The 72,089-nt window shown below is 44.3% G+C and overlaps 1 pseudogene; it reads right to left on the reverse strand.

Annotated features, from left to right (window-relative positions):
- Positions 1 to 18,451: 18,451 nt before the first annotated feature.
- LOC147974968 (uncharacterized) lies at positions 18,452 to 19,546 on the reverse strand (annotated as a pseudogene).
- Between the last annotated feature and the right edge of the window lie 52,543 nt (positions 19,547 to 72,089).

Genomic DNA, 72,089 nt, shown 5'->3' on the forward strand with positions numbered 1-72,089 from the left:
GAGAAGGTTGAGGTGGGGTGTGAGGACTTGGGCGCTGGAGCTCGAGTGCGCGGAAATGGATAGGCAAAGGAGGAAGAAGGCGTGGATGAAAAGGTGGATCCTTGTCCCCTTATATGGGCGGACGCAACTATGCGTCGCCACCAGCCTGGTAAAACTCGCTTATCTCCCAAGCACCATAATCAATGGCGCGGTTGGGTTACCCACGCCCGTATTGATGAGAATCCCGGAATAAGGGGACACGATCTCTGCTTTGACAAGACGTGCCAAGGAAACCGCCTCGCTAAACGCGCTGAGGTGGGACAGTAAAATGATTCGAATAAAGACTTGGCCGTGGTGTGATGTCACGCTATGGAATACGTCAGTAGATTAGATTTGTGTAAATATTATTCTCTCTATGGCAATATGTGGAAACTTATTTTGCAGAGCCGGACACTACCTTTGTGTTCAAAATCTTCTATGAAGTACTTGGAGGAGGAACCCGCCTTGCAATGCCGAAGACAATCTGCGCGCCAGACTCGTCGTCATTGAAGCCTGGTTCAGGGGCTACTGAGGGAGTCCTGGATTAGGGGGTGTCCGGATAGCCGGACTATACCTTCGGCCGGACTCCTGGACTGTGAAGATACAAGATTGAAGACTTCGTCCCGTGTCCGGAAGGGACTTTCCTTGGCATGGAAGGCAAGCTTGGCGGTACAGATATGTAGATCTCCTACCATTGTAACCGACTCTGTGTAACCCTAGCCCTCTCCGGTGTCTATATAAACCAGAGGGTTTTAGTCCGTAGGACAAACAACAATCATACCATAGGCTAGCTTCTAGGGTTTAGCCTCCTTGATCTCGTGGTAGATCTACTCTTGTACTACCCATATCATCAATGTTAATCAAGCAGGAGTAGGGTTTTACCTCCATCGAGAGGGCCCGAACCTGGGTAAAAACATCGTGTCCCTTGTCTCCTGTTACCATCCTTCTAGACGCACAGTTCGGGACCCCCTACCCGAGATCCGCCAGTTTTGACACCGACACCACCATATACCTTCCTCAAAACAGCCACAATACCTACCTATTATGGCATTTCCATAGCCATTCCGAGATATATTGCTATGCAACTTTCCACTTATTATGACACGCTCCATCATTGTCATACTGCTTTGCATGATCATGTAGTTGACATCGTATTTGTGGCAAAGCCACCATTCATAATTCTTTCATACATGTCACTCATGAGTCATTGCACATCCCGGTACACCGCCGGAGGCATTCATATAGAGTCATATTTTGTTCTAAGAATCGAGTTGTAATTCTTGAGTTGTAAGTAAATAAAAGTGTGATGATCATCATTATTAGAGCATTGTCCCAGTGAGGAAAGGATGATGGAGACTATGATTCCCCCACAAGTTGGGATGAGACTCCGGACGAAAATAAATAAATAAAAGAGGCCAAAGAAGCCTAAATAAAAAAAAGAGAAAAGAGGCCATAAAAAAAGAGAAGGCCCAAATAATAAAAAATAAAAAAATGAGAGAAAAAGAGAGAAGGGGTAATGCTACTATCCTTTTACCACACTTGTGCTTCAAAGTAGCACCATGATCTTCATGATAGAGAGTCTCCTATGTTGTCACTTTCATATACTAGTGGGAATCTTTCATCATAGAACTTGGCTTGTATATTCCAATGATGGGCTTCCTCAAAATGCCCTAGGTCTTCGTGAGCAAGCGAGTTGGATGCACACCCACTAGTTTCTTTTGTTGAGCTTTCATACATTTATAGCTCTAGAGCATCCGTTGCATGGAAATCCCTACTCACTCACATTGATATCTATTGATGGGCATCTCCATAGCCCGTTAATACGCCTAGTTGATGTGAGACTATCTTCTCCTTTTTTTCTTCTCCACAACCACCATTCTATTCCACCTATAGTGCTATATCCATGGCTCACACTCATATATTGCGTGAAGATTGAAAAAGTTTGAGAACATCAAAAGTATGAAACAATTGCTTGGCTTGTCATCGGGGTTGTGCATGATTTAAATATTTTGTGTGGTGAAGATGGAGCATAGCCAGACTATATGATTTTGTAGGGATAGCTTTCTTTGTCCATGTTATTTTGAGAAGACATGATTGCTTAGTTAGTATGCTTGAAGTATTATTATTTATATGTCAATATTAAACTTTTGTCTTGAATCTTATGGATCTGAATATTCTTGCCACAATAAAGAAGAATTACTTAGATAAATATGTTAGGTAGCATTCCACATCAAAAATTCTGTTTATATCATTTACCTACTCGAGGACGAGCAGGAATTAAGCTTGGGGATGCTGATACGTCTACAACGTATCTATATTTTTTTGATTGTTCCATGCTATTATATTATCAACTTTGGATGTTTATGGGCTTTATTATACACTTTTATATTATTTTTGGGACTAACCTATTAACCTAGAGCCCAGTGCCAGTTTCTATTTTTTCCTTGTTTTAGAGTATCGTAGAAAAGGAAAATCAAACGGAGTCCAATTGACTTGAAACTTCACGGAACTTATTTTTGGAAGGAAAGCAACCGAGAGACTTGGAGTCCGTGTAAGGGAAGCAACAAGGAGGCAACGAGGCAGGGGGGCGCGCCCTCCACCCTCGTTGCCCCCTCGTGGCTCCCCTGACGTACTTCTTCTGCCTATATATCTCCATATACCCTAAAAACATCTGGGAGCACAGTAGATCGGGAGTTCCGCCGCCAGAAGCCTCCGGAGCCACCGAAAGCCAATCTAGACATGTTCCGGCACCCTGCCGGGGGGGGGGAATCCCTCTCCGATGGCTATCTTCATCATCCCGGTGCTCTCCATGACGAGGAGGGAGTAGTTCTCCCTCGGGGCTGAGGGTATGTACCAGTAGCTATGTGTTTGATCTCTCTCTCTCTCTCTCTCTCTCGTGTTCTTGATTTGGCACAATCTCGATGTATCGCGAGCTTTGCTATTATAGTTGGATCTTATGTTTCTCCTCCCCCCTACTCTCTTGTAATGGATTGAGTTTCCCCTTTGAAGTTATCTTATCAGATTGAGTCTTCAAAGATTTGAGAACACTTGATGTATGTCTTGTCGTGCGTATCTGTAGTGACAATGGGATATCACGTGATTCACTTGATGTATGTTTTGGTGATCAACTTGCAGGTTCCGCCCGTGAACCTATGCATAGGGGTTGGCATACATTTTCGTCGTGATTCTCCGGTAGAAACTTTGGGGCACTCTTTGATGTTCTATGAGTTGGTTGAATAGATGAATCTGAGATTGTGTGACGCATATCATATAATCATGCCCACGGATACTTGAGGTGACATTGGAGTATCTAGGTGACATTAGGGTTTTGGTTGATTTGCGTCTCAAGGTGTTATTCTAGTACGAACTCTAGGGCTGTTTGTGACACTTATAGGAATAGCCCAACATATTGATTGGAAAGAATAACTTTGAGGTGGTTTCGTACCCTACCATAATATCTTCGTTTGTTCTCACCATTAGTGACTTTGGAGTGACTCTTTGTTGCATGTTGAGGGATAGTTATGTGATCCAATTATGTTATTATTGTTGAGAGGACTTGCACTAGTGAAAGTATGAACCCTAGGCCTTGTTTCCTATCATTGCAATACCGTTTACGCTCACTTTTATCATTCGTTACCTTGCTGTTTTTATATTTTCAGATCACAAAAACTATTATCTACCATCCATATACCACTTGTATCACCATCTCTTCGCCAAACTAGTGCACCTATACAATTTACCATTGTATTGGGTGTGTTGGGGACACAAGAGACTCTTTGTTATTTGGTTGCAGGTTTGCTTGAGAGAGACCATCTTCATCCTATGCCTCCTACGGATTGATAAACCCTAGGTCATCCACTTGAGGGAAATTTGCTACTGTCCTACAAACCTCTGCACTTGGAGGCCCAACAATGTCTCCAAGAAGAAGATTGTGTAGTAGACATCACCGCCCGCATGTATGTACATGGCCGTATTTACTTTCTTGCACCCTCGCCACTGTACGTACATGTACATGCTACGTGCACGCCTCTACTACGACACGTGCGCTGATACGTCTCCAACGTATCTATAATTTTTTATTGTTCCATGCTCTTATGTTATCTATTTTGGATGTTTATGGGCTTTATTATACACTTTTATATTATTTTTGGGACTAACCTATTAACCGAAAGCCCAGTGCAAATTGCTGTTTTTTTGCCTATTTCAGTGTTTCGCAGAAATGGAATATCAAACGGAATGAAAGCTTTGCGAGGATCTTTTTTTGAACAAATGCAATCCAAGAGACTTGGAGTGGACGTCAAGGAAGCAGCGAGGCGGCCACGAGGTAGGGCGGCGCGCCCAGGGGGCCAGGCACGCCCCCACCCTCTTGGGCCCCTCGCAGCTCCAGCGACCTACTTCTTTCGCCTATATATATACTCTTATACCTTGAAAACATCCAAGGGAGCCACGAAACCACTTTTCCATCCGCCGCAACCTTCTATACCCGTGAGATCCCATCTGGGGACCTTTTTCAATGATCTGCCGAAGGGGGATTTGATCAAGGAGGGCTTCTACATCAACACCATAGTCTCTCCGATGATGTGTGAGTAGTTTACCACAGACCTTCGGGTCCATAGTTATTAGCTAGAAGGCTTCTTCTCTCTCTTTGGATCTTAATACAAAGTTCTCCTCGATGTTCTTGGAGATCTATTCAATATAATTCTTTTTGCGGTGTGTTTGCCGAGATCCGATGAATTGCGGGTTTATGATTAAGATTATCTATGAACAATATTTGATTCTTCTCTGAATTCTTATATGCATGATTTGATATCTTTGCAAGTCTCTTCGAATTATCAGTTTGGTTTGGCATACTAGATTGATCTTTCTTGCAATGGGAGAAGTGCTTAGCTTTGGGTTCAATCTTGAGGTGCTCGATCCCAGTGACAGAAAGGGAACCGACACGTATTGTATTGTTGACATCGAGGATAAAAAGATGGGGTTTATATCATATTGCTTGAGTTTATCCCTCTACATCATGTCATCTTGCCTAATGCATTACTCTGTTCTTTTGAACTTAATACTCTAGATGCATGCTGGATAGCGGTCGATGTGTGGAGTAATAGTAGTAGATGCAGAATCATTTCGGTCTACTTGACACGGACGTGATGCCTATGTTCATGTTCATGCCTAGATATCATCATAACTATGCGCATTTCTATCAATTTCTCGGCAGTAATTTGTTCACCCATCGTAATATATGGTATCTTGAGAGAAGCCACTAGTGAAACCTATGGCCCCGGGGTCTACTTTACATCATATTATTTTCCCGTCAACTAGCTATTTCTGTCGCTGTTTATTTTGCAATCTTTACTTTTCAATCTATACAACAAAAATACCAAAAATATTTATCTTATTATCTCTATCAGATCTCACTTTCATAAGTGACCGTGAAGGGATTGACAACCCCTTTATCGCGTTGGTTGCGAGGTTCTTGTTTGTTTGTGCAAGTACTAGGTGACTTGCGTGTAGTCTCCTACTGGATTGATACCTTGGTTTTCAAAAACTGAGGGAAATACTTACACTACTTTGCTGCATCACCCTTTCCTCTTCAAGGGAAAACCAATGCATGCTCAAGAGGTAGCAAGAAGGATTTCTGGCGCCGTTGCCGGGGAGATCTACACTCAAGTCAATACATACCAAGTACCCATCACAAAGTCTTCTCCCTCGCATTACATTATTTGCCATTTGCCTCTCGTTTTCCTCTCCCCCACTTCACCTTTGCCTTTTCTTTCGCCCTTCTTCTGTTCGATCTTGTGTTACCAGGTACCTTCTTTTTGCTTGCATCTTCGCTTGCTAAAAGTTTATGGATCCTCATCCACTTACTAATCTCTTTAAGAGATCCAATTATGATGAACCTATTGGTAGTGAGTTGAGTGCACTAGATTATCTTTATGAGGTTTTGCTTGAAATTCATGAATATGAAAAGTGTGATGAATTACTTTATCAAGCGATTCACAATACACTTTGAATAAAAAGCATGATTGCAATGATTTTATTATAAATTCTATTGATGTAAATTGTGCTAATAATATGCAAACCCCTAAGCTTGGGGATGCTAGTTTTGCTATGTCCTCCACTTGTTGCAATGATCATGATTGGGGTGATTCTTCTTATGATCTTGAAAATTTATTTAAGCCCCATGATGAATATGAGATTGATAATAATGTTTGCAATAATATTGAAATTGGTTTGGAAGAGTGTCAACTTTAGATCCCACATATTTGGCTAATGTTCAATCTTATGAAGTTTTCGACAAAAGTGGGTTCGGAGAGGCCATGACTTTATTTTATAATAATCCCACTATTTTGGAAGAGTGCCAACTTTGCATGCATGTGGTTCATAAAGAGAATATTTTATGTGATAGCTATATTGTTGAATTTGATTATTATCCTACATGTAATTATTATGAGAAAGGAAAATATGGTTGTAGAAATTTTCATGTTACTAAATTACCTCTCGTCATGTTGAGATTGCTATTGTTTCGTTTTTCTTCCATGCATATGCTAGTTTTTGCTTGTCTTGATAATTTGTTTGCTTATAAAATGCCTATGCATAGGAAGTATGTTAGACTTAGATGTGTTTGTCATGTGTTTTGTGATGCTCTCTTTGTGCTTCAATTCTTGTCTTTCATGTGAGCATCATTGAAATCGCAATGCCTAGCTAGGGGCGTCAAACGATAGCACTTGTTGGGAGGCAATCCAGTTTTATTTTTGTTCTTTACTTTTTGTTCCTGTTTAGTAATAAATAAATAATCTATCCTATTTTATGATTGCGTTTTTTATGTTTTAATTAGTGTTTGTGCCAAGTAAAGTCTTTAGGATCTTCTTGGATGATTGTTATTTGATCTTGCTGAAAAAACAGAAAGTATGCGCTCACGAGAATAATTTTAATTTTTAACCAAAGAGTGATAAAATACTGATTCCAACTGAAGTGGATCAATATAAAAATTATTTAGGATGTCCTAATTTCGCAGGATTTTTGGAGTTGCGGAAGTATTCGAAACCTACAGATTACTACAGACTGTTCTGTTTTTGATAGATTCTGTTTTTCGTGTGTAGTTTGCTTAGTTTGATGAATCTATGGCTAGTATTGGGGGGTATGAACCATACAGAAGTTGGAATACAGTAGGTTTAACACAAATATAAATAAATAATGAGTTTATTACAGTACCTTAAAGTGGTGGTTTGTTTCCTTATACTAACGGAACTCATGAGATTTTTTGTTGAGTTTTGTGTTGTGAAGTTTTCAAGTTTTTGTGTAAAGATTTGATGGATTTCGGCACAAGGAGTGGCAAGAGCCTAAGCTTGGGGATGCCCAAGGCACCCCAAGGTAAAATTCAAGGACAACCAAAAGCCTAATCTTGGGGATGCCCCGAAAGGCATCCCCTCTTTCGTCTTCATCTACCGGTAACTTTACTTGAGGCTATATTTTTATTCACCACATGATATGTGTTTTGCTTGGAGCGTCTTGTATGATTTGAGTATTTGCTTTTTAGTTTACCACAATCATCCTTGCTGTACACACCTTTTGGGAGAGACACACATGAATCGGAATTTATTAGAATACTCTATGTGCTTCACTTATATCTTTTGAGCTAGATAATTTTGCTCTAGTGCTTCACTTATATCTTTTTAGAGCACGGTGGTGGTTTTATAGAAGTTATTGATCTCTCATGCTTCACTTATATTATTTTGAGAGTCTTTTAGAACAGCATGGCAATTTTCTTTGGTTATGAAATTAGTCCTAATATGATAGGCATCCAAGATGGGTATAATAAAAACTTTCATATAGAGTGCATTAAATGTTATGCGAAGTTTGATTCTTGATAGTTGTTTTGAGATATAAAGGTGGTAATATTGGAGTTGTGCTAGTTGAGTAATTATGGAATTGAGAAATACTTGTGTTGAAGTTGGCAAGTCCCGTAACATGCACGTATGGTAAACGTTGTGTGACAAATTTGAAGCATGAGGTGTTCTTTGATTGCTTTCCTTATGAGTGGCGGTCGGGGACGAGCGATGGTCTTTTCCTACCAATCTACCCCCCCTAGGAGCATGCGCGTAGTTCTTGGTTTTGATGACTTGTAGATTTTTTCAATAAGTATATGAGTTCTTCATGACTAATGTTGAGTCCATGGATTATACGCACTCTCACCCTTCCATCATTGCTAGCCTCTTCGGTAGCGTGCATTGCCCTTTCTCACCTCGAGAGTTGGTGCAAACTTCGCCGGTACATCCAAACCCCGTGATATGATACACTCTATCAGACATAAACCTCCTTATATCTTCCTCAAAACAGCCACCATACCTACCTATTATGGCATTTCCATAGCCATTCCGAGATATATTGCCATGCAACTTTCCACCGTTCCATTTACTATGACATGCTCCATCATTGTCATATTGCCTTGCATGATCATGTAGTTGACATCGTATTTGTGGCAAAGCCACCTTCATAATTCTTTCATACATGTCGCTCTTGATTCATTGCATATTCCGGTACACCGCCGGAGGCATTCACATAGAGTCATATTTTGTTCTAAGTATCGAGTTGTAAAGTAAATATAAGTGTGGTGATTTTCATTATTAGAGCATTGTCCCATGTGAGGAAAGTTCTTCTAGAAAAAAAGAGAAAGGCCATAAAAAAGAGAGTCCCAAAAAAATGAGAGAAAAAGAGAGAAGGGGCAATGTTACTATCCTTTTTCCACACATGTGCTTCAAAGTAGCACCATGATCTTCATGATAGAGAGTCTCTTATGTTGTCACTTTCATATACTAGTGGGAATATTTCATTATAGAACTTGGCTTGTATATTCCAACAATGGGCTTCCTCAAAATGCTCTAGGTGTTTGTGAGCAAGCAAGTTGGATGCACACCCACTTAGTTACTTTTGTTGAGCTTTCATATATTTATAGCTCTAGTGCATCCGTTGCATGGCAATCGCTACTCCTTGCATTGACATCAATTGATGGGCATCTCCATAGCGTTGATTAGCCGCATCAATGTGAGACTTTCTCCCTTTTTGTATTCTCACACAACCTCCATCATCATATTCTATTCCACCCATAGTGCTATATCCATGGCTCACGCTCATATATTGCGTGAAAGTTGAAAGAGTTTGAAAAGACTAAAGTATGAAACAATTGCTTGGCTTGTCATCAGGATTGTGCATGATGGGAGCATTTTGTGTGACAAAAATGAAGCATGGCCAAACTATATGATTTTGCAGGGATAAACTTTCTCTGGCTATGTTATTTTGATAAGACATGATTGCTTGGTTAGCATTGATTGAAGTATTATTATTTTTATGTCAATATTAAACTTCTGTCTAGAATCTTTCGGATCTAAACATTCATGCCGCAATAAAAAGAATACATTGAAAATTATGTTAGGTAGCATTCCACATCAAAATTTTTGTTTTTACCATTTACCTACTCGAGGACGAGGAGGAATTAAGCTTGGGGATGCTTGATACGTCTCCAATGTATCTATAATTTTTGATTGTTCCATGCTATTATATTATCTGTTTTGTATGTTTATGGGCTTTATTATACACTTTTATATTATTTTTGGGACTAACCTATTAACCGAAAGCCCAGTGCAAATTGCTGTTTTTTTTGCCTATTTCAGTGTTTCGCAGAAAAGGATTATATCAAACGGAATCCAAACGGAATGAAACCTTCGCGAGGATCTTTTTTGGAACAAACGCAATCCAGGAGACTTGGAGTGGACGTCAAGGAAGCATCGAGGTGGCCATGAGGTAGGGCGGCGCGCCCCCACCCTCGTGGGCCCCTCGCAGCTCCACCGACCTACTTCTTTCGCCTACATATACTATTATACCCTGAAAACATCCAGGGGATCCACGAAACCACTTTTCCATCGATGCAACCTTCTGTACCCGTGATATCCCATCTGGGGACCTTTTCCGGTGATCTGCCGGAGGGGGATTCAGTAACGGAGGGCTTCTACACCAACATTATAGCCTCTCTGATGATGTGTGAGTAGTTTACCATAGACCTTCGGGGTCCATAGTTATTAGCTAGATGGATTCTTCTCTCTCTTTGGATCTCAATACAAAGTTCTCCTCGATGTTCTTGGAGATCTATTCGATGTAATTCTTTTTGCGGTGTGTTTGCCGAGATCCAATGAATTGTGTGTTTATGATTAAGATTATCTATGAACAATATTTGATTCTTCTCTGAATTCTTATATGCATGATTTGATATCTTTGCAAGTCTCTTCGAATTATCAGTTTGGTTTGGCATACTATATTTATCTTTCTTGCAATGGGAGAAGTGCTTAGCTTTAGGTTGAATCTTGCGGTGCTCGATCCCAGTGACAGAAAGGGATCCGACACGTATTGTATTGTTGGCATCAAGAATAAAAAGATGGGGTTATCATATTGCCTGAGTTTATCCCTCTACATCATGTCATCTTGCCTAATGCATTACTCTGTTCTTTTGAACTTAATACTCTAGATGCATCCTGGATAGCGGTCGATGTGTGGAGTAATAGTAGTAGATGCATAATCGTTTTGGTCTACTTGACACAGACGTGATGCCTATGTTCATGATCATGCCTAGACATCATCATAACTATGCGCATTTCTATCAATTTCTCGGTAGTAATTTGTTCACCCACCGTAATATATGCTGTCTTGAGAGAAGCCACTAGTGAAACCTATGGCCCCCGGGTCTACTTTACATCATATTATTTTCCCGTCAACTAGCTATTTCCGTCGCCGTTTATTTTGCAATATTTACTTTTCAATCTATACAAAAAAATACCAAAAGTATTTATCTTATTATCTCTATCAGATCTCACTTTCGTAAGTGACTGTGAAGGGATTGACAACCCCTTTATCGCGTTGGTTGTGAGGTTCTTGTTTGTTTGTGCAGGTACTAGGTGACTTGCGTGTAGTCTCCTACTGGATTGATACCTTGCTTCTCAAAAACTGAGGGCTATACTTACGCTACTTTGCTGCATCACCCTTTCCTCTTCAAGGGAAAACCAACGCATGCTCAAGAGGTAGCATGCGCGCACGTGCGTGCCCCTACATTGACCAGTATGTACGTACACGTTCGCGACCAGAATGACAACGCTACTTATTCTTCGACCAGGTGGGTCCCGACTGTCAGGAACTTCCTTGTGTGCAAAGATGTAGCTGGTGGGTCCCAGCAGTCATGGGGTGAATCATTTTTTTGCCCGTAATATGGACGCACTTCCTTGCGTGTGAAGATGTAGCTGGTGCGTCCCAGCAGTCAGTGGGAAATGTTTTTTTGCGAAATACGGTTGTCCATCCGGTGGGTCCCAGCTGTCAGGTGGAGGAATCATTATTTTCCGCGTAATAAGGAGGCACTTCCTTGTTGCGGCCGTGGACCCAACTGTCAACCTCTACACGTATAGTACTCTTCCGATGGAAGTCGGTCATTGACCACATTGACCACACCGTACAAGAGCACCAAGGTGTTTGACGAAAGCGAGGCCTAGGAAGGGGATGATGCGGAGCCGGGGAAGATGCGGCAGAGCATGCCCACGCGGAGATGAGTATGAGGGTTCACTGGTTCAGCTGCCATGTGAGGCTGCCGTCGCCGCAGGGCCTGGCCAACGGTGGGAGTAGTAGGGGGTGGTGAGGCCTCCGCGGTAGCACAGCCGGCCACGGGAGGCAGGAGCAGGCGCACGACCAGCGCTGCTTTGGGCGGCTGGAGCAAGAAGACCAGAGGTTGAAGAAGCACTGCGGCCGTTGGATGGACAACGTACGGTCACTGGAGCTAGAATCGTTCATATTGACTAAGTCGACAAAGCCCTCCGTCCCCATCAACTTAGTAGGCCCACATGTCAGCCTCCCAGTATGCAGGGTCCCAGCTAGCAGGGGGAGTATTCATTTTTTGTGTGTAATAAGGAGGCACTTCCTTGCGTGCGAAGATATAGCTGGTGGGTCTGACCTGTCAGCGGGGGGAACGTTTTTTTTCATGAAATACAGAGGCCCTTCCAGTGGGTCCCAGATGTTAGGTAGAGGAATCATTATTTTGTGCGTAATAAGGAAGCATTTCCTTGTGTGCGGCCGTGGACCCAGCTGTCAGCCTCTCCACGTACAGTCCATGTCCGATGGATGTCATTCGTTGACCACGCCGTGCCAAGAGCACCAGGGCGGTGGACGACGGCAATGCCTAGGAAGGGGACGATGCGGAGCCGGGGAAGACGCGGCAGTGGATGCCCACATGGAGAGGAGTACGAGGGTTCACTGGTTCGGCTGCGGTGTGAGGCTGCCGTTGCCGCAGAATGACATGGGGTGTGGGTGAGTAGAGGGATGGCCTGGCCAGCGGTGGGAGTAGTAGGGGGTGGTGAGGCCTCTATGGCAGCACAACTGGCCATGGGAGGCAGGAGCATGCGACACGACCAGTGCTGCTTTGGGCGGCTGGAGCAAGAAGACCAGAGGTTGAAGAAGCACGACGGCTGTTGGATGGACATCATACGGTCACTGCAGCTAGAATCGTTTATAATGACTAAGTTGAAAAAGCCCTTGGTACGCGTCAACTTAGTAGGCCCACAGGTCAGCCTCCGAGGGGGGGGGGGAATCGTTTTTTGGGCGGCTGAAGCTAGAATATCCGAGATTGAAGAAGAAGCACGACATCCGCTGGATGGACATCCAACGACCACTGCTGCTAGAACCGTGTGTTGACTATAAGTTGACAAAACCTTGCATACGCGTCAACTTACTTTTTAGGGGACGTGTCAACTTCGTACTTAGGCTCACAAGTGTGTGGCAGAGAACTTATAGCCCATTTGCGATTTGTAAGAATGCACAACCCATTTTTGAATTCTAATGGAATTTACTACAACCCATTTACAGTTTGTTAAAAGTACATCCCTTTTTCTAGCAAGGACAATGATTACTAATTTGAACTAACCGTTCAAAACAGAATTCAAAAAAATTTCCCACATTTTGATTGGATCCAAAATATTTTTATCCCGAAATTTCTAGTCAGATTAAATACAATTTTAATATAAGTTTGTATTACGTAAAAATCCAATGAAACATTACACGCGCAACAATTAATGAAATTAAAACTATCAAAATCCAAAAATATTATTTTATAAACTAATTACGTGTTTGGTGCATTTTTTATAGTTACTGCCTAGTTTTTATAATTACATCCCATTTAATATTTATTAAAGCCCATTTTCCTGTTAAGCCTAATGCATCCCTCCTAGGAATTGTAGCCCAGCGGGGCGGAGAATAACAAGTTGACCTTGCCTGGGTATTCCTCAAAAAAAGTATAGCTGGGCTAGCCATTTTCAGCTTGGAAAAAAGTAATATCTGGGCTAGATGGGCCACAACCCGCCCAGTTAATACCCTGCTCTCCTCTGAACAACAATGAAAACATCGCTCAAGAAAAACTCTGCAGTACTCCCACCTCAAAAACACAAATACTGCTCGAGCTGCTTGGTCACAGCTGTCGGCCACTCCTTGTGCAATTCTCTCGTTTATTGACTACATAGGTTGACAATGGTGTGGGACCGTGATGTCAGGAAACCAAGAGGAAGCAAAAAAAATATAGTTGTACATAATAAGGAGGCACTTACATACGTACGGCTATGGCCCTAGTGGGTCCCTACTATCATCCAGTCAAAATAAAGTCATCTCCTGAATCCTCATGTTTGTTGACGATGTTGACAATTCTCGATGCCACATCGAGCACAACAACTCGAAGGATTACGGAGAGGGCCTCATGGGCCCTACGGATGGTCTGATACAGCGTCCGCTGCTCATTCAGGAAGCCAGGATCATCGGACACCTATGAGAACCTTCGAGAGACTGAGACGACATGAAACAGTAAGGCTGTGCCTTGGAGCTCTAGTTTATTTCACACCTGTATTAAGATACAAGTGTAATTTACTCGTCATCAGAAACAACGCGTAAAATACAGGCGTAATGAAACCGAGGGCCCGAGGTCTGTAAGTAAAACCGGTGGGTTATGCGTGTAATTTGAGAGACCAGTGTGTATTTTACTAGTCAAAATCGATCAACCAAGCGCTTCGCCCGAGACCATCTGCTTTTATTTACAAGCGCCAGTTTTACAAGCGGTTTTGGTCAAAAAATGACGATCCAATCACGGCCTAAGATGATGAGTTGGTCGGAAGATCATATGGTTTCACCTCTAACCTACCCGAGTTGTCGTATAGGCTATGAATGAAACATAAGACAATGAACTTCTTAAGCACATAAACAACAGAAGAGGATGATCTTCTTAACATGCAAATCACGGGCATTAGATCAATACGCAAAACAATATGAAGCATTATTCTCAGGAGGCACGGTGAACAGCTCACGATGCCTCATGCCACAACATTCCAAGCTCAACTTTGCAATCAAACTCACAAGGCATGATATTACATACAAAACATTCATAACAAACTCTTAAAATAACTTACATAAGTCAACATTCATGTGACTATGCATCTCAGCAGAGTAAATATTTACTTCTGAACTAAAGACAGGAATAGGAAAAAAGATCGGCGTTGCTCACAGCAAAGGGCGTCCCACTCAAAAATATCAAATGCATGTCTTCTGGCTAACATCAATGAGCACAAATTGACAAGGTTTTCCAATTCCTATATATTAAACTAATGTCTTCTTGCTAACATCAATGATTAAACTTTGACAAGCTTTTCCCATTCAAAATATGTAATGCCTATGATTGTGGAACGGGCAGGGTTTGTCATCTGATAGTCCGGTGGCTCAAGGTGACGACGAATGATTAGAGAACCATTCGATGTATTGTGCATGATGAAGTATTATGGAGGACACGAACCATCTGAACATTTTGTGCAGTTCCACTAAAATCAAGCTGAGCATCCCTGTGGGTTTCGTATTTATATGCTGCTAGAAAACAAAGACACATCAACACACACATGAATATTGGCCCCAGTGTCAACCCACCAATTGGTGGACTAACAAACTGAAAGTACGGTAAACAGATTACCATACCCAGATGCCCCATCATTGTTGCTTAGAATGACATTGACAGATTTGGAGTCCTGTCCTGGCTTCTTTTACTTGTTTGGGCACTTTTTCCCCAATGCACTTCATGTGTTGTAGAGTTTCCTATGCTATCTGCAGACTAGTCATGAAACCAGCATCTACTAATACTCTGTAAAGCTTCTCGATCATTCCTTGTGTAATGTAGCGCAAACAGTGACTACTTCTTTTTGCAAAGTGGTAAGACCAACTGGACCCACTAATGCATCGGTTTGCCTTAGACACATTGGCTCCTTTTGTGCAGTTCAACTAAAATCAAAGTCGGAATAAAACCGAGCTTTAATTTTGATATCCCCGTAAGAAACAATAGGTATAAGGGAAACAATTATTGAGAAATAACGGTTGATGACTTGTACTCCCAGAAGAAAAACATCTACTGATCTACCTTATCTTAATGGGAAACAAAGCAGGAGAGTAGCAATTCTCAATCAGTGTGATTCATTCATATTAACTGAGACATTATCTTAACAATGCCTTGTTTCAACATGTATAAAGAACGACAAACCAGAAAAGTACCATTCCTAAAACAATGCGACTGATTCATTTTAACAGAGACATTATCTTAACAATACCTTGGTCAAACATGTATAAAGAACTACAAAGCAGGATAGTACCATTTGTAAAACACTGTAACTGATATATAATAACAGAGACATTATCTAAACAATAAATTTCTTAAACATGTACTCCGGCCAATCCCTAATAGAAATGGTACTCCTGCCGATCCCTAACAAGTGTTGCAGTTTTGAACTAAGATTCAGTAGTCAATTCTGAGGAAAGTCGGTACTAACCTTTCAAGACCAAAATTTGAAACAACTTGTGAGGAAGACCTAAAAGAGATCTCAACACATATATGGAAATTCAGTCTCCTTTTGTGCAGTTCCACCAAAATTAAGCGAACCAAAATGTCGCAATAGCAACAAGTTGAATAGATATCCCTGTTTTAACAGAGTCAAAAAAAGGAAGCAATTACTAGCCAATAAAGGAGGATGAAACATGCGGCCACAAAAATGGTAATCTCGCCAATCCCTAACAAGTGTTGCAGTTTTGAACTAAGATTCAGTAGTTAATTCTGAGAGTGTCATTGCTTAATTTTACCAAGGGCATTAGATTAACAAAAAAGCATAAACAGTTCCAGGGGAGAGTGGGCGCAACAACAACATGTGCTTCCATCTACTTATAAAGGGGGTTATGCAGAGTTTGTTGTAACAAAGCAACAAGCATCATGTATGGGTTGGTCCCATTTTTGTTCACTACTTAATGGGAAAAGACAGCAATACAATAGCTTCAATTCATCATTTATTTAAAATAGTACCAATACAAGTAGCACAACATCTCAAAGCACACTTCACAATCATGTGGATGAAGGCCTGTACTGACCTTCATGAGATGACGAACATAAAATACGAATCTACCAACACGAATAGGAAATCCAATCTTGTTTTGTGTAGTTGCACTGAAATCAAGAAAAGTTGCCGGTGTGACATTTAAGTTTGCTATAGCAACAAGTTGAAAAGATATCCCTGTTTTAAGAGGCAAAAAAGGAAACAATTACTAGCCAATAAAGGAGGATGAAACATGCGGCCACAAAAAGAAGCATCTACCTTATCTTGATGGAAAACAAGGTATAGGACAGTAGCATTTCTAAAACGGTTGCATTGATTCATATTAACAGAGAAATTCTCTTAAAATAGTTTAGTAGTTAATTCTGAGAGTGGCATTGCTTAATTTTACCAGCGGCATTAGATTAAGAAAAAGCATAAATAGTTCCAGGGAGAGTGGGCGCAACAACACCATGTGCTTCCATCTACTTTTAAAGGGGGTGTTGCAGAGTTTGTTTTAACAAAGAAAGAAGCATCATGTCTGGGTTGGAACAATTTTTGCCCACTTAATGGTAAAATACACAACATCTCAAAGCACAGTGCAACATCTGTGGATGAAAGTCGGTACCAACCTTTCTTGACCAAGATTTGAATCAACTCGCGAGGTGGACTTGAAAGAAATCCCACCACATATATGAAAATCCATTATCTCCTTTCGTGTAGTTCCACCAAAATTAAGCAAAGTCGCCAGTGTGACATTCAAGTTGAACTGCACAAAACACTCTTAAAACAAAAGTGTTTCGCGTAGCGAAGCAAAATGTCGCAATAGCAACAAGTTGAATAGATATCCCTGTTTTAACAGAGGCAAAAAAGGAATCAATTATTGGCCAATAAAGGAGGATGAAACATGCGGCCACAAAAATGGTAATCCCGCCAATCCCTAACAAGTGTTGCAGTTTTGAACTAAGATTCAATAGTTAATTCTTAGAGTGGCATTGCTTAATTTTACTAGCGGCATTAGATTAACAAAAAGCATAAACAGTTCCAAGGGAGAGTGGGCACAACAACAACATGTGCTTCCATCTACTTATAAAGGGGGTAATACAGAGTTTGTTGTAACAAAGCAACAAGCATCATGTCTGGGTTGGTCCCATTTTTGTTCACTACTTAATGGGAAAAGACGGTAATACAATAGCTTCAGTTCAACATTTATTTAAAACAGTACCAATACAAGTAGCATAACATCTCAAAGCACACTGCACAATCATGTGGATGAAGGCCTGTACTGACCTTTCATGAGACGACAAAGATAAAATACGAATTTGCCAACACTAATAGGAAATCCAATCTCATTTTGTGCGGTTGCACTGAAATCAAGCAAAGTCGCCGGTGTGACATTTATGTTTGCTATAGCAACAAGTTGAATAGATATCTTTGTTTTAAGAGAGGCAAAAAAGGAAACAATTACTGGCCAATAAGAGCATCTCCAGCCGTTGCCCCCCTAGGAGGCATAAAAATCGCCCCCTGGGGGTGAGCCGGCGATACAATCGGCGCTGGGGGCGGTTGGGCATCCAGTCGTCGCCCCCAGGCATCGAGGTCAGCCCAGTTTTCGGCCCGCTTTCGGCGAATAAAGGCCCCATATGGGCGAGAGTAGGCCCATATTTGGCATGGTTCATCGTGGCTCGGCGTTCAATTATGAACATAAATATTTTTTATCACATAGTTCATCATAGAAAATCAAATAGTTCAACAAAATAGTGCAACAACAAATAGTTCAATACCAATTATATAGTTCAACAAATAAAAACTCATATTTCATCACACGTCGAGCACGGAGTCGCCCTTGAGCCTCCATAGGTGCTCCAGCAGATCCTGCTATAGTTGATGATGCACCTGTGGGTCTCGGATCTCCTGACACATACTGAGGTAGGCAGTCCAGGTTGCCGGTAGCTGGTGATCAACTTCGGCTAGAGGACCCTGCTTGTAGTATGGTTCAGTGTCAAACACTGGCTCTTCCTGCTCGCTCTCGATGATCATGTTGTGAAGATGACACAACAAGTCATGATCTCCCACATTTGATCTTTCGACCAGGTCTGAGCAGGGTAGCGAACAACAGCAAATCGAGATTGGAGCACACCAAAAGCCTGCTCGACATCCTTCCTGCAAGCCTCCTGAAACTTGGCAAAGTAGGACTTCTTGCCTCGTGGCACAATGTTTGAGATAGTCTTCACAAATGTAGACCATCTCGGATAGATGCCATCAGCTAGGTAGTACCCCTTGTTGTAGTGTCGCCCATTGACCTCGAAGTTCACCGGAGGAGAATGACCTTCAACAAGCTTGGCAAAGGTAGGGGAGCACTGCAGCATGTTGATGTCATTGTGAGTTCCTGGCATACCAAAGAAGGAGTGCCAAATCCAGAGGTCCTGTGTGGCCACCGCCTCAAGTACCACACTGCAACCGCCTTTGGTGCCTTTGTACATCCCCTGCCAAGCAAATGGGCAGTTCTTCCCTTTCCAATGCATACAGTTGATGCTTCCAAGCATCCCAGGAAATCCTCTTGCTGCATTCTGTGCTAGGATCCGAGCAGTGTCTTCCGCATTGGGTGTTTGCAAGTATTGCAGTCCAAACACTGCCATGACTGCCCGACAGAACTTGTAGAAACACTCAATGATGGTGGACTCGGCCATGCGCCCATAGTCGTCGAGCGAATCACCGGGAGCTCCGTATGCAAGCATCCTCATCGCTGTCGTGCACTTCTGGATCGAGGTGAATCCAAGTTTGCCGGTGCAATCCTTCTTGCACTTGAAGTAGCTGTCGAACTCCCGGATGGAATTCACAATCATGAGGAAAAGCTTTCGGCTCATTCGATAACGGCACCGAAATGTTTTATCACCGTGTAGTGGTGCGTCGGCGAAGTAGTCGGAGTAGAGCATGCAGTAGCCTTCGAGACGATGCCTGTTCTTTGCTTTCACCCGACCCGGCGCCGAGCCACCTCATCGTGGATTTTCATAGCTCGCCAGCAGGGCGGCGAGGGCGGCGAGGACGATGAGGTGTTCCTCTTCCTGGACGTCGGCCTCGGCTTCCTCCTCTAGCAGTGCGGCGATTGCTTCCTCATCATCAGAGTCCATCGCGGAGGCAGGCAAATCACCGAACACCTTGCGCCCGGTGGGCGCGTACCCATCGCTAAACTGCCCCTTCGTGGCCGGAAACAACATGAAAAACGCCTAGCTGCTGGTGGAGGGGCTACCTCGGTGAACCTTGATACGTCTCCAACGTATCTATAATTTTTGATTGTTCCATTGTATTATATTATATGTTTTGGATGTTTATGGGCTTTATTATACACTTTTATATCATTTTTTGGGACTAACATATTAACCCAGAGCCCAGTGCCAGTTTATGTTTTTACCTTGTTTTAGGGTTTCAAAGAAAAGGAAAATCAAACGGAGTCCAATTGACCTAAAACTTCACGGAACTCATTTTTGGAAGGAAAGAAGCCCAGAAGACTTGAAGTACACGTAAGGGAAGCTTCGAGGAGGCCACGAGGTAGGGGACGCGCCCACCCCCCTGGGCGCGCCCTCCACCCTCGTGGCTCCCCTGATGTACTTCTTCCTCCTATATATCTCCATATACCCTAAAAACATCCGGGAGCACAATAGATTGGGAGTTCTGCTGCCAGAAGCCTCAGTAGCCACCGAAAGCCAATCTAGACCCGTTCCGGCACCCTGCCGGAGGGGGAATCCCTCTCCGGTGGCCATCTTCATCATCCCGGTGCTCTCCATGACAAGGAGGGAGTAGTTCTCCCTCGGGGCTGAGGGTATGTACCAGTAGCTATGTGTTTGATCTCTCTCTCTCTCTCGTGTTCTTGAGGTGATACGATCTTGATGTATCACGAGCTTTGCTATTATAGTTGGATCTTATGATGTTTTGTCCCCCCTCTACTCTCTTGTAATGGATTGAGTTTCCCCTTTGAAGTTATCTTATCGGATTGAGTCTTTAAAGATTTGAGAACACTTGATGTATGTCTTGCCGTGCGTATCTGTGGTGACAATGGGATACCACGTGATTCACTTGATGTATGTTTTGGTGATCAACTTGCGGGTTCCGCCCATGAACCTATGCGTAGGGGTTGGCACATGTTTTCGTCGTGATTCTGTGGTAGAAACTTTGGGGCACTCTTTGAGGTTCTATGTGTTGGTTGAAAAGATGAATCTGAGATTGTGTGATGCATATCGTATAATCATGCCCACAGATACTTGAGGCGACATTGGAGTATCTAGGTAACATTAGGGTTTTGATTGATTTGTGTCTTAAGGTGTTATTCTAGTACGGACTCTAGGGCTGTTTGTGACACTTATAGGAATAGCCCAACGGATTGATTGGAAAGAATAACTTTGAGGTGGTTTCGTACCCTACCATAATCTCTTCGTTTGTTCTCCTCTATTAGTGACTTTGGAGTGACTCTTTGTTGCATGTTGAGGGATAGTTATGTGATCCAATTATGTTATTATTGTTGAGGGAACTTGCACCAGCGAAAGTATGAACCCTAGGCCTTGTTTCAACACATTGTAATACCGTTTACACTCACTTTTATCAATAGTTACCTTGCTGTTTTTATAATTTCAGATTACAAAAACCTTTATCTACTATCCATATACCACTTGTATCACCATCTCTCCGCCGAACTAGTGCACCTATACAATTTACCATTGTATTGGGTGTGTTGGGGACACAAGAGACTCTTTGTTATTTGGTTGCAAGGTTGCTTGGGAGAGACCACCTTCATCCTATGCCTCCTACGGATTGATAAACCTTATGTCATCCACTTGAGGGGAATTTGCTACTGTCCTACAAACCTCAGCACTTGGAGGCCCAACAACGTCTACAAGAAGAAGGTTGTGTAGTAGACATCAAGCTCTTTTATCGCGTCGTTGCCGGGGAGGTGAGTGCTTGAAGGTATATCTTTAGATCTTGCAATCGAGTCTTTTAGTTTCTTGTTTTATCCCTAGTTTAGTTTATAAAAGAAAACTATATAAAAAATGGAATTGAGTTTGTCTCATATGCTTCACCTTTTTAATATCTTTCATGAGTATGATGGAAAGGATAATTGTGCTCAAGTGCTAGAAGAAGAAATCTATAAAATGTTTTGCACTAAATATTTGAATGATGAGCATGATTGCAATGTTGTTAGTACGAATTCTTTGAATATCCATTATACTAATGATGATTGCACTAGTTATGATGAAAATGTCTCCTATAAACATGTCAATTTTTGTGGAGTGCATTGGGTTTGTAAGTACACACCAAATAGGGAAGATAGATATTGCAAGAGGCATAAGTACTTAGAAACTAAATTGTTGCAAGAAAGGCTAGATGATTGTGCTAAAAATTTAAATTTTCTTGGCCATACTTGTGAGCTTTGTAATGAACGCGGTCATTTAACTATCCGATGCAAATTGTTTCATGATCTAATCGTGTCCAAAAATTGTGATGACTTGATTTCCCTTGCATATTATAATGAACTTAGTTTGCTTATGGGCTACGAAGAAATGGAACGTATAACTAACTATCTTCCAAAATTTACCCGTTATAAACTTCTTGGATTTGATCTAGAGGAAAGTTATATGTATTGTGCGGTGAATTGTATTGAAAATCCTTATATTGCCAACTACATGAAGAAAAGAAAACAAATAGAAGATGAAGAGAATACTAATGAAAGGGAAGAGACTTCCCAATACCCTCCTATTATTTCTTATGATGAATCAGGTAACGAGGAGGAGCCTCCTATACAACCAATCTCATTAATAAGGAGCTCCAAAAAGAAGATTGAACCCACACATGATGTGGTGAAGAAGAAGAAAAGAAAAAGGAAGAGAGGTAAAAAGATATCTCTCCCAAATAATGCTGCTCCTATTACTATTATGCCTCATGAAAATATAATTGTAGAAGATAATGATACTTCTTATGATCTGAAATTCTTTTTGGCACTTGCTTGGAAGAATATGATAATTGCTATACTATTGGTGCTATCCATACTATTAATTATGAGAGTGATTATGCTTATGATATGAAAAGGCCCAAGCTCGGGGATGATATGTTTGATGAAGATGATGTTTTTGAGAATATATTTGCTGCAATTAATGTTTGTAGCAAGCTTGGGGATGCTATGTTTAATGAAGATGATATTTTTAGTCTCACTAGTTTTGATATGGAAATTTATAATGATGATAGCATGCCTCCTACCTATGATGATTATTGTGATGATACTTATGCTATAAAAAGTAGTGATTATATTTATAAAAGTTGTCATGATTATTATTACCCTTTTTCTGAACATTACTCTTTTAATGTGGAAACAATTTATAGTATTCGAGTTTCCTATGATACTCCCACTATTCCGAATGAGAAGAATTTTGCTTATGTGGAGAGTAATAAAATTTCTATGCTCGTAGACCATGAAAAGAATGCTTTAGGTTCTGGTTATATTGTTGAATTCATTCATGATGCTACTGAAAATTATTATGAGGGAGGAACATATGCTTGTAGAACTTGCAATAATATCAAGTTTCCTCTCTATGTGCTTAAAGTTTTGAAGTTATGCTTGTTTTGCCTCCCTATGCTAGTTGATTATTGTTCCCATAAGTTTTTTGCTCACAAAATCCCTATGCATAGGAAGTGGGTTAGACTTAAATGTGCTAGTAATATTCTTCATGATGCTCTCTTTATGTTACAATTCTTATCTCTTATGTGAGCATCATTGAAATCATCATGCCAACTAGGGGCGTTAAACGATAGCGCTTGTTGGGAGGCAACCCAACTTTGTTTTTGTTCCTTACTTTTTGTTCCTGTTTAGTAATAAATAATTCATCTAGACTCTGTTTATATGTGGTTTTATGCTTTTAATTAGTGTTTGTGCCAAGTAGAACCTTTGGGAAGACTTGGGGAAAGTCTTGTTGATCATGCTGTAAGAAAACAGAAACTTTAGCGCTCATGAGAATTGCTGCCATTTGTATTTGGAAAGTGATATTTAGTTAATTATTTTTGAAGATTATTAACAGATAAATCCCTCAGGTCCAGCAATTTATTTGAGAATTTTATGAGTTCCAGAAGTATACGTTTGATCCAGATTACTACAGACTGTTCTGTTTTTGACAGATTCTGTTTTTCATGTGTTGTTTACTTATTTTGATGAATCTATGGCTAGTAAAGAGTTTATAAACCATAGAGAAGTTTGAATACAGTAGGTTTAACACCAATATAAATAAAGAATGAGTTCATTACAGTACCTTGAAGTGGTGTTTTCTTTTCTTTCGCTAACGGAGCTTACGAGTTTTCTGTTAAGTTTTGTGTTGTGAAGTTTTCAAGTTTTGGGTAAAGATTCGATGGACTATGGAATAAGGAGTGGCAAGAGCCTAAGCTTGGGGATGCCCAAGGCACCCCAAGGTAATATCCAAGGACACCAAAAAGCCTAAGCTTGGGGATGCCCCAGAAGGCATTCCCTCTTTCGTCTTCGTTCATCGGTAACTTTACTTGGAGCTATATTTTTATTCGCCACATGATATGTGTTTTGCTTGGAGCGTCATTTCATTTTATTTTGTTTCGATTTCTGTTTAAATAAAATACCAAGATCTGAAATTATTAAATGTTAGAGAGTCTTCACATAGTTGCATAATTATTCGACTACTCATTGATCTTCACTTATATCTTCCGGAGTAGTTTGTTGTTGCTCTAGTGCTTCGCTTATATCTTTTTAGAGCACGGTGGTGGTATTATAGAAATAGATGAACTCTCATGCTTCACTTATATCATTTTGAGAGTTTTTAAATAGCATGGTAATTTGCTTAAATAATCCTAATATGCTAGGCATCCAAGAATAGTAAAAACTTTCATATAGAGTATTGAATACTAAGAGAAGTTTGATACTTGATGATTATTTTGAGATATGGAGGTAATAATATCAAAGTCGTGCTAGTTGAGTAGTTGTGAAATTGAGAAATGCTTGTGTTGAAGTTTGCAAGTCCCGTAGCATGCACGTATGGTAAACGTTATGTAACAAATTTGAAACATGAGGTGTTATTTGATTGTCTACCTTATGAGTGGCGGTCGGGGACGAGCGATGGTCTTTTCCTACCAATCTATCCCCCTAGGAGCATGCGCGTAGTACCGAGGTTTTTGATGACTTGTAGATTTTTGCAATAAGTATGTGAGTTCTTTATGACTAATGTTGAGTCCACGGATTATACGCACTCTCACCCTTCCATCCTTGCTAGCCTCTTTGGTACCGTGCATTGCCCTTTCTCACATTGAGAGTTGGCGCAAACTTCGCCGGTGCATCCAAACCCCGTGATATGATACACTCTTTCACACATAAACCTCCTTATATCTTCCTCAAAACAGCCACCATACCTACCTATTATGGCATTTCCATAGCCATTCTGAGATATATTGTCATGCAACTTTCCACCGTTCTGTTTATTATGACACACTTCATCATTGTCATATTGCTTAGCATGATCATGTAGTTGACATAGTATTTGTGGCAAAGCCACCGTTCATAATTCTTTCATACATGTCACACTTGATTCATCGCAATCTCGGTACACCACCGGAGACATTCATATAGAGTCATACTTTGTTCTAGTATCGAGTTGTAATCATTGAGTTGTAAATAAATAGAAGTGTGATGATCATCATTTTCTAGAGCATTGTCCCAAGTCAGGAATAAAAAAAAGAGAAAGGCCATAAAAAAGAGAAGGCCCAAAAAGATGAAAAAAATGAAAATGAGAGAAAAAGAGAGAAGGGACAATGCTACTATCCTTTTCCACACTTGTGCTTCAAAGTAGCACCATAATCTTCATGATAGAGAGTCTCTTGTTTTGTCACTTTCATATACTAGTGGGAATTTTTCATTATAGAACTTGGCTTGTATATTCCAACAATGGGCCTCCTCAAGTGCCCTAGGTCTTCGTGAGCAAGCAAGTTGGATGCACACCCACTTAGTTTCTTTTGTTAAGCTTTCATACATTTATAGCTCTAGTGCATCCGCTGCATGGCAATCCCTAATCCTTGCATTAACATCAATCAATGGGCATCTCCATAGCCCATTGATTAGCCTCGTTGATGTGAGACTTTCTCCTTTTTGTCTTCTCCACATAACCCCCTCATTATATTCTATTCCACCCATAGTGCTATGTCCATGGCTCGTGCTCATATATTGCGTGAAAGTTTATAGGTTTGAGATTACTAAAGTATGAAACAATTGCTTGGATTGTCATCGGGGTTGTGCATGATGAGATCATTCTTGTGTGATGAAAATGAAACATGACTAAACCATATGATTTTGTAGGGATGAACTTTCTTTGGCCATGTTATTTTGAGAAGACATAATTGCTTAGTTAGTATGCTTGAAGTATTATCATTTTTATGTCAATATGAACTTTTGTCTTGAATCTTTTGGATCTGAATATTCATGCCACAATTAAGAATAATTACATTGAAATTATGCCAAGTAGCATTCCACATCAAAAATTCTGTTTTTATCATTTACCTACTCGAGGACAAGCAGGAATTAAGCTTGGGGATGCTGATACGTCTCCAACATATCTATAATTTTTGATTGTTCCATGCTATTATATTATCTGTTTTGGATGTTTATGGGCTTTATTATACACTTTTATATCATTTTTTGGGACTGACCTATTAACCCAGAGCCCAGTGCCAGTTTCTGTTTTTACCTTGTTTTAGGGTTTTGAAGAAAAGGAAAATCAAACGGAGTCCAATTGACCTGAAACTTCACGGAACTCTTTTTTGGAAGGAAAGAAGCCCAGAAGACTTGAAGTGCACATAAGGGAAGCTTCGAGGAGGCCACGAGGTAGGGGGCGTGCCCACCCCCCTGGGCATGCCCTCCACCCTTGTGGGCCCCTCATGCCTCCCCTGACGTACTTCTTTCACCTATATATCTCCATATACCCTAAAAACATCCGGGAGCACAATAGATCGGGAGTTCCGCCGCCAGAAGCCTCCGTAGCCACCGAAAGCCAATCTAGACCCGTTCCGGCACCCTGCCGGAGGGGGAATCCCTCTCCGATGGCCATCTTCATCATCCCGGTGCTCTCCATGACGAGGAGGGAGTAGTTCTCCCTCGGGGCTGAGGGTATGTACCAGTAGATATGTGTTTGATCTCTCTCTCTCTCTCTCGTGTTCTTGAGGTGATACGATCTTGATGTATCGCGAGCTTTGCTATTATAGTTGGATCTTATGATGTTTTGTCCCCCCTCTACTCTCTTGTAATGGATTGAGTTTCCCCTTTGAAGTTATCTTATCGGATTGAGTCTTAGATTTGGGAACACTTGATGTATGTCTTGCCGTGCGTATCTGTGGTGACAATGGGATACCACGTGATTCACTTGATGTATGTTTTGGTGATCAACTTGCGGGTTCCGCCCATGAACCTATGCATAGGGGTTGGCACATGTTTTCGTCGTGATTCTCCGATAGAAACTTTGGGCCGCTCTTTGAGGATCTATGTGTTGGTTTCAGGGTCGGAGCCAGGATTTGACGATAGGGGGGGGGGCGAAGTATTCAATGAACATATAGAAGTTTTTGCCTAACAGTAACCATTCCACGGGACTTCTTATGCCTAAAACTAATGAGGAATACAAGATAATATGGATTTTGCAATTAGAAAATGGTAGATTTTCATTAGTCTGAATGTGGTTCTTATGCCTAAAACTCACGGGACAAAATGTATATTCTTATATGGTGCGTTTCCAATTCTAGCTTGTTGTGTAAATTTTACTCATGCTGGAATATTTGATCGGTAGTTCCTGTGTAAGCTAATTTCATATTTAAGTTATCATGTATACAAACTGGTATGTAATTTTCTAACCGGACTGAAAAATAGAAACTAGAATCTATCAGTTTGTGGAATTCTAACAATAATAATAACTTGTGATGATGTAGACATGAGCCGATGATATACCTTAGATCTGAGGTGAGTCCTGTTGAGTTGTCCTAAGGGCAAATTCTGAAATTAAGATGATAGAATCAGTGCATACCTATTTTTTAGAATAAACAAAAAATTGCCAGCCCTAATTAATCCCATCAAAGGCAAAAACTTTCTAGTCTTTGTGGAGAAAGATGTGGATCAGTTCATCAGTATTCCATGGTACATATATATATCAATGAAGCAACTTAGAAGACTCACCGTAAGATTATTCCGCCATCAGCGACGGTGGCGGCGCTAATCTGTTGTACAGATGCCCTCGTCTACTTCCGTAGATGGCTACGCGCAGCGAGCTCTTGTGCGTTTTTTTGGGAAAGCGAGCTTGTGTACGTCGTGCATCGGGGCCGAAACGATCGAAGCCATAGAGGATGCTCTCGATCGTGGGCCTGGTCAGCTTCCACAACTACCAGCATGGCCACATGGGGTATTTTAATACATGGGCTTCAACTTGCAAACTTTCTGGGCTTCAAGCCTTCTTGACCGCACTGTTAGGGGGGGCCAATTAGTCCTAAATCTAATTGACCTTGCCTAATCTCCTGGGACCTACGCTATGGTACTTCAGTATGAGGCAGCCATTGGGGGGGGGCCTGGCCCCCGCTCGTCCCCCCTTAGCTCCCGCCTTGGTTGGTTGAATAGATGAATTTGAGATTGTGTGATGCATATCGTATAATCATGCCCACAGATACTTGAGGTGACATTGGAGTATTTAGGTGACATTAGGGTTTTGATTGATTTGTGTCTTAAGGTGTTATTCTAGTACAGACTCTAGGGCTGTTTGTGACACTTATAGGAATAGCCCAACGAATTGATTGGGAAGAATAACTTTGAGGTGGTTTCGTACCCTACCATAATCTCTTCGTTTGTTCTCCGCTATTAGTGACTTTGGAGTGACTCTTTGTTGCATGTTGATGGATACTTATGTGATCCAATTATGTTATTATTGTTGAGGGAACTTGCACTAGCGAAAGTATGAACCCTAGGCCTTGTTTCAACACATTGCAATACCGTTTACGCTCACTTTTATCAATAGTTACCTTGTTGTTTCTATAATTTCAGATTACAAAAACCTTTATCTACTATCGATATACCACTTGTATCACCATCTCTTGGCCGAACTAGTGCACCTATATAATTTACCATTGTATTGGATGTGTTGGGGACACAAGAGACTCTTTGTTATTTGGTTGCAGGGTTGCTTGAGAGAGACCATCTTCATCCTACGCCTCCTACGGATTGATAAACCTTAGGTCATCCACTTGAGGGAAATTTGCTACTGTCCTACAAACCTCTGCACTTGGAGGCCCAACAACGTCTACAAGAATAAGGTTGTGTAGTAGACATCAAACCTATGCTCTTTACCCGACGGGGATTGGCTATCTAGCGGTGAAGAGCGGTGGGCGGTGGCAGGATACAACTGTTGGCGGCCGAGCACGCGGGGGGTGGGAGGTGAGTCGGGGAAGAAAAACTTGACTTTTTGCCTGACGGTGTGGGCCAGCCATGCTTTTCCCTTGCTCCAGAGCCCCCGAGCGCCCCCTAGTGCACCGGGTTCGGCCTGCGACGGCCGGGCCCAAAAAGGGCCGAACCAGCGGATTTCGGCGTCCTAGGGGCGCGACTGGGGCATTTTTCCGGCGCCAGCGCCGAAAAAGTGGCCGGGGGGGGGGGGGGCTGTTGGGGGCACGGCTGGAGATGCTCTAAAGGAGGATGAAACATGTGGCCACAAAAAAAGCATCTACGTTATCTTGATGGAAAACAAAGTATAGGACAGTAGCATTTCTAAAACGGTTGCATTGATTCATATTAATAGAGAAATTCTCTTAAAACAGCTCAGTAGTTAATTCTGAGAGTGGCATTGCTTAATTTTACCAGTGGCATTAGATTAAGAAAAGGCATAAACAGTTCTAGGAGAGAGTGGGTGCAACAACACCATGTGCTTCCATCTACTTATAAAGGGGGTGATGCAGAGTTTGTTGTAACAAAGCAACAAACATCATGTCTGGGTTGGTACCATTTTTGTTCACTACTTAATGGGAAAAGAGAGCAATACAATAGCTTCAATTCAACATTTATTTAAAACGGTACCAATACAAGTAGCACAACATCTCAAAACACACTACACGATCATGTGGATGAAGGCAAGTACCAACCTGTCATGACGCACACAAGATCACCTACGAATCTGCCAACACAAATAGGAAATCCAATCTCGTTTTGTGCAATTGCACTGAAATCAAGCAAAGTCCCCGTTGTGACGTTTAAGTTTGCTATAGCAACAAGTTGAATAGATATCCCTGTTTTAATAGAGGCAAAAAAGGAAAAAATTACTGGCCAATAAAGGAGGATGAAACAAACGGCGACAAAAAGAAGCATCTAACTTATCTTGATGGAAACAAAGTAGGACAGTAGCATTTCTAGAACAGTTGCATTGGTTCATATTAACAGAGACATTCTCTTAAAACAACATTCATTAAGAATGTAATTTACTTTTAACAGTGGCATTGCTTCAATTTTCCAGCAGCATTCTTAGATTAACAATAGCAAAATAGTTGTATGGGACATGGGACATGGGACATGCCAGCACCATGTGCGTCCACACATATAAATGGGTGATGCAGAGTATGTAGCCAAGTAGCATATATGCATTGGTCCCATATTTGTTCTCTTTGAACCTTTTTCCTATGTGAGGGCAACAAATCTAGTCCTGCACAAACTACCCGACCCCCCAGTTTATTTCCCTTTTCAACAAAGATATCAATTCCTTATAGATGCGTGTACTGGGTTACCCCCCTTTTCCCTTTTCGACCAACAAAGCGGCTGGATAGCCAGTTTATACTACTTTCCCTCCCTCCTTTCCTCATTGAACCATGTCCTAGATTCATGCTCCACCCACCGCACCCTTCTTTCCTCTTTGAACCAAGACCTAGATTCGACTACAGAATCGAAAAAGATCCGCATGCAGCTAGAGCAATGACGGTTTCAAAGAAACTTATACCTTAGGGTCGTAGGGATGTGGCAAGGCATGCGGCGGGAGGTTGGATATGCCCACACTACGTACGAAAGCGAGGAAGAAGGGGTCGGTGGCCCTCCCGCACAGGTGCTGGGTGAAAGAGAACAACGTCGCCGGCAGTGTATTGCCTCCCTCGTCGAAGGCGATAGATTGAACGCTGCACCTCCTCCCCTTCCCGGTGCGACGTGATCCGGAAACCTCCTTCACCAGCTGTGAGGGGGGAGAGAGAAACAGAGGCCAACCCAGTCTTGTTTAGATCTGGTGAAGAGGGTGAGGGATTGTGAATATAGCAAACCCTAGCAAAGGAACACTGAGCCTCCAGCGTGTATATATATGTAGTGCGGCGAGAGTGTGGAGAGTGCAAACCCTAGTGAACAAGCGCTAAGGCTCCAACTTATATAGTGTACTACATATATAATGTATTACGGACTGAGCTCCGATGCCTTAACTGCACCTGCCTTTGGTTGTATGACAGGTGGGACAACCACATTTTGGGCCCACCTGTCATAAACCCAAAGGCAGGTGCACTAAGTCAATGAAGCTGTGTCCATATAGTACTTGTGTATTCTACTAATATATAGTGGAGTGGTTTTCTTATTCTCTCCATAACAATCATTTTAAATTGTGTAAGTACGAAACGAAACTCTTTATTTAATGTACCAGTGAAGAAAACTACTACTTCTGATGAACTAACGATCCACGCGTCTTGGTTGCACTTCCTGTCCTTCACGTGCGGTACACTACCCTCCCTTAAGTGAACAACCACACATGCGCCAAATTATCGGAAATGTGTGAGAGTGTGTACAAATAAAGAATTTTAATTTCAATTATCGGAAAGGTTTGAGAGTATGTACAGTTTGCCCTCTCTCAATAATTATGGTTTGTTGTGTTTGGCCTAAACTTGGTAAAACTTTACAAAGTTTGACTTTAGTATCTAATATGCGGAGTAAATAAAAATGGAGGGCTACTACGTCCATCCAGGTTTTTAGTCCACACCATTTTTAATCAAAGTTAATAGCTGGACAAATAAAATTACAGGGGATCTGAAGAAAAAGTTGCGAGAAGGCTTAGAAATCAATACAAAACTTTTGCTCTTAGTACCAACGTCGATCCTTCTTCGAGGAAACATTTGGTTCATAGCCAATTGTGTGATAAAATTGCACCAACGTGAAAGACGACTGCGTCTCCAATGCAACTAAGCAAAGAGCACTGCTGGAACACAACTTGTTTTTTGTCGAAAATCGATCAGCTTCATCAGCCGACGCAACCATGAGGCGCAACCATGAGCATCGATAGGTCATCGTGGTGATGCATCATCCATTTGGCATCAAGTTTGGGTGAGGCACCTATGAAGTTCGACAAATCCTCACCGTGGTCTGTTTATTCTCATTAATCAAGCTCGAGGAAGGAAGAACCACGCGGCAGAGGACAGTGAGGCGGAACAACAATGGCCATCCAATTTTGTGTAGTTCCACTAAAATTGAGGAAGACATGCTCGGGTATGGAGATACGCATCGCTGTCTGCAAAAATATAAAAAAGGGATATAGTGTTGTTACTTTGTTTTGGCAGTGGTACAAGATTAACAATGACATCTGAATTGTTAATAAGAATTAATGAAAAGTACACCAACAAAAAGAAGCATCATGATTATCTTGATGGGAACTAAACCAGGATAGCCGAGAAAAAAAGCATTTCTTCATTTAACCAATGATAGTATTAGATTAGCAGCAGCAATAGGAGCATATGGACAATGACCACACAACCACCATGTACTTTTTGTCGAAACAACATGTATACCTCCACTGAGGCATAAATCAGGACAACTTTTTGAGTGGCATTTCCCCTATAATAGTAGGTGATGTTGGACCAGCCGACGAACCCTAGCTACAATACATGGGGAGCTGGGGAGTAGTCGCATAGAAGAAAACCCGCATGCAGCGACCTGGGGAGTTGGACCAGTACAAGAAGTTATACCTCAGGTGGGCGAGATGTCGCTTAGGCGGGCGGACGGGATCTGCCCACACGACGACAGCGAACAAGGGCGCGGTGGACCTTCGTCCGCGCCAGTGCCGGCTCTGAGAGGGCGATGCGCATCGGCTCCCTCCATCGCCGACAGCGACAACGTCAACGCTACACCTCCTCACCTCCCGTAGTGGACGGAATTCAGCCGGATTTGTGACCACCGGTGAGGAGAGAGATAGAGTGGACACTGTCTTCCTGTTTTGATATGGAGAGGGTGAGAGAGCGAGACGCGATAAACCCAATCAAACAAGAGGCTATATACACAATGGAGTTAAAAAATCTCTCCATGGAAGTGGTTTTAAATACTCCCTCCATTCCCTTATACAAGGCCACTATGAAAAATACATTTTGCATCTGTACAAGCCCACTAACAATAATTGAAAACTGACCAAGAAAGAAAACTCGATCAAAAACACGCCCCCGCGTCCAGGTCGTGAGAGTCATCGCGCACACACACATAGACATAGACATGCATATCCGTGTTTACGTAAAATTCCATCTCCATCTCCATCTCCATTCATATTTGTCCAACTGGCACATTATTTACGTTGTTAATTATATACGCAGCAATATTAACATACAACATCTCTTGTTTGCGGGCGTCCGGACCGCTGCCACGCCCGCTCCTGACCAACCCGAACCCTCTTCATCACCCGCGCGTGCTTCCCACCCAAAACGGTCAGTGCCGCATTCATGCTTGGCTAGAGCGGACACGACCTCTCACTGGCCCCGGCATTGAAGCGGCACGCCGGTCGAGAGAGTGTCGCCTGCGCCGCTTCCCGGTGCACGCGACTGCTTCGTGTTCAAAGGTCGCAATAGCCGACCACAACATGCATGTAAAAAGTTCTTGGGAGTCCGTGCTACACCTAGCTGTCTTCCCCCAACTCGTCAATCTCTTCCAGTAGTGCTAGTACTCCATGGCGCGATCCATCAACAAGCAGGCGGGAAATTCATCATATACTCGGTTTGCGGTGAGCGGCATGCCGAGCGACCATGTGGGGTGGAGCCGTGGAGGAGGGTGAGACACGAATGCGACATGCATGATTTAAACGTTGGTTTTGCTCGATGGCGCGATCCAACGAAACGAAACATTGGTTTCTCTCCGTTTCCATTTTTTCTCCGGAAAAGCGGAAACTTTCCACTCCATTTTCATTCCTACTCCAAGGTTGCCCCGTTACAACATTCCATCAAATACAGAGGAAAACTAACACGCATGCTGATGCTTCTTAATGATTCACAAATCATAACCAATTTTTACTTCACAACTAAAGACAAAAGTTGTGAGAGCGTGTACAAAAGAAAAACTACTGATGGGGTCACTACGACTTAAACCCTAAACCCTAAACAGGATTTAATTTCCTGGCTAGGTAGAACCTATTGAAGGAAAGACGGCTGGCACCCTCGGATCATATGATGCTTTTGTGCAGTTCCACTAAAATCGAGCTGAGCATCCCTGATGGCAAATATATTGAAGAAGTGTGATTAGAATAATAGTACTGGCACTAGTTCATGAGACATAAACTCATCACAAATAGAAGCCGGTAGAAGTAGAGATAGATCGACATGGAGATGGAGCTACATGGGGAGCTGCGGCAGTGGAGCAAGCCGGCTCCAAAAGAAAGATGTACTACTACCTGGGACATCGGGCTGTAGTTAGAAGGGTGGTTGGGACGCGGCATCATCCCATACCACGGGGACCGCCGATTGGGACGCCCCTACTGTGGGTTTTCTCCCTCGCCGATGTCGACCGCGTCTACGCGGAACATTGTTCCCTTCCCCCAGCGGCGGGATCAGGCCGGATATGTGACCAGGGATGTGGCCACCATCGTTTTATGCTTGTGAAGAGAGCAACCCAAGCAAGCAGGCTTGTAGCTTAGGCTCTTGCTAGTGTATATATAGTGGTTTTCTTTTTCTCTCCATATCAACCACTTTATATTGCGTACGTGTCATTGAAGAGTGAAATGATGGTTGCTTCTTCCGACTAACTTACTGTGTGATTTGACTGCTCCTTAGTGCCCCCCTACACGTACTCCCCCTACGTGTATGACCGTTCCTGAGTCTTACTTGTACTTATCTCTATTTTCTTGCATGACACGTAGACAGGATGCGCATAGAGGAATTTTGTTACTACACGTTGTTACGTAGTACTATACTACTAGTACCTACTCCCTCCTTCCGGTTCACTATTGGTACTCCCTCCGTCTTGGCTTATTGGTCCCCTTTGTACTCAATTCATGGGCTCGTTTTCCTCAAGAAATTGTCTTTACCAACGTATTAATATCAGGAATGCATGCATGAACAACGAATGATTAAACCTTGCATGCAACGTTTTGACAAAGCATTGACTTATGAACATGTGAATGTGAGGGACTACAACCTCGTGCATGCATGCAACAGTCACACATACAGATGGACGCAAAAACGCGTGCGACGCCCTAGTGCATGCATGTCTGAGCACACGACGGAACACACACGGTCGCGCTCAAGTGCTCAACCTACACGTGCATGCACACACATACTCAGCCAGGGTGAGCTAGTGACCATATAAACACCGGAAAATGTATATATTGAGCGCAATGACAGTATAATGAAGTCCACTAACCGTATTTTTACAAATATATAGTGACAGACAATGTATTTATCTCGTTTGAAATTAAGCCATATTAACCGGAAAGGAGGCAGTATGGACTAGCATTACTTTGATGTGTCACGTCAACTTGCCGAACGAGGAGAAGCTTACAGGATGGGAGAAGCTTGCGCGTGATGGCTCGCATGACAAGGAGAAACTTTTGCCTAATGCAAGCTCTCCCTCGCTCAGGCGGTGGACGTGCAACAGTTAATTTGGTGTCAGATTGCTAGAAGCATACACTATACTAGTACTATTATTGTTCGACATCCCGAAGAGGCGAACAGCCTAGCGCAAAGTTTACTAGTACTAGTACTACTACTATAGAGGTATGTACTATACTACTAGGAACCGGATGGAGGAGCGTCTGCACTCTTATTATATTTTAAAAATGTGATAAAGCAATCTTCAACACATTTGGTTCTCTTCTAGGGCTCTTGCATGTGATAATGGAAGTTGATTGCATGGAACACTCGCCACAATTCTCGCTTAATTCGGGCTCATATCCTGTTACAAATAGGAGCGCTCAATAATATTTCCTCTTTTTTGTTATTCAGCATGTAAACGGGTCAACAAACCTTGCGACACATCTTTGTGTGAACCGTGCTTGCTGCACTTTGAATGTGGCCGAGAGCTCGCTTGATGAAACACCTCGCTTCCTTCTTATTTTTTTGTAGGGTACCTTGCTTCCTAGTGACTAGTCTCTTGGCTGATCATCCTAAGAATGCTTATATATGAATAAAGCTCTCTCATTTACCCGCAAAATAGATTAAGCCATATTAACCGGAAAGGAGGGAGTATGGACTAGCACTACTTTTTGGTGTGTCCCGTCAACTCGCAGAACGAGGAGAAGCTTGCAGGACAAGGTGAAGCTTGCATACGCCTTTTGACTAATGCAACCTACCCTCACCCAGGCGGTGGGCATGCATCAGTTCATTCGGTGTCAGATTGCCAAAGGCATACACTATAGTACCCAACATGCGGAGTACCATCATTGTTCGACTTCACGAAGAGGCGAAGAGCCAAGTGCAAGGTTTAGTAGTACGAGTAGTACTACTACTAGAACCGCATGCACGAGCGTCTGTACTTTTATTTTATTTTAATTTCTGATAAAGTACACATTTATTCAGGAGAATGGCGGAAAACAGCAGTATTAAAAAACATCGAACATGTAGTGATGATATCGATCAACCATGCTCGAATATATCTTCGCCTCCATGCGAGCTTTTTTGTGTGTTCTCACTCCTCCTCTCTCTCAAGGAACAGCGGGTTGGCCATTTTGCCGTCAATTGAGATCGGTTTTCTCACACTCCGGCCCCACATGTCAGTGATATGCCAAGAGGAGGTGCGTTGACTGACTGGCCATACACGTATTTGGTCTTGCACCTTCGTACTACTCCTCCCTCCGTCACAGTTTACATGGCGCGCTTCATTCTGATGCATTTCTCTCAATGCATTGCCACCACCAGAGAGACTTTAGATGTGTTTAGTTTAATTCTCAATTAATTAGGGCGTGGTAACCACAATCAAGTCCACAATTTTCTCTCAATGTACTACGGAGTGGAGTAAGTGCATGCATGTGAGTACCTGGGGTGGAAGCACTGCATGCATGTGTGTACGCATTATTTCCTCTAGTAATAGACGCCGTGCTATAACTACCAATGCTATTTTTCAGGCCGACCGCTAGTTGCCTTGGTCCCAGAGATTTTTTTGAAGCGCGCTCTATAAACAGTGACGGATGGAGTAGTATGAGCAGATTCAAAGAAGAGCGTATTGATGGTTGCTTCTTCTGAGAAACTTACAGTGGGAAATGAGGGGCTTATGATTTGACTGCTCATTACTCACTATTAATGCGGCGCAACGACCGGGATGAGTCTCCCATGCGGTTGTGCACTACTCCCTCGGTTCTTAAAATGTGGTATTTGTCTTTCTAGAGATTTCAACGAGTGACTACATACGAAGCAAAATGAGTGAATCTACACTCTAAAATATGCCCATTTGAAATTTTTTAAAAGACAAATATTTAGGAATGGAGGAGTATAATTGTGTGCATGACACATGGACCCGGATGCTGAAGAGGCTTCTGGCAATGCTATCAAGCTTCCATCATTTTGTTTACATAATTGACGTACTATACAAATAATTTTCCAGCGACATGAAATTGTACAATGCTCTGAGCTTTCAGCTTTTGTTTCGTGTGTCTTGCCATCGATGCTCTTTCGGAGACAATAAAAAACTAACTTCCTTGCTAACGCATCTCAATGATTAGCAGATCAGAGCTAATATTTACATCACAACTAAAGACAAAGTTGTGAGAAGGTGTTTGAGGGAGTCCTGGATTAGGGGGTGTTCGGATAGCCGGACTATACCTTCGGTCGGACTCCTGGACTATGAAGATACAAGATTGAAGACTCCTCCCCGTGTCCGGAAGGGACTTTCCTTGGCATGGAAGGCTAGCTTCGCGATACGGATATTCAGATCTCCTACCATTGTAACCGACTTTGTGTAACCCTAACCCTCTCCGGTGTCTATATAAACCGGAGGGTTTTAATCCCTAGGACAACATACACAACAACAATCATACCATAGGCTAGCTTCTAGGGTTTAGCCTCTCTGATCTCGTGGTAGATCTACTCTTGTACTACCCATATCATCAATATTAATCAAGCAGGATGTAGGGTTTTACCTCCATCGAGAGGGCCCGAACCTGGGTAAAACTTCGTGTCCCTTGCCTCCTGTTACCATCCGGCCTAAACGCACAGTTCGGGACCCCCTACCCGAGATCCGCCGGTTTTGACACCGACATTGGTGCTTTCATTGAGAGTTCCTCTGTGTCGTCGCCATCAGGAAGGATGCCTCGCCCCGTCTTTAAAGACGACACGGTTGCTAAGGGAGCTTTGGCTGTTGGCCAAACCCTCCAGCTAGGTGGTTTTCTTATGACCGCCCGTTCGGCTTCTGCACCGACGATGACCTCTCGGGCCATCGAAAACAATCTTCATGTCAGCTCGGAACTCACCGAGCAGTTAGATCCAATGGAGCTCTCTTCCATAAACGAGCTCTTGGATCGCTTCGCTGCCCTGGGAGTCACTACGGATTACGACCAGATTGGGCTAAACCCGATCTGAGAGAGATTAACTCTCCCCAAGTCACCCATCACGTTGCCGTGGTAGAGGGACAGTGCAGCGACCCTTCATCTATCTTGAGGACTCGTTACGTCCGGATTCCCGATCCCTCCAAGCCGGATACCCGCGGAGGGGAGGATATCACTCAATACCTGAACTTAGAGTCAGGCAACGGACTGGATTCATTGGACAACGTCCAGGAACCCAAATTTTCGAGTTCGGAAATTCCTCGGCCTCTGAGCCTCAGATGGGGTGAGGCTTCGGATTTAATTCCACCCACCCACCCGAACATTAGCGATCTATCCCAAATTAGGCAAGAGCCCAAAGAAACAGTACATCATTACTGGGCCAGATTCCTCCTGGTTATGAACGGGATAAAGGACTGCTGCGAGGAAGACGTGATTTCATTCTTCTGCAATAATTGCACGGACAAGGGAATCGTCAACGCCATAAGTCCCCGTGATATCACACGCTTCGCTGACTTGGCATCCATAGTACGAAAGTACTGTGCGATGGAAAGCGCCCGGAAAACCAAAATAAAATTTTGGGACAATCCGGCCCTGACTGCAAACCTAGTGCGAAATAAACGGGTGCATCATTGCCAGACACCCGGGTCAAGTACCAAAAAGCAAAAAACCTCTACAGGGCATGGAACCGTATTGGAAGGATGGCTTAATGGACCCTGTAAGATTCACAGTACAGAGGACGCCACACCAACTCACAACCTTAGAGCATGTTGGATACCCCGACAGGTGGCAAAAATCGGCGAAAATCTCCTAATTCCGGAGACCACAGAAAGCCACCCCAGAGACTCCAATACGGTATTAACAGTCTTCGAGACTTTCACATCAAATAGTATGCAAAAAAGGACACTCCGCAGCCTTGCCGAAGTCTACCAAGTAGCAACAATAAACCCATGGAGTGACATGGCTATTACCTTTAACGCCAGTGATGAACCTAAATTCCGAACAGCCCGAGCACCAACCGCATTGGTCCTCAGTCCAATAGTGGACGGCTTTCGTCTTACCAAGGTACTCATGGACGGCGGCAGCGGATTAAACCTCATTTATGAGGAAACTCTTCAAAAAATGGAAATAGACTAGAATCGCATCGAGCGAAGCAGCACAACCTTTAGAGGAATAATCCCCAGTCGAGAAGCGCGCTGTACAGGAAAAGTCACACTAGATGTGGTGTTCGGCACGCCGGATAATTACAGGTCCGAAGAGGTCACGTTCCATGTGGCCCCGTTCAGCAGCGGTTATCACGCTCTACTAGGGCGGGAAGCGTTTACCTTCCAAGCAATACCCCATTACGGGTACATGAAGCTCAAGATGCCCGGGCCCCACGGGACCATCACTCTCGCTAGTGATCCGGACATAGCACTCCGTGCCGAAAACAAGACAGCCGCACTGGCCCTCGAGCACTATCCGAAGCCCTAGCAGCTGAGGAACTGACGCGCTGCGCTCTATGGTGAATAGGGACGATGTGGTACTCGACAAAAGATCCAAGTCCACCTCCTTTAAACCAGCGGACGAAATAGTCAAATTCCAAGTCCATCCAATGGACCCCAATAAACAGCTTCCATCGGGGCACAGTTAAACCCCGACGTAGACGCCGCACTGCGAGAGTTCCTACGAGAGAACTGGGACATTTTCGCCTGGCACCCTTCAGACATGCCAGGAATCCCACGTAGGCTGGCCGAGCACAGCTTAAACATCCAAACAGGATTCAAACCTGTCAAACAAGCTCTTCGGCGTTTTTCCGAACCTAAGAGACAGGCCATGGGAGAGGAGCTAGAAAAACTATTGGAGGCCGGATTCATCAGAGATATAAAACATCCGGACTGGCTAGCAAACCTGGTGATGGTACCAAAGAAGGACAAATCCTGGCGCCTGTGCGTTGATTTTAAAGACCTTAACAAGGCTTGCCCAAAGGATCCCTTCCCCCTCCCCCGCATCGATCAAATTATCGACGCTACCGCAGGACACGATTCGTTGTGTTTCCTGGACGCATATTCCGGCTACCATCAAATCAAGATGGCAGAATCAGACCAAGCCGCAACGGCATTCATCACACCATACGGCCCATTCCGCTTCAACACAATGCCCTTCAGGCTCAAAAACGCCGGCGCAACATATCAGCGCATGATTCAGACATGTCTGGCAAACCAGATCGGCAAAACAGTGGAGGCATATGTAGATGATGTGGTCGTCAAAACAAGACATGTCGAATCTCTAGTAGACGACTTGAGGCTCACATTCGATAACCTCCAAACATACGACATCAAGCTCAACCCGGAAAAATGCGTTTTCGGTGTTCCAGCCGGAAAGCTCTTGGGCTTCATTGTATCCGGTAGAGGAATTGAAGCAAATCCAGCCAAGATCCGAGCTCTGTTGCAACTGGATATCCCAAAGGACCTCAAACAAATACAAAAGTTAACCGGATGCGTGGCGGCTCTAAGCCGCTTTATCTCCCGCTTGGGAGAAAAGGCCCTACCCCTTTATCGCCTCCTTCGGCGCATCGAACACTTCTAATGGAAGGATGCAGGCATGGCCGGACTCGCCGAAATAAAAGCCATATTGGCAACAAACCCAGTCCTGGCCGCGCCAAACACTGGCGAACCAATGCTATTGTACATCGCAGCAACACATCAGGTTGTAAGCGCAGTGCTCGTCGTCGAACGAGAAATGGACGGACACAAATTCCCCCTTCAAAAGCCGGTCTATTATGTGTCCACCGTCGTCACTCCCTGCAAAGCACAGTACCTGCATTATCAAAAGATTGCGTACGCGGTATTCATGGCATCCCGGAAGCTACGACACTACTTTCAAGAGTGTTCAATCACAGTAGCCTCGGAAGTACCACTTAACGATATTATAAATAATCGTGACGCAATGGGCCGGATTGCAAAATGGTCCATTGAGCTCCTCCCGTTCGACATAACTTATAAGCCACGGCGAGCCATCAAGTCACAAGTCTTGGCCGACTTCGTCGCAGAATGGACGGAGGCCGAACTCCCTAAAGAGTACGGCACATATTCAAATTGGATCATGCATTTCGATGGCTCCAAAATGTCGGCTGGACTGGGGGCTGGCGTCATTTTGACGTCCCCCATAGGAGACACGGTTCAATACGTACTCCAGATTATGTACACAGACTCCAACAATGCAGCCGAATATGAGGCCCTTTTACATGGTCTCCGGATGGCAGTATCCATGGGCATTCAATGCCTAGAGGTGCGCGGGGACTCGAACCTCGCAATATCCCAAATAAATGGAGACTTCGACGCCAAGGATCCAAAGATGGCGGCTTACCGCAACATCGTACTAAAAATGTCAGCTCGATTCGAAGGGCTTGAATTTCACCACATAGCCCGGGAAAATAATCAGGCGGCAGATGTCCTGGCACGCATCGGCGCAAAACATGATGTAGTACCCCCCAACATCTTCTTGGAAAGGCTATTCAAGCCATCCGTAGTATGGGAAGGGGAGCCGCACAACAACAGTCCGGACCCAATCGCACTGCCCGACACCGAACATTCTGACACAATCGGCGGCTCTACCAATGAAATAACACCTTCAGCCCACGCAATAATGGCCGTCATCGCCCATGGACAGAACCATTCCTCGCCTACCTTATTAGGCAGGAACTCCCCGAGGACCGAAACAAGGCACGCTGCATAGTGCGGCGATCCAAAGCCTACAAAGTCCACGAGGGAGAGCTTTATAAGAAAAGCACTACCGGAGTCCTTCAAAGGTGCATCTCCGAAGAGGAAGGGCGGAACCTCCTGGCGGAAATTCATGCCAGACTTGGCGGTCATCACGCTGCAGCTCGGTCCCTTGTGAGCAAGGCTTTCTGCTCAGGCTTTTACTGGCCGACGGCCCGCGCAGACGCCCAGGACTTAGTCCAACGATGCACCGGTTGCCAGCTCTTTGCAAACGAAAGCCATATGCCACCCACCGCCCTCCAAACTATCCCCATCACTTGGCCCTTTGTGGTCTGGGGGCTTGATATGGTTGGACCCCTTAAAGGTGGAACCCACAAGCACAAATACTTACTGGTCATGGTGGATAAGTTCACCAAACGGATAGAAGCCAAGCCCGTCAAGACGACCGAATCCGAACCTATGATAGACTTTATATCCGGGGTTGTACACCGTTACGGCGTCCCCCACAGCATCATCACTAACAATGGCACGAACTTTACAGCCGACGAGGTAAAACTCTGGTGCAAAAACATGGGCATCAAGCTCGATTATGCTTTCGTCTATCACCCACAAACTAACGGCCAGGTCGAATGTGCAAATGGTCTTATCATGAGCGGCATTAAACCCAGATTAGTGCGGTCCCTCAAGGAATCTAACATGCACTGGGTAGAGGAGCTCGACTCCGTACTCTGGGGGCTGCGGACCACGCCGAACCGCACCACCGGATACACACCATTCTTTATGGTGTACGACGCAGAGGCAGTTTTGCCTTGCGACATAATTCATGACTCACCTCGAGTGCGCATGTACGAAGAAAGAGAAGCCGAGCTCGATCGGCAGGACAGTTTGGACGCGTTAGAGGAGGAGCATGACGTAGCAAAAGCCCGTTCCGCATTCTATCAACAGCAGGCTCGAAGATACAAAAGCAGAGAAGTACGGGCCAAAAATTACAACGTTGGCGAATTAGTTCTATGACTGCCGGACAAGAAAAAGGACAAACTCAAGCCCAAGTGGGAAGGTCCCTTCATAATTGACCAAGTCCTGACTGGTGGAGCGTACCGCCTGCGAAATGCATCGGATAACCCGACTCGAGCCGAACCCATGGAACGCAGCCCGTCTCCGAAGATTCTATGCCTAGCGCCGGATCCTGTGTTCGTCTCCTTACTCTGTCCATTTTTTATATACTTTCTGTCTTACATTTCTCTCCTTCTCTCTCTCTCTCTCTCTCTCTCTCTTATAGCCTTTAAAGGCTCATAAAGTGACGCGCTATCCGCGCTCATTAAACCTGGGGGCTTCTTTAAACAGTAGCTTATTTATATGGGCTTCATGCCCAACACATGCATTACGCTTCCGCATGTACCTTTTATTCACCATTATATGCACCAATATGACTTAACTTTTGGCCAAGCTGGGTTGCCTAGCTCCTGTGCTTACCCCTAAGTTCCCGATTGTTCGGCTAGATGGTAAAGGGAGCACCTCTGCGATTGTTACTGCCGGGTCAGCCGAACGTGTACCTCAGACTGGGTGAAGCCTAAATCTAGCGTTCTTAAGGGAATATTCGGTCGGTGAACTAAAGATGATCTTTTTTTATTTATCTATATGCCTCCAGATGTTTTTCCTACATTTCTTTTCGCAGCATGGACATGCACTTTAGGGCATGCCTCCCAGGGAAAGGAACCCCTAACGGAACTATTCTCCCTGCAGATGTTTCTTACTAACCATGTAATATAACATAACTAGTCGGACACTTGTCTGTTCACGCACTAATGACCCCTACGCCTGGTCTCCATGCATTCCCCGGTTCTTATATAACTGTATGGGAATTCGGACACACTCCGGACCGTCAGGTCCCAAGGATGAAGCGAAAAGGTCGGCCATGACAAATGATCTACAATCCGGCTAGAAGGCATTATAAATGTCAATTAAATTACATAGTCATTTTGACTAATTGTATTCCTCTTCAATACCATCTAACAGTCTGTCTAATTTACAGTCCTGCTGGGAATACTTTGCGGCCAACTCTACTTGGCCGTATACTAAGCTTACAGTGATCTCCTTCCCATTGGGCCCTATAGGACCGACCTCGGCCATGTGGTTGGGGTCAGCCTTTGAGTACCGCGTCTTCACCATGGCCCAGGCCTCCCTAGCACCTTGACGGCAGGCCGATACCTTCCACAATCGGAAGCGCCGCCGTGCTCCCTTTAGCTTCTTCGCAAGCTCTCCAAGACCTTCGGGCATGGAGATGGATGGCCACAGGGCCTGGGCGACGCCTTGCATCTCCTGCCGAACTCGATCGAGCAGTTGCGAGAGCTCGGGAAGAAGATCACCCATAGAACTGGGCATCTCCTCTACAGGATGACCTGTTAGCACACCTACAGACATTGCTCTGTTAGTCGACTTCCCCGCCGAACTTTCTTTTAAAGGTTCGTTCAAGCACTTACTAAATATGCCGCGCCAAAGCCACCGATTCTCCTTCACGGAGTCTGACAGCTGGGCATGAACTTCTTTCAGCTCGACGCCCAGCTTGGTGTTGGCATCCTGGAGATTGTTCTTCTCCCGCCTCACCGTTGTTAGCACCTTCTCACCAGCCTTTAGCTAGCGTAGGAGGTGTTGTCTTTCCAGATTCAATCTGGCGCCATCTGCAATTTCATTTGTTAGATTCGCACCCATGCCGTGCTTTGCAATATACTTATCTTTCAATGTGTATATTACCAGAGGGAGTCTCCTTGGGCTCCCCTGCTGCGGCCAGTGCAACCTCTAGCTGGGCTTTGCACTCTTCCAGCTCCTTGGACAGTAGGGAATTCTTTTCTGTAAGAACCTGCATAACAAATGATCCTTGCATCAGTTATTCTAACTGTTTCAAGTCTCGGGGGCTACTGGTCTATATATAATTACCAAAATTTTCTTACCCGTATGTCTTTTACATATTGCTCCGTGGCTCTGGCTAGACCATTTTGAGCGGCACGGAGGTACGCATCTCCCGAATTGAAGGCATCGCCCCTTGGGAGAAACAAGCGTCACGAAGAATTGTCCGGCGGCGCCTGTGGTTCATGGCACTCTCCACCTCAGAGTTGGTGGCAGACAACCCGTCCGCATCCTCCGTAGGAGAAGCATCTGGCACACGCCTTGCGTTCGCCTCCGCCTCCGGACCAGGCTTTGGAGCCTGGCTGGTGGTGGCGCGATTGGCAGCCTCTCCGGATATAGTCCGGCGAGGTCTCTTTGTCCTAAAGAGAGCACGAGTGTCAAATGTGCCTCAAAGGTATAACACCTGGGATAAGGGGGCGCGCCATACCTTTGCGCTGATGCCTTGGTCCGTACTGCACTTCTCTTCTGCCCACGGGGCCCTGCGGCCCCTCGTTGGCTTGTCGCCGCAGGTTCGGCCTTCCGCCTCAAAAACCTCCCTGCAAAGTTCGGTTGTAATCAGAAAACTGAAAACACGAGAGGACGGACCCCTATTCGGGATACTGGGACTTCGATCTCAGTTACCTGGGAGGCCGGAATTAGCCCTGGGTAATCAGCCGTAATGGCCACCAAGGCGTTGTCCATGCTCAATTGATAGAACACTCCATCAATTAGCTCCACAGATATGTCTGGATCCTCTTGAAAGGCCGGGTCGAGGGACCATCCTGGGTCCTCAGGTTGTGGAGGAGGGCTGCTTATTTCCTTAACAGCCCGGCGCAGTTCCTGTTTTGAAGTCGTCAGACTGAATATTTAACAACGGGAATACAAAACGGATGAGCAAGTAAAAGCGACCACTTACCCAGCCTGGGGGATTGTGCATAGAGAATCCACCTTGTGGGTTGACGCGGAGAAATTCCTCCTCTTCTCCCTTATACAAAGTGGACAAGATCTTTAGCAGAGCGGCAGTTGAATCCGGCCCCTTACGGCCGTAGCGGGTGGCGTCGTCCTCCCCGTTGAAGTCCCATATGGGGTGGCTTCTATACTGAAGCGGCTGCACCCCCGCATGATGCATTCGGACATAACCCAGATCATGGTTAGTCCAGAATGGGCTAACAATTTTATTCGGCCCATCACGTAAATGATGTCCCTGTCACTTTCCCTCTGAGGGCTCCGCGGACGCCAGCTTAGGCGCTTCTTTAAGGGAGCACCGTCGAATTCAGGGAGGCCGATCCGGACAGGATCCGGCAGCGGGACGTCTTCTATATAGAACCATTCCGAGGGCTAGTCTTCGGACGCCTTCTTTGGGGTTCCGGACAGATATCCGGTCCCGGCGATGCGCCACACTTCGGCTCCGCCCACTTAATACATTGACCCCTCCTTAGAACGGGGCACAAGGCAGAATAACCTTTTCCATAACCCGAAATGAGCCTTGACGCCCAAGAACAGCTCACAGAGGGCTACGAAGCCCGCAATATGCAGTACGAAGGCGGGCGTGAGATTGTGTAGCTGGAGGCCGTAGAACTCTAGCATCCCCTGGAGAAATGGGTGGATTGGAAACCCGAGCCCCCTTATTAAATAAGGGACAAGGCACACCCGCTCTCCTTTGGAGGGATTGGGGGCACCTTCCGCTTGCTTCCCGCCCTTATAGGTGGCAAGACCGGCTCGAACCGGGATCATGTAGGCCGGGGCGAGGAATCCCTTGGTCTGGAGCTTCACCAGCTCGCTATGCGGGACAGAGCATCTCTCCCAGTACCCGGGCTTGGGGCTGGAAGGGCGAGGGGAGGAGTTGTGATGACTGGCCATGGTGGAGTGGACCTTTGTCGGATGCGCTCTGATGAACACTCGTGAAAGGGGGAAGATGTGGTTTGGATCTAAATCCTCGTCCCCTTAAATAGGGCAGCTCATTTACGCGGCTAGGGGTGTGAATGTAAAAGCACTCAGACTTTTCATATTCATTTTACACGTGGGAAGCGGCCATTATTGGGCGTAGAAGCCAAGGAGCGCAACATCTACAGAAAATCGGACTTTATTCAACAGGTGCACGGAATTTGGGGAGAACCCGCCTTGCAATGCCCAAGACAATCTACGCGTTGGACTCATCGTCATTGAAGCCTGGTTCGGGGGCTACTGAGGGAGTCCTGGATTAGGGGTGTTCGGATAGCCGAACTATACCTTTGGCCGGACTCCTGGACTATGAAGATACAAAATTGAAGACTTCGTCCCATGTCCGGAAGGGACTTTCCTTGGCGTGGAAGGCAAGCTTGGTGATACGGATATTCAGATCTTCTACCATTGTAACCGACTTTGTGTAACCCTAACCCTCTCCGGTGTCTATATAAACCGGAGGGTTTTAGTACGTAGGACAAAATACACAACAACAACCACACCATAGGCTAGCTTCTAGGGTTTAGCCTCTCTGATCTCGTGGTAGATCTACTCTTGTACTACCCATATCATCAATATTAATCAAGCAGGACGTAGGGTTTTACGTCCATCGAGAGGGCCCGAACCTGGGTAAAACTTCGTGTCCCTTGCCTCCTGTTACCATCCGGCCTAGACGCACAGTTCGGGACCCCCTACCCGAGATCCGCCGGTTTTGACACCGACAGTGTTAAATTAAAATTGATCCATGCTTTCATTGGCAGCAACTTCCCCCCCAGCTTTGTCTAAATCAACAAGGCATGCTGGAAAAAGTAGCTGTCTGGAGCATGCAACATTCCGATCATTTTGTGCAGTTCCACTGAAATAGAGTTGAGCGTCCCTGTTCCAAAGATATTAAGTGTGATTACGATAATAGAGGACTGCTGATGAAACAATAAACACACAAATAGAAGCCAGTCACCTTTGCAGTCTCTCTTAAGACTAACTAGTTGGAGAAGATTAAGCAAATAGTCGGAGAAGATTAGGCTCAGAGTTGGATGAGGAGGATAGAGCAAAACCAATCTCCCTTTGTGCAGTTGCACTGAAATGTAGAGACGTTGTCCGTGTGACATTTTAGTACAACTGCACAAAACACTCTTAAGAAAAAAGTCATTTGTGCAGTTCACCAAAAGGTCGCAATAGCAACGAGGTGAAATGGATAGCCCTGTTTGCAAAAAAGAGGTAGAAAGGAAACAATTACTGGCCAATAATAGTTGATGACAGATACAACGACAAAAATAATCATATTCCTTGTCCTAAGGGAAGATAACAACATGGTTGTGTTTGTCTAAAACGGTGTGAGGACGAGATTGCAATATGGAAAGTACGCCGGACGAGCTACGTTTTCGGCAAAGAACTATGGAAGATCCACATGAAGCAACGTGGGAACACGGGCAGTGGAGCAAGGCCGGAGGGGATACCTGGGGGTCATTGAGATGTAAGTAGCTGGTGAGCGGCAGCAGGCGGGGTCTTCCCGTACTACGGCAGCGAGCAGGTGGTGTAGGCCCTACCGCGCCGGAGCTTGGTCAGAGAGAATGACGGGTACCGCAGATCGGGACGAGCTGCCTTGGCGCCGTCGAACGGAGAAATGATGCACATCCTCCCTTTCCGCCGGCGGACGAGATGCGACCGGATCAGTGACCAACGGTGGGAGAGAGAGAGAGAGGCCACCGCCGCCTTGTGTGAGATACTCTGAAGAGAGACAAACCCAGGCAAGCAGGCTCCATTGTATATAGTGGAGCGGACTACCTTTTTCTCCATAAAAATCATTTTATATTCTGTGTATGTGCCATTGAGAGATATAACTTTATTTAAAAATAACGCGCCAACGCATCAAGTCAAACTTTTTTCGTGCATGCGTGGTACACGACCTCTGTAGGTAAACAACCGCTACACGCATTCAAATTAGCACGTGGGCTGCCATTTTCGTACAGAAATGAGCTCCACCGTGTACCCACGTGGGTGTGGCTGGGCACGAAGCGTGAGTACGTGCACCTATTCTCTTCGTGTACGTACACCACCTACGTGGGGTTATGTGAGAGAGATACAAACGTAGAGAGATATAGTGTGTGGGTTCATGAGTGTTTTTTTGGGGGGGGGGTCAATCAAAAAATTTAACATATGCAATGTGTGTGAAATAGAGTCCTGGATATATCATATATATAGAGGGGGCGATCCACGAGAAGAGGATGGAGGTATCATCGGCTTGAGGTATCCATAGAATCAAAGAGAGTGATGATGTGTGTGTGTGTGCGCACACACGCGCGATCGATAAAGAGTGCCATCGAATTTGTGTGTGCCCACGTCAAAGATATAGAGTGGCTGGCCTACTGGAACGTGAGAGGGGACATGTGTAGTTTGTCTCTGTGGCATGGATACCTACCTACAATGCTCGACTATCGGTGTGTGGTGGGAGGGAGGTCTAATTAATTATAGAGGTACAATGGCTGGTATATGTGTGGAGGAGGAGAGAGGCCTACCTTATGTATTAAGGGAGATCGAACGGCATCCATGCATATGTGTAGGAGAGAAATAAGGTTGGGAGAGAGACAGAGCTAGAGTGTTGGAGGGGGTGGTAGTGGAGTTGCTTCTAACAAATGGTGGGAGACAGTGGCGGACCTAGGAATGGGCCAGGCCCCAGGCGAACTAGGCCAAGGCCTAGACAGCTTAGTTGACTGTAGAGTTCTATGGTAGCTACAGTGTTAAAATATACAAAGGAGATGGGCCTTACACCCCAGGACACCACCCTTCTGCCTGGGGCCTGAATCCGCCCATGGTGGGAGAGGCTTGCTAGAAAAACAGAGGGCACACCTGCAATATCAATATGAGAGGGGATGGCTGCCAGTCTATGCACGTGCATGCGAGAGACGGGTCAGGAGGCATGCACGAATAATGAGGGGGACGATATGGCTGTGGTAAACAGACATAACTACATAGGAAGATCAATCGTCCTTTGTCAGAGAAAGGAGAGACATAACTTGTGAGGTACGTCGATCGATGGGTGGGGGGAAATAGTTGAAGTCGACCTAGGTATATGTAGGGATATCGATCGGTATACATGCATGTATGTGTTAGAAGCAAATAAGGCCTGGGGAGAAGGATAGAGAGAGAGAGAGGGATGCATCTAGGAGGTGGTGCGAGAGGAATACTATATCAAGGGGGAGGAGTGTGCGAGTACGAGATCGATGAAAAGAGTGGTGGGAGTGAGGCATGGACGGTGAGAAGACAAGAGGGGAAGCTTGTGTTTGTGGTAGGCGCACCTGTCTAGAGAGGCATATCGATCGATGTGTACTGTAAATAAGGAGCTGGGGGGACTATACACACTGTGGGTGAACGACTGTAACAACCTGGATTTTCACCCTTTTCTTTTTCTTTTGATTCATTGGTTTTTGCTATGTTTTTTTTGGAGTGGTTCCATGGCCTTGCCACCTGGGAAATCATCCTCATTTCCCTTCCCAAGTGGCTCATCCTCAAAACCTTGCCAAGATCATATCACTCCACTGCTTGACCAAACCCTAATTTCTTTTTCTCAGGAATATTCATTTTCCTATTAAAGGAATAACCCTATCTGCCCTAGGTTGTGAAGCAACCTATATTTCCGTCCATCCAAAAATCCCCAAATAATTCTTATAAATTGTTTGGGTCATATATTCCTCAAATATGGCAAAATATTTCATTGGCCATATTTCTCATCATGCTCAATAAATTCATTTCCTATTTTGTCCTAAATGGCACATTGTGAAGCAAGTGCTGTTTATCCTTTCCCATTTGCCCCCAAACTTTTGGGCATGATATATCATCTAAATAATTGACCTGTGCCAAAATTCAACTTTATTTGCCTAGCCAAACTTCCTCAGTGATGTTTCAAAGTTCCTGTCTGAAGGAAGCCTTTGTGAAGGAAATGCTAGCTAGGGCTATCCAAATGAGTCGCAATTTTGCACACTCCTTCATGTACTCATATTATCCCACTCCTCCAAAATTCAACCTCATCCAATCCTCTAATCTTTGCTTCTGGTAAAATTTCCAGGTTATGAAGCAAGTGCCTTCTCTATTGCTTCAAAAATCCTGATAAATTACCAGACTGTTCTCCTACCTAAATAACTTCTCTCCACCAAATTTTGCACCATTTCACCTAGCCATTATTTCCCCAAAATTCTTGCAAGATTCTGGTCAGTGAAGATAGTTGTGAAGAAAGTACCATTTTGGTGGATCCAATTGGTATGAAATTTTTACAGCTTCTTACTATGACCAAATCACCAAGCCCTGCCGAATTTTATCTCAAGTGGTTACTCTATGTGAGTGAACCATCATGATCTTGATTCTGGACCAGTAATGGTAGTTACAAAGCAACCATATTAATTAATGGTCCATTTCCCCTCAAACTCTCCATAATCTTAGTCCTTCTTATCCTAAACCTCACAGACAAACTCTTTGGCTCCAATCCCTTTCCTGTTGCTCAACAGTTCTCACCCAAGTTTACTGCAGTAAACTTTAGAGGGTGATTACCTTTTAACCATAGCAGTTTTCACTGAGCTACCACCGCAGTTGCAACCTCCCCAGGATGAAACTATCAGCTAGACAACGTTTTGGGTGCTGTAGAGCATTGAACGGCCCGGTTCACATGGTGACTAGGATGATGGCAAGCCTGTGCGCGTGCTCTGTGCGCAGTGGCCGCGTCCAGCGCGCCATTTCTGCTTCATCCTCTTCCCTCTCATCATCTTAGAGCTCGTGAGCATGTCCAGTGGCTGCATCTCGTCGTCGCCGTTCCCCTGGACCCGTCTTCCCCTCCGTCAGCTTCCTCACTGACGCAAACCATCGCGTGCCCACGGGCGTACAGTGGCGTTTTGGCTCAGTTCATCGCGGTCGTCTTCCTTCCTGTGCTCCGTTGGCCTCCTCTACCCCGTGAGAACCTTCACTGCTCCTCTCCCGTCGTCTACCAGTGAGCTCATGCACGTGCACATGCGTCCGCAGCGACGACAGCTCGACATCCTCGCCCCGCGGCTATATAAGCCCACCCCAAGGCCTCTCGACCTCACCATCGCCTTTGCCTCACTCCACTATCCCTCCCCAACCTCTTCCCCGAGCACCGAAGCCCCTCTGCTCGTCCTCCGTCTACCATGGCTGCCGTGAAGCTCGGCTTAAATCTGAGCCATCCGATCCCGTCCTCCACCCACTGACCTCACCAGAGTCTTCCCCGTGCTCCGGCGAACCTCTTCACCACCCCACCCTCTCACCGGAGTGCCTCAGACCGCGACCCCAAGATTCGCCCGCCGCCGCATGCTCCCTGCCTCCGTGAGTCGCCGCCACCCCATCCCTCCACGGCGCCCGCAGCATGCCCAGATGGACGCGGTGCTACTCGTCGGTCTCGCCGGTGGCCTCGGCGCAGCCGGGGACTGCCGGAGCCGCCGGGGCAGTCGCCGGCATCGTCCCTCCCCTGTTCCCTCCTCTGCTTCGGTCGGGCCAGCGGGAGGAGGAGGAAGGAGAAGGCCACGTAAGAGAGAGAAAGCGCGGCAGGCCCCACGCGTCGGTGAGCCAAGCCCCGGCCCGGCGCTTGCCAGCGTGGATAAGTGGAGACGTACTCGTGTGAGTACGCTTTCTCTTATCGAAGGCGTATTACGTTTCTTGTTCGGGAAGGAATGCGCTTTCCTCTCTGGAAAGCGTATTTCTAAGAAAGGCGTGTTCTGTTTTTCCAGCCAAGGGCCTGTTTGTGATGATTTTATTGCAGAAAGGTCCCTGGCAGAAAAACATTCATATCTTTTTACTCCCAACTCCAAATCAGGTGATTCCAAATCCCACTTCTTCGTTTCGTCAAGCCCGTTCTGTTGGTGTCATTTTCACCATGTGACAACATTCTTAAAATGACCATTATGCCCTTGCCCTTATTCACCCCCTCCGAGAGAGAACGTTTTTCGGTGATTCTTTCCATGAGCTTCTCGCACTTCTTCTCGGTGATTTCCTCCACCCCAAGCAAGCCACACCCTCCATTTGCATGATTGCAATGCACTGACATGGTTCATTCATTTGAACTTGTTTATATTGCAGTAGCTATGTATGATTTGTTCATGGCATTTCTTGGAGTATTGCTTTGATGTTGATGTTGTCATGATATTGCTTGGAGTTCTAGGACTTATATTTTGATGATTATGTGGATGACATGTTGCCTTTGGATTATTAGTGGCTTTTATAAATATTTTTCATGATGGTATCTGATATTATTTTGGAGTATACTTTGGATATCATGTTGCCTTTGGATTATTAGTGGCTAGTGTTATTTCCATCATGATGCTAGATGATATTATGTTTTGGAGTATGATGTTGGAGATGATGCTTGCATGTGGATCATAGTTGGTTAGTTAGTTCTTGATATTTGAGTAGTAGTCTTATCGTTCTTTGATTCATCATGATAGTAGTGTTATGCTGTCCTCGGAGTATTTTGGTAAGACAATATTAAGCCTTGGATTATTTGTGGGATATTGCTATGACTTGGATTATAGTTTCATAGTTGATATCGGTGTATCAGTCATCACAGTTATATTTGTGGGGATAAATTCCGTCATTAAGTTGATCAGGTGCCACCGAACCGGGCTTTCTCCAGTGCAACCACATTTGCCTTTATGGGAAGGCCCTAATGCGATGCTATTGTCGTGCCTCTCGCCGGTGCCTCCAACGAGGGAAGGTTATGGGCGCGCGCTACCCTGATCAGGTAGGAGGACATAAGCCTTGTGTGCCAGTAGCTGGATTTTGCGCGCGTGTGTCCCTGTGTGGGACAGATTATGTTTTGGCCACGACGGTGGTCGTTGTGTCTTTCGTAGACACAGGGGCCACCCAGGACTAGCCTAGCGGGGAGTGAGTCGGAGTGTCCGGGAGAGTGTCATGGCAGTAGATCGGTTTTGTCGGAACGCCGTTGGTCCACCCGAATGGGAGTGCGAGGCCATGGGTTCCGTGGTGTGGGTAAAGTGCGCTACCTCTGCGGAGAGTGTGTATTAAAATCTATCGATAGCCGCGTCCTCGGTCATGGGCATGGGTTCGTACTAGGTCACACCGTTCGATCAACACTCACATGACGGAATGACTTATAGGTGATTTATATGTTGATATGTTGATCAGTACAGATTGGCGGGATGTTGATGATGATATGGAGACCAAGTGTTGGTCATGGTAGTGATCGTCGAAAAGATCACCGTTTGAGACCAAGTGTTGGTCATGGTTTTGATCACCGGAAAGATCACCATTTGGGACCAAGTGTTGGTCATGGTTGTGATCGCCGGAAAGATCACCGTTTGGTTCTGATCACGAGGTGATCGAGATGGAATATTGCTTGGCCGGTTAGCCAAGAGAGATATGGATATGGAGATATGAGATGGTGATTTATCAGTATTGTATTAGTTTCATACCATGCTTAGTAGTTGTTTCATCTTGGTAGTTTTTAATTAATTAACCTGTTTAATGCTATGTTATTGTCTTGCCTTGATGTTTATGGTTGTTGTGAGCTTGCAAGTACATTCAATGTACTAACCTGGCGTGTCATGCCAGATTGCAGGTGATGCCATGATTGCTTGATTTATTGTCGAGGTTGCCGTGCGTGCGAGCTAGATCGTGTCCCAGCCAGAGTCCGTGTGGAGTGGAGTTCACCACCTTCGTCATTGTTCCGCTGCTAGAAGTATTCCGCTGCTTCGTGTTGTTCTGCTCCTAGCATAGAGCAAGTGTAGGATCACATGTGTAGTGTCGCCGTGCTGATGTGCTTCTTTGTAACATCAGACCCTTGTACTATTATTCTTGTAATAAGAGCTGATTTGTTCTATGTCAAGCAGTGCCGTATTCTAGAGACTTCTCCTCGATCTCTAGGCTAGAATACGGGGCGTTCCGGTTTCTCTGAGCCGGGGTGCCATAACGACCTAAAGTGAAAAGACAAATTTGCGCGATGGAGCTAGAGAATGCTGAGGGAGGGTGAGAGGGATGCGGGCGTGTGCATGCACGAGAGAAAGTTAGCGCTAGCTACAAATATAAGAGGATTGTGTGGGTGTAAAAGACGAATAGAGATCATGATTCATTATAAAAAGCGAATTCAGATATTTGAAGAATTTATCATAGTGTTTTAAACTGATGCATGTGTGAATATATATAACAGTGATACACATGGTTTGCTTATGAACATGTTATACTACATATAATATATTTTATCTCTACTCTTATAAAAAACAGAGTTGTTGATGATGGTGTGCCTGCCATCCTGCAATATAGGCTGCCCGATTTATATCTGACGGATAGGAAGGGAACTATGGCAAGTTTGAAAAAGATACCCACACCCCTCTCCATATTTGCAAATAAGGCCTCCCCTTGACCATGTTGATGTTCCGTGGAACGCATGGGCATCTTGCTAGTACTACATATAATATATAGAACATTGATTATGATTTGGGCTAATGTGTGGCTTTTGCAGCTCAGGGAAAAATACTTGTCATAATGTAGGGGGCGGGGCACTATACTTTGTGTGATAAATGATACGTCTCCAACGTATCACTTTTCCAAACACTTTTGCCCTTGTTTTGGACTCTAACTTGCATGATTTGAATGGAACTAACCCGGACTGACGCTATTTTCAGCAGAATTACCATCGTGTTATTTATGTGTAGAAACAAACGTTCTCGGAATGACCTGAAACTTCACGGAGTCACTTTTCAGAAAATATGAAAAATACCTGCAAAAGATGAAGGTCAGGGGGCCCACCGCCTCTCCATGAGGGTGGGGGGCGCACTTGCCCCCTAGGGCGCCCCTACCTTGTGGGCCCCCTGTTGCCTCTCCAACTCCGACTCCAACTCCAACTCCATATATTGTGTTTCGGGGAGAAAAAAATCAGAGAGAAGATATCATCGCGTTTTACGATACGGAGCCGCCGCCAAGCCCTAAAACCTCTTGGGAGGGCTGATCTGGAGTCCGTTCGGGGCTCTAGAGAGGGGAATCCGTCGCCATCGTCATCATCAACCATCCTCCATCACCAATTTCATGATGCTCACCACCGTGCGTGAGTAACTCCATCGTAGGCTTGCTGGACGGTGATGGGTTGGATGGGATCTATCATGTAATCGAGTTAGTTTTGTTAGGGTTTGATTCCTAGTATCCACTATGTTCTGAGATTGACGTTGCTATGACTTTGCTATGCTTAATGCTTGTCACTAGGACCCGAGGGCCATGATTTCAGATCTAAACCTATTATATTTTCATCAATATATGAGTGTTCTAGATCCTATCTTGCAAGTCTATAGTCACCTATTATGTGTTATGATCCGTTAACCCCGAAGTGACAATAATCGGGATACTTACCGGTGATGGCCGTAGTTTGAGGAGTTCATGTATTCACTATGTGTTAATGCTTTGTTTCGGTTCTCTATTAAAAGGAGGCCTTAATATCCCTTAGTTTCCATAAGGACCCCGCTGCCACGGGAGGGTAGGACAAAAGATGTCATGCAAGTTCTTTTCCATAAGCACGTATGACTATGTTCGGAATACATGCCTACATTATATCAATGAACTGGAGCTAGTTCTGTGTCACCCTAGGTTATGACTGTTACATGATGAACCACATCCGGCATAATTCTCTATCACCGAACCATTGCCTACGAGCTTTCCATATATTGTTCTTCGCTTTTTTTACTTTTCCGTTGCTATTGCTATCATCACTACAAAATACCAAAAACATTACTTTTACTATTGTTACCTTTTGCTACCGTTACCACTACTATCATATTACTTTGCTACTAAACACTTTGCTGCAGATAGTAAGTTTCCAGGTGTGGTTGAATTGACAACTTAGCTGCTAATACTTGAGAGTATTCTTTGGCTCCCCTTGTGTCGAATCAATACATTTCGGTTGAATACTCTACTCTCGAAAACTGTTGCAATCCCCTATACTTGTGGGTTATCAAGACTATTTTCTGGCACCGTTGTCGGGGAGCATAGCTCTATTCTTTGAGTCACTTGGGATATATATCTGCTTATCATTATGAAGAACTTGAGAGATCCAAAAACCAAGATCTATCCCTCAACTACGAGGGGAGGTAAGGAACTGCCATCTAGCTCTGCACTTGATTCACCTTCTGTTTTAAGTAACCTTGTGACACCTACACCTGCTTCTGCTATACGTTCTGATATGTCGCATGTTATAGATGATGCCACTTCTGCTATGCATGATACTTACGATGAAACTACCTCTATGCCTGATACTACTGTGCCACTTAGTGATTTTCTTGATGAACAACTTGCTAGGGCTAGAGAGATTGAAAATATTGAATCTGATGAAAGTGATGATGAAGAATCACTTGTAATTCCTAAGGGTTATATTTTTGATCAAGAAGCTTCTTTCGCTATTTTAGCTTGCAAAAATAGAAATGAACTCAAAAGGTTATTAGCTAAATGGAGTAAGCAATCTCTAAATGCTAGAATGAAACCTGACCCTGCTTTTGCTACTTCACCTATCTGTGTTACTGACAAGGATTATGAATTCTCTGTTGATCCTGATATAATTACTTTGGTTGAATATGATCCTTTTCCTGGTTATGAATCTGAAACTGTTGTGGCACATCTTACTAAGTTGAATGATATAGCCACCCTGTTCACTAAAGATGAGAGAACTCGTTACTTTTACTTCCTTAAAATATTTCCGTTCTCATTAAAAGGTGATGCTAAGATATGGTTTAATTCTCTTGATCCTGGTTGTGTGCGTAGTCCCCAGGATATGATTTATTACTTCTCTGCTAAATATTTCCCTGCTCATAAGAAACAAGCTGCTTTAAGGGATATATATAATTTTGTGCAAATTGAAGAAGAGAGTCTCCCACAAGCTTGGGGGAGGCTTCTCCAATTACTTAATGCTTTGCCTGATCATCCTCTTAAGAAAAATGAAATACTTGATTTCTTCTATAATGGACTAACCGATGCCTCCAGAGATTACCTAGATAGTTGTGCTGGTTCTGTTTTCAGGGAAAGAACACCGGATGAAGCTGAAATTCTATTGAATAATATGTTGACAAATGAAAATAATTGGACACCTCCAGAGCCAATTCCTGAGCCTATTCCTTAACCAACTCCGAAGAAGAGGGGTATTCTATTTCTCAGTCCTGAAGATATGCAAGAGGCAAAGAACTCTATGAAAGAAAAGGGTGTTAAAGCTGAAGATGTTAAGAATTTACCTCCTATTGAAGAAATACATGGTCTTAATTTACCACCTGTTGAAGAAACATATAATCTTAATCCATTACCTATTGAAGAAACTCATGGTCTTGATAACCCGACACAGGTAGTAAAGGTAAATTCTCTCTACAGATATGATAAAGCTGAAATCCCATTTACTAAATTTGCTAGCCCATGCTTAGATGAGTTTGATAAATTTATGGCTAAGCAAGAAGACTTTAATGCTTATTTTGGTAGACAATTGAAATACAATTCAAATATGCTTGAACACTTGGGTGATTATATGGCTAATGTCAAAGGTGAACTTAAACTCATTAGTAAACATACTTCTATGGTTACCACTCAAGTAGAACAAGTACTTAAAGCTCAAAATGATTTGCTCAATGAATTGAATAGTAAAGATAATGATAATGTTGTTAATTAGAGTGGCTACTAGAACTAGTAGAATGACTTAGGAACCCTTGTATCCTGAAGGCCACCCTAAGAGAATTGAGCAAGATTCTCAGAGAAATAATATAGATGCACCTAGTACTTCTAAAAAGAAGAAAAAGAAAAATGATAGGACTTTGCATGCTTCTAGTGATCCTATTGTTGAAACACCTCAGAATCCAAATGATATTTCTATTTCTAATGCTTAAACACAATCTGGTAATGAACCTGAAACTAGTGATAATGTTAATAATAATTTTCATAATGATGCTCAACCTAGTAATGATAATGATATAGAAATCGAACCTGTTGTTGATCTTGATAACCCACAATCAAAGATTCAACATTATGATAAGAAAGACTTTGTTGCTAGGAAACATGGTAAAGAAAGAGAGCCTTGGGTTCAGAAACCCATGCCTTTTCCTCCCAAGCCATCCAAGAAAAAGGATGATGAGGATTTTGAGCGCTTTGCTGAAATGATTAGACCTATCTTTTTGCGTATGCGATTAACTGATATGCTCAAAACCACTCCTTACGCTAAGTACATGAAAGATATTATTACAAATAAAAGAAAGATACCGAAAGCTGAAATTTCCACCATGCTTGCTAATTATACTTTTAAGGGTGGAATACCAAAGAAACTTGGAGATCCCGTTGTACCCACTATACCATGATCTATTAAAACAAACTATGTTAAAACTGCTTTATGTGATCTTGGAGCCGGTGTTAGTGTTACGCCTCTCTCTTTATATCGTAGACTTGATTTGAATTAGTTGACACCTACTGAAATATATTTGCAAATGGCTGATAAATCAACTGCTATACCTGTCGGTATTTGTGAGGATGTGCCTGTTGTAGTTGCAAATGTTACTATTTTAACGGACTTTGTTATTCTTGATATTCCCGAGGACGATAGTATGTCTATTATTCTTGGAAGACCCTTTTTGAATACTGTAGGGGCTGTTATTGATTGCACTAAAGGCAATGTCACTTTTCATGTTAATGGTAATGAGCATACGGTACACTTTCCGAGGAAACAACCTCAAGTTCATAGTATCAACTCTATTGGAAAAATTCCATCGATTATATTTGGAGGTTTTGAATTTCCTCTTCCTACTGTCAAGAAGAAATATGATATTCTTATTATTGGGGATGTGCATATCCCCGTTGAGGTAACATAGTGTTATTCGTAATTTCTCCGGATCCATGTTATTCGGAATGAGTTCGTTAACAAGAGCTGATCAACCTTGTTAGTGGATTCCTTTTGATGACCATGAGATGGATGAAACTAGAAGGCACAACCCTCTGTACCCCACTTTTACTTTCTGTTATTTATATTAAGTAAATAAAAATAAATATTTTTCTGTCTGTTATCTGATTATCCGTGCAATATAAAAATACCCCAAAAATAAAAGTTCTCCAAATACCCTAAAAATTTAAATATGATTTTTTCTAGAATATTTGAGAATATTTGGCACTGAGAACACAACAGGGGGGTCAACCACCTGCCCACGAGGGTGGAGGGCGCGCCCCCTGCCTTGTGGGCCCACGGTAGCCCACCTCCACTTATCCTTTCACCCATACACTCCTTCGTCCTCCCACAAACACGAATATCCAGCTCAAGCACGAGTTCTAGCTCATTTTGCTGCCATTTTTGATCTCCTTGCTCAAAGCACCTCTCACAAAACTGCTTCGGGAGATTGTTCCTTGGTATGTGACTCCTCCATTGGTCCAATTAGTTTTTGTTCTAGTGCTTTATTCATTGCAAATTTTTGCTGCTTAGGTGACCTTGTTCTTGAGCTTGCATGTCAAATTTATATGGTCAAAAGTAGTTTTGATGCATGATATAGGCCCTAGGCACTTGTAGGAGTAGTTGCTATCAATATTATTGAGTTTGGTTCACTTTTATTTTGAATTTACTAAAAATTTCAGAATTTTTCAGAAAATGATGAGGAGGCTTTTGAGGGGCTCATCGAGCCAAAGCTCGAAGGAAAAGGCACCACAGCCTAAGTATAATTTGCCTCGCATCGTGGAGGTTCGGGCGTGTGAATGGCCTTCCGATGATTTCTTGAGAGCAGCCGGTATCTATGAAGATTTTCATGAATTGGCTAAGAATGCAGGCCTCACCGCTTTCCTCCACGACCAATGCGATCAGTATCTCTTACTCACAAATACCATTGTGCAAAACTTTCATTTCCATTCTAGGAACTCGCCACCTACGGTGGAGTTTCATTTATATGATGAGCATAAGGAGATGTCACTTTATGATTTTTGTCGGATTTGTTTAGTCCCTTTTGAGGGCAAGACAGAAGAACCACATCGCGATGATGTGGAGGGGTTTATTGATACTATCACTGTAGGGGAAACAAGGAAGGTTTCCGATGCATGAATCACTAGCATACATTTTCCTGTTTTACATTACTTTGCATTATTTGCTAGTCGTTGTTTAATTGGTCGCGGAAACTGTGGAAACCTTAGTATCCCTGATATTATTTTTTTGCTCCATGGTTTATACAGTGATAACTCTGTTAGTATGGGCGGTATTATTGCCAAACGGTTAAGTCTGAACCGTACCAAGGGCCCCATCTTTGGAGGCATCTATGCTTCACGCCTAGCTGCACATTTTAACATACTTATTAGGCATTTTGAGAAGGAAGAAAAGGTGTTGCCTCATGTTTATCAAGATTATAAAAGTATGGTGGCACATGATTTTATTGTTAAGAATAGGGAAGGAGAGCTTAAATATCAATTGCTCTTTACTAAACATCATTCTGAGACTATTACACTGCCTGCTCCTTCTTTGTTTGATCTATCTGTAAGCCAGTACCTTCTTCTGTTAAAGGCTATTTAGGCCTATCGGAACCCTGCACCTGCCATGGAGCCAGAGCCGGAACCACAAGTTGATCCTCCACGACAGTCTAATTATCAGTGGGATCCGGAGATGATTGTCAGCCAGTGGCAATCGGAGTCTTCCTCTTCTTCATCTCAGTACGACCCCAACTACTATTATGCATATCCGCTAGGCCATCCGTGGCCATAGAACAACTTAGGCCAAAAGCCTAATCTTGGGGGAGTACGTATTTCTCACCGACATTACATTTATGTTCACACACTCATTGCTAGATGTCGGTGCTCATACTTTTTCATTGTATCATCCATGCTAGTTTAATTTCCCTTTTTATGCTTTCTTCTTGTGTGTTTAATAAACCTTAAGAAAAACCAAAAAAATTAGTTGTAGCTTTTGGTTAGTTTAATTTCCATGCTTGTAGTAGTAATTAAAAAGAAAACCCAAACATATTTCTTGTTCTTCTTTTGCTTGTTGGGAGCTTTCCCGTGTAAATAGTTTTATTTCTTTTCTTTGGGGGTCGATGGGAGAAGACCATAATTAAATTGTTGAAGTGGCTCTTATATGCATTATTGTTGATCTGACAAAAGAGCCCATATTGCCTTGTCTTCTCCTGTTTATTGAATGCTTGCAGATTCCAGCTTAGTCCAATGCACGTGCACTATTATTATTATTCACACCATTCGATCGTGCAAGTGAAGGGCAATTACGATGATATATGATGGACTGGCTGAGATGAGAAAAGCTGGTATGAACTCGACCTCTTTTGTTTTTTGTAAATATGATTAGTTCATCATTCCTAATTCAACCTATTATGAATAAACATGTTTGCAATGACAACTAGAGATCATAGTTTCTTGTGCCATGCTTGATTAGCTATGAGTTATAATGGTTTACCTTGCGTGCCAACATGCTATTGAGATAGTTATGATGTGGTATGATAGGGTGGTATCCTCCTCTGAATGATTTAAGTGACTTGACTTGGCACATGTTCACGCATGTAGTCGAAACAAAATCAACATAGCCTTCATGATATTTATGTTCATGGTGGATTATATCCTACTCAAGCTTGCATTCGGTGTTGATTAATTTTAATGCATGTTCATGACTGTTGTCGCTCTCTAGCTGGTCGCTTCCCAGTCTTTTGCTAGCCTTCACTTGTACTAAGCGGGAATACTGCTTGTGCATCCAATCCCTTAAACCCCAAAGTTATTCCACATGAGTCCACTATACCTACCTATATACGGTATCTTCCTGCCGTTCCAAGTAAATTTGTATGTGCCAAACTCTAAACCTTCAAATAAGTATCCTGTTTTGTATGCTCGAATAGCTCATGTATCAACTAGGGCTGTCTCTATCTTCCATGTTAGGCGGGCTATTCTCAAGAGGAGTGGACTCCGCTCCTCACTCACGAGATAAATGGCTGGTCACCGGGATGCCCAGTACCATGCTTTATGCAAACTAAAAAAATTGCAAACAAAACTCCCCCTGGGACTCTTGTTAGTTGGAGGCACTCGTTCTTTTGAGCAAGCCATGGATTGATGCTTGTTGGTGGAAGGGGGAGTATAAACTTTACCATTATGTTTGGGAACCGCCTATAATGTGTGTAGCATGGAAGATATCGTCATCTCTTGGTTGTTATGTTGACAATGAAAGTATACCGCTCAAAATATTATTCACCTCTATTTTAAAACCGAGCTCTGGCACCTGTACAAATCCCTGCTTCCCTCTGCAAAGGGCCTATCTATTTACTTTTATGCTGAGTCATCATCCTCTTATTAAAAAGCACCAGTTGGAGAGCACCGCTGTCATTTGCATTCATTACTGTTAGTTTACATTGAGTATGACTTGACTGGATCTCTTTTACCATGAATTACAATGTCTAGTCAGTCCTTGGTCTATAAAGGTGCTCTGCATTTATGTTTTGCGGTCTCAGAAAGGGCTAGCGAGATACCATCTTGTTATATCATATTATGATTGTTTTGAGAAAGTGTTGTTATCCGAGATTTATTATTATGGCTCGCTAGTTGATTATGCTATTGATATGAGTAAACTTGAGACCTATGCGTTATTGTGAATGTTTTAGTTATAATCTTTGCTGAAAACTTGAATGCTGGCTTTACATATTTACAACAACAAGAGCAAACAGAGTTTGTAAAAGTTTTTTCTTTATCACTTTCAATTTGTCAACTGAGTTGCTTGAGGACAAGCAAAGGTTTAAGCTTGGGGGAGTTGATACGTCTCCAACGTATCTACTTTTCCAAACAATTTTGCCCTTGTTTTGGACTCTAACTTGCATGATTTGAATGGAACTAACCCGGCTGACGCTGTTTTCAGCAAAATTACCATGGTGTTATTTATGTGCAGAAACAAACGTTCTCGGAATGACCTGAAACTTCACGGAGCCACTTTTCAGAAAATATGAAAAATACCTGCAAAAGATGAAGGCCAGGGGGGCCACCACCTCTCCACGAGGGTGGGGGGCGTGCCCCCTACCTCGTGGGCCCCTTGTTCCCTCTCCGACTCCAACTCCAACTCCATATATTGTGTTTCGGGGAGAAAAAAAATTAGAGAGAAGAAATCATCGCGTTTTACGATACAAAGCCACCACCAAGCCCTAAAACCTCCCGGGAGGGCTGATCTGGAGTCCGTTCGGGGCTCCGGAGAGGGGAATCCATCGCCATTGTCATCATCAACCATCCTCCATCACCAATTTCATGATGCTCACCATTGTGCGTGAGTAATTCCATCGTAGGCTTGCTGGACGGTGATGGATTGGATGGGATCTATCATGTAATCGAGCTAGTTTTGTTAGGGTTTGATCCCTAGTATCCACTATGTTCTGAGATTGATGTTGCTATGACTTTGCTATGCTTAATGCTTGTCACTAGGGCCCGAGTGCCATGATTTCAGATCTAAACCTATTATGTTTTCATCAATATATGAGTGTTCTAGATCCTATCTTGCAAGTCTATAGTCACCTATTATGTGTTATGATCCGTTAACCCCGAAGTGACAATAATCAGGATACTTACCGATGATGACCGTAGTTTGAGGAGTTCATGTATTCACTATGTGTTAGTGCTTTGTTCCAGTTCTCTATTAAAAGGAGGCCTTAATATCCCTTAGTTTCCGTAAGGACCCCGCTGCCACGGGAGGGTAGGACAAAAGATGTCATGCAAGTTCTTTTCCATAAGCACGTATGACTATGTTCGGAATACATGCCTACATTATATCAATGAACTGGAGCTAGTTCTGTGTCACCCTAGGTTATGACTGTTACATGATGAACCACATCCGACATAATTCTCTATCACCGATCCATTGCCTACGAGCTTTCCATATATTGTTCTTCGCTTATTTACTTTTCCGTTGCTATTGCTATCATCACTACAAAATACCAAAAACATTACTTTTACTACTGTTACCTTTTGCTACCGTTACCACTACTATCATATTACTTTGCTACTAAACACTTTGCTGCAGATATTAAGTTTCCAGGTGTGGTTAAATTGACAACTCAGCTGCTAATACTTGAGAGTATTCTTTGGCTCCCCTTGTGTCGAATCAATAAATTTGGGTTGAATACTCTACCCTCGAAAACTGTTGCGATCCCTTATACTTGTGGGTTATCAATAAACACGGTGTACGTATGGAACATGGTTTAGATTATGAATATATAGTTAGTACATCAAATGTACTATTATTTGGAATCAACATCAAGTGTATTCAAAAAATTGAATTTGAGTTCATATAGTACACATATTTCATATCTATCTCTATACACTACAAAAAAAGACACATCCGTGACATTTTGGGCCGAATGAATTTTTTTCTGTCATACATATGACACTTCTATGACGATAATTGTGACAAAACCCGGTATCATCATAGATGTGGTGGGCTCCTACTTCTATGACAAAAAATCATGATAGAAAATGGGCTTTTCGTCCTGGGCGGGCCAGAGACGCAGCTGCATGACATTCTTTGGGCTGTCCATGACGGAAAAAACCATGGTAGAAGCGAGGGGGAGGAAAATTTCGGGGAGTTCCCGGTTACGGTGGGAGGTCAGGGGCCGAGTGATGCGCGTTTCTTTCGTACATGTACGTGCGTGTGTGCGAGGCGTTGGCTCTAACTGAACCCGAGCGAGGCGTTGGGCTCTAACTGAACCCGAGCGATTGCACTATAGGCTACGCGTTACTAAACTCGAGCGATCGATCGATGGATGTTAATTGAACCCAATTGAGCGATTCCTTCGCTACTACTGCTAACTGAAGCCGATCGATGGGATGAACAGTGAGCGTTGCGGGGGGGGGGGGGGGGGGGTTGGATGAACAGTGAGCGGTGGCGTTGCCTCTAGATGAACAGGACCCCGTGGTGTGGTGGAGGGCTGGATAAACAGTAGACGATGGAGGGGTGCCCGTGGAGGGGTGGATGAACAGGACCCCTTAGTGTGGAGGGCTGGATGAACAGTAGAAGGTGGAGGGATGGTTGAACAGGACCCCGTGGTGTGGAGGGCTGGATGAACAGTAGACGGTGGAGGGGTGCCCGTGGAGGGGTGGTTGAACAGGACCCCGTGGTGTGGAGGGCTGGATGAACAGTAGATGGTGGAGGGGTGGTTGAACAGTAGCCGGTGGAGTAGCACGCGGTGGAGGCTGGAGGAATAGGAGTCCATGGAGGATGGATGAACAGGAGCCCGTGGAGGCTGGAGGAGGTCGACGGTGGAGATGAACAGTATCCCGTGGAGTCCCGTTTTGCGGTACGCCACACCCCTCCAGATGAATAGGACCCCCGTTTCGACCGTAGCGCTCCAACACAAGTCTGTTTCATCCGTTTTGCGGTACGCCACACCCCTCCCGATCAACAGGACCCCCGTTTCAACCGTAGGAGGTCCGTTTCCTCCGTTTTGTGGTACACCAGACCCCTCCCGATGAACAAGATCCCGTTTCGAACATGGCCGGTCGAACACAAGGCCGTTTCCTGCGTTCTGCGGTACGCCAGGCCTCGTTTCCATCGCCTGTTCGGTCCAAGCCCTCCCGATGAACATGACGCATTCCGTTGCCTCCTCATGAACATGACGCATTCTGTTGCCTCCCCATGAACACGACGCATTCCGTTGCCTCCCCATGAACACGACGACGACGCTGTTTCTCCGTTCCGACCCAGCCATGTACACGAGCCCTGGCCGTATGTATGCGCGAGTAGGCGTTCAAGACCCCGCCCGTATGTACACATACATGGCCGTATTTTCTTTCTTGCACCCTAGTCGCTGTACGTACGTGTAAATGCTACGTGCGCACCTCTACTACGACACGTGCGCGCCTCTACTACGACACGTGCATGCCTCTACTACGACACGTGCGCGCCTCTACATCGACCAGTATGTACGTACACGTTCGTGACCAGAATGACAACGCTACGTACGCTTCGACCAGGTGAGTCCCGACTGTCAGGCACTTCCTTGCCTGCGAAGATTTAGCTGGTCGGTCCCAGCAGTCAGGGGGCGAATCGTTTTTTCTGCTCAGACGCACTTCCTTGAGTGCGAAGATATAGCTGGTGGGTCCCAACAGTCAGGGGGAAATATTTTTTTTCACGAAATACAGTGGCCCGTCTGGTGGGTCCCAGCTGTCAGGTGGAGGAATCATTATTTTCCGTGTAATAAGGAGGCACTTCCTTGCTGCGGCCGTGGACCCAGCTGTCAGCCTCTCCATGTACAGTCCATGTCCGATGGAAGTCGTTCCTTGACCACGTTGACCACGCCGCGCCGAGAGCACCAGGGCGGTGGACGATGGTGAGGCCTAGGAAGGGGACGACACGGAGGCAGGGAAGACTCGGCAGTTGTTTCCCACGCGGAGGGGAGTACGACTGTACGAGGGTTTACTGGTTCGTCTGCCGTCGCCGGAGAATAACAGCAGGTGTGGGTGAGTAGAGGGATGGCTAGGCCAGCGATGGGAGTACGGTCGGGCGGTGAGGCCTGCGCGGCAACACAGCTGACCGCGAGGAGGAGGGAGCAGGCAGTCCCGCCGACGCTTGTTTGAGCGGCTGGAGCAGGAAGAGCAGAGATTGAAGAAGCACGACGGTCGTTGGATGGACATCCAACAGTCAATGCTTGTGCGTCAACCTTTTTTTAGGAAAGCCTCAAATTTGTGGAAAACAGCATACAACCCATCTGCCATTATTTCTAATAATTTACAGCCCATTTGCTAATTCTTAAGGTTTTTTTGGAGCCCATATTCTTTTTGTTAGCATTACAGCCCATACTGTGGCAACGGTTAAAAAATTATACGAAATTTTGCATATTTCGGTGCGGTCCGAACTGTTTTTAATCCTGAAATTTCGACTCACATTCAAACTGATTTTAAAAATAAATGTAAATCAATATAAAATCCAACAAATTCTCCACGCATAAAAATTAATGTAATTTAAAATCTTGAAATGAAAAAAAGATATTTGAAACTAATTGCCGGTTTGATGTGTTTTAAAAATTTACAACTCATTTCTCATTACTGATGGGCCATTTTCTCGGCCAGCCGAATGAAAGCTCTCCTCGTCTTGAAAGATTTGCAGCCCAACAGGCCTGACAAAGCGACTTACTTGGCAAATCACAAAAAAACTGGGCTCTGGCCGTGGACCTAGCTGTCAGCCTCTCCACGTACAGTACTCTTCCGATGGAAGTCATTCCTTGACGACGTTGACCACGCCACGCGGAGAGCACCACGGCGGTGGACGATGGCGAGGCCTAGGAAGGGGACGACACGGCAGTGGAAGCCCGCGCGGAGAGGACTACAAGGGTTCACTGGTTTGGCTGCGGTGTGAGGCTACCGTCGCCGCAGGGCCTGGCCAGCGGTGGGAATAGTAGGGGGCGGTGAGGCCTCTGCGGCAGCACAGCCAGCCACGGGAGGCAGGAGCATGCGGCACGACCGGCGCTGCTTTGGGCGGCTGGAGCAAGAAGACCAGAGGTTGAAGAAGCACTACGGCCGTTGGATGGACATCGTACGATCACTGGAGCTAGAATGGTTCATATTGACTAAGTTGACAAAGCCCTTCATCCCCGTCAACTTAGTAGGCCCACAAGTCAGCCTCCCAGCAAGGTGGATCCCAGCTAGCTGGGGGAGTATTCATTTTTTTGTGCGTAATAAGGAGGCACTTCCGGTGGGTCCGAGCTGATAGCGGGGGGAACGTTTTTTTCACGAAATACGGTGGCCCGTCTGGTGGGTCCCAGCTGTCAGGGGGAAATGATTTTTTTCGCAAAATACTGGTGGCCCGTCAGGTGGGTCCCCGCTATCAGGTGGAGGAATAATTATTTTCCGCGTAATAAGGAGGCAGTCCCTTGCGGCTGCCATGGACCCAGCTGTCAGCCTCTCCACGTATAGTACTCTTCCGATGGAAGTCGGTCGTTGACCACGCCGCGCCGAGAGCACCAGGGCGGTGGACGACGGTGAGGACTAGGAAGGGGATGACTCGGAGCCGGGGAAGACGCAGCAGTGGATGCCCACGCGAAGAGGAATACGAGGGTTCACTGGTTCGGCTGCGGTGTGAGGCTGCTGTCGCCGCAGAATAACAGGGGGTGTGGGTGAGTAGAGGGATGACCTGGCCAGCGGTGGGAGTAGTAGGGGGCGGTGAGGCCTCTGCGGCATCACAGCCGGCCACGGGAGGCAGGAGCATGCGGCACGACCGGTGCTGGTTTGGGCGGCTGGAGTAAGAAGTCCAGAGGTTGAAGAAGCACTACGGCCGTTGGATGAACATCGTACGGTAACATGAGCTAGAATCGTTCATATTGACTAAGTTGACAAAGCCCTCCGTCCCCGTCAACTTGGTAGACCCACAAGTTAGCCTCCCACTATGCTGGGTTCCAGCTGGCAGGGGGAATATTCATTTTTTGTGCGTAATAAGGAGGCACTTCCTTGCGTGTGAAGATAGCTGGTGGGTGCGACATGTCAGCGGGGGGCACTTTATTTCACGAAATACAGAGGCCCTTCCAGTAGGTCCCAGATGTCAGGTGGAGGAATCATTATTTTGCGCGTAATAAGGAGGCATTTCCTTGTGTGCGGCCGTGGACCCAGCTGTCAGCCTCTCCACGCACAGTCTACTTCTGATGGTGTCGCTCGTTGACCACGTTGACCACGCCGCGCCGAGCGCATCCAAGGTGGTGGATGACGGCGAGGACCCGGACAGCAACAAGCCGGAGATGGGAAGACGCGGGAGTAGAGTCGCAGACAGAGAGGTGTACGAGGGTTAACTGGTTCTAGTGTGGTGTGGTTCGACAGTGGTGGAGAAGAACAGGAGGTGTGGAGGGGTGGAGGGATGGCCTGGCCAACGGTGGAGTAGCGCTTCATAGCGAAGCATGCTAAGCAGAGCTGCTAGCAGCAGGACGTGGGAGGTGGTCCCGACGGCGCTGGAGGAAGAAGACGAGAGATTGAAGATGGAAGCTGGTCGTTGGATGTAAATCCAACGGCTAACATGTCAGAATCATTTGTTGACTAAATTGACAACGACTTGCATTGGCTTCGACCTATTGGCCCACATTTCAGTCTCCAAAAATGTGGCACGTGTTCAACCTATTTTTTCAGAATTTACAGCTTTTTTTTGCGCGGTAGAATTTACAGTCAATTTGATCTTTTTTTGAATTACAGCCATTAGCTGGGCTAGGTGAACAAATAATGTAGCGTCCATGCGGCCCGTTTATTTTATTTCCTAAAAAATTACAGGCCATTTGCACTTTCTCGAAATACACGATTTTGCTGGGCTGATTCTAATTATAATGTTGGGTTGGGCCAGCAATGTTATCAAAAAATAAAAAGGGGCTGAGCATTTTGTTATAAATATATTTAAATAATAAGTGATATTATTACATTTCTCCTTAAATCTTACCAAGCTTTTGTACACAATCACTAGGATTTTCGTGCCAAAACAATCTAGGATTTTATTTGTGAAGAAATTATTTTTACAAGTTAATAAGATGTGGGATATTGTTTTCTTACATATGTAAGTATCTGTTAAATATATGATGACAATAAAAATAATATATAATAACATATAAAATAATTTCTTTTAGAAAAACAGGGAGCATCTCCCCGGTTCCATTGCTGAGAACGAAACCACAACATATTCTGATACAGCAGCTCAAAGAGCAGTTCGAAAGCAAAGTTAGAAAAGCTACAAACTAGGGGGGTGGATGAACAAGTTCTCTGAATAACACAAATCACCCGAGCGGTGCCAAAGGCAGAGCGGATAGAGCACTCATATGACACAAGGAGGGTCCAGCGAAGCCTTCATGGTCTTCAGCCGAGGGGCCATGTCAGCCTGCGGCGACCAGTAAGCAAGCGGAGACACCGGGCTGGAAGGCGTAGCATGGTGGATGTCCCTCTTTTTCGGCGCCAGGTGCCCATCATCTTCATCAGAGATCTTGAGATGAGCCCACGGGTCCAGCCCCAGAGCAGGTCGAGCCTTGTTCAGCCACAAGTGATCGCCAACAGTTTCTAGAGGGATCTTGTTAGGGTTTCCACGAAGCTCATCAACTTGTCCTTGTCCGATCCGGAGAAGAGAATCGCCCAGTTCCTCACCATGTTCCTGATCAACTTCAAGACCTGCGGAATGGAAATCCAGGAGGTGTTACTGAAAATCATAGCATTTCTATATTTCCAGAGGCACCAAAGGACAGCTGAGCTAACAGTGTTTAAAACTGAGCACTTTTTGGTAGCAATCCAGAATCTGGCGACAGATTCGAAGGATGAGCCAATCTGACTATAGAAATATTCCTCAATGTGGTCCCAGAGATGTTTAGCAACTATACATTCAAAAAATAGGTGAGAACAAGACTCTTGTTCCAAGCAGTAAACACAATCAAGGGGTTTGATGATGTGTATCTTCCTAAGGTTATCCCTAGTCATCAATTTTTTTTGGAGAGAAGCCAGAGAAATACATGAATTTTAGGGGGAACTCTCAATTTCCAGACAACAGAGATAAACACGGGTTGAACCCCTCTAAAGTTGATAACATGATAGAGGAAGCTGGAGGAATACTTCCCCTTATTGTCCAGCTGCCAAATCAGGGCATCCGGCTCGGCAGTAAAGGTAATGCTTTTGGCAATTTCCTCCAACTGTAACCATTGTTCCATGAGACTATCACTAAAGTTCCTTCTAAAAGAGAGTTTTAGGCATTGACCGTCCCAAACTTCATTGACACTTTTGTTAAGCTCACTGCGAACAGAGTAAATAGGCCAAAATTGGACTGCTAGGGGGGATGTGCCAAACCAAGTATCTTCCCAGAACCTGGTTCTGCTCCCATCCCCTATGTTCCATCTGTAGCCAAATTTCACAGCATGCATAGTAGATTTTAATCCTTTCCAGAATCTAGAGGTCTTAGGATTGGAGGAAGGGACAAAAATATTAGGTTTATTTCCTAGGTATTTATGGGCAATAAGAAGCTTCCAGGGTTTCAGGTCTTCCTCATAGAATCTTTTAATACAAGACCCTAGAAGACAGATGTTAATTTCTTGGAGTTTAGGTATGCCTAGGCCTCCAAAATATTTTTTCATAGAGACTAGGGCCCAATTAGCAAGGTGTAGCTTCCTATTTCCCTCAAAATCATTCCACAAGCAATGAGACATCTGAGGATTGATGAGGTTCGCTGCCCATTTAGGGAACTTGAAGAAGGAGAGGAGATACACTAGAATGCTAGCCAAACAAGCTTGTATGAGGATCAATCTACCTCTGTAAGAGAGAAGTTTGCCCCTCCACCCAGCAATCCTTTTAATGATTTTATCCAGAAGGGGTCGGATATCCTCTCTCCTCAGTTTATCATAGTGGAGAGGGATACCTAGGTACTTAATGGGGAAGTTACCTTTATTATAGACTAGAATAAAGAGGAAGTCAGCTAACTCATGATCATCCATGTTGATAGG

Source organism: Triticum urartu, chromosome 4A, assembly GCF_056163025.1.
Source record: "Triticum urartu cultivar PI428250 chromosome 4A, HENAU_Tu73, whole genome shotgun sequence".
Lineage (NCBI taxonomy): Eukaryota > Viridiplantae > Streptophyta > Magnoliopsida > Poales > Poaceae > Triticum > Triticum urartu.